Source organism: Cannabis sativa, chromosome 7 (genome assembly GCF_029168945.1).
Source record: "Cannabis sativa cultivar Pink pepper isolate KNU-18-1 chromosome 7, ASM2916894v1, whole genome shotgun sequence".
NCBI lineage: Eukaryota > Viridiplantae > Streptophyta > Magnoliopsida > Rosales > Cannabaceae > Cannabis > Cannabis sativa.
Genome location: NC_083607.1, coordinates 13587843 through 13659931, shown reverse-complemented (window position 1 = coordinate 13659931; position 72089 = coordinate 13587843). Strand labels below are relative to the sequence as shown.

General features: G+C 34.8%; 3 protein-coding genes and 1 long non-coding RNA gene across 4 annotated transcripts; 3 read left to right on the top strand and 1 right to left on the bottom strand.

Annotated features, from left to right (window-relative positions):
- The first annotated feature begins 15530 nt into the window (after nt 1–15530).
- Nucleotides 15531–16535, top strand: LOC133029164 (uncharacterized). The gene is made up of 2 exons (XM_061101657.1): nt 15531–15805; nt 15961–16535. The coding sequence occupies exons 1-2, from the start codon at nt 15758–15760 to the stop codon at nt 16225–16227; spliced, it is 315 nt and encodes a 104-aa protein (XP_060957640.1). The 5' UTR covers nt 15531–15757; the 3' UTR covers nt 16228–16535.
- A 15087-nt stretch (nt 16536–31622) lies between these two features.
- Nucleotides 31623–32564, top strand: LOC115694993 (protein FAR-RED IMPAIRED RESPONSE 1-like). The gene has a single exon (XM_061118543.1). It carries the CDS (start codon nt 31623–31625, stop codon nt 32562–32564), a length of 942 nt encoding a protein of 313 aa, XP_060974526.1.
- A 28687-nt stretch (nt 32565–61251) lies between these two features.
- On the bottom strand, nt 61252–64013 carry LOC133029329 (uncharacterized). The gene is made up of 2 exons (XR_009683470.1): nt 63163–64013; nt 61252–61584 (listed from the first exon to the last, which is right to left on the bottom strand). It is a non-coding gene; the product is annotated as an uncharacterized LOC133029329 (long non-coding RNA).
- A 773-nt stretch (nt 64014–64786) lies between these two features.
- On the top strand, nt 64787–68399 carry LOC115694994 (transcription factor MYB44-like). The gene is made up of 2 exons (XM_030622093.1): nt 64787–65105; nt 68245–68399. Exons 1-2 carry the CDS (start codon nt 64787–64789, stop codon nt 68397–68399), a joined length of 474 nt encoding a protein of 157 aa, XP_030477953.1.
- The last annotated feature ends 3690 nt before the right edge of the window (nt 68400–72089 follow it).

Here is a 72089-nt window from a genome sequence, read left to right as displayed (position 1 = left end):
TATAAAACACCAAAATACAATTTCTTAAACCAAAATAGGTGTTTTTCCAAATCACAAAATACCTGGATCTGGAAAAATAAACCAACATTTTTTATAAGAGAAATAAGGAGAGGAGAGGACTTACGAGAGCACCGAGAGAGAGAGAGAGATGTCAAGGTGGCTAGGGCTTATCAGAGAACCGTCGGATTGAAAGAGAGAGGAGGTCACGAGAGCTTGGGGTGGTCGGAGAACCATCGAGGTGGCCTGTGGTGGCTACCAAAGGGTTTTGAAAACCCTAAATCGGGACTAAGAGGGAGAGAGAGAGAGAGGAGATCGAGATCGAGAGAAAGGAGATGTTGAGGTGGCTTGGGGTGGTCGGAAAACTGCCAGGGTGGCCTGTGGTGGCTGCCCAAGGGTTTTGCAAACCTTAGAGAGAGAGAGAGAGAGAGAGAGAGAGAGAGAGAGAGAGAGAGAGAGAGAGAGAGAGAGAGAGAGAGAGAGAGAGAGAGAGAGAGAGAGAGAGAGAGAGAGAGAGAGAGAGAGAGAGAGAGAGAGAGAGAGAGAGAGAGAGAGAGAGAGAGAGAGAGGAGATGAACAGACGAAAGAAAAAGGAAAGGAAAGAAAAAGAAAAAGAAAAAGAAAGAAAAGAAAAAAAAGAAAGAAAAAGAAAAAGAAAGAAAGGAAAATAGAAAGAATGAAAAAGAAAGAAAGGAAAAATAGAAAGAAAATTTTTTTCTTTATAATTTTTTGTTTTAATTTTTAAAATTTTTTTAAAATTTTTTTACTTGGACCAATAAAATTGTGCCATGTGTACATTGTGTCTACTCCAACATGGCACTTAACACCTAAAATGGACATAAATATTAAATTGCTAACAGAACACGAGTATTGGGGGTTTTACCGTCCAAATTTAACTTTTGGGGGTTAAATGTAAGCAAAATGAATCTATTGGAGGTTTTGCCGCAATTAACCCTTATAATTAAAATTTTTGAACTAAATTTTTTAATTTTTTTACCTAAATTTTTACTAAATATAAAACTAATTTTAATAACACCAATCATCATAACTAAAATAACATAACATTATTCTAAATAACTAAAACAAACTTACCCTAACAATTAATCTCAAATTATAATCCAACTATTACAAATATTTAATAAAACAAAATATATTTGTATTATATATGTAAATATATATATAAATGGAACACTTCTTAATCAGTATTACCCATGAATGGTTACTAAATAAATTTAACTATAAATATTAATTTTAAAAATATCAAACTATCGAATTTTGATCTAATAACGAATAATGAAATCATAAATTTGAATTTCTATGCTTAATTTAACTACTTAATTAAAAAAAATATCGAAAAATATCTCTTTTTACACTATATCAAAAATATGTTCATACAAAAATATTTAGCTCAAACTCAACTTTTTCTTTTCTTATTTTTCTTGCTAATTTTTTTTTTTAATTTTTTTTTACCGATGGAACAATCTCAGCCCATTTGATACAAAAATGAGAGATTTTTTTTTTAATTAGATAGAAAAATGAAGCATAAAAACTCAAAATTTTCTAATTTTACCCATTCATGGGTAATACCCATTAAGAGTGCACCCATATATAAATATATATTATATATAATTACATGTATAATATCATAACTACAATATATTTCAAATTTACATTACAACAACATTTTACTAACATATTTCAGATTTATATAACAAGTATAATATATATTCAAAATATTTACTATAATTTATAAAAAAAAATAAAAACATACTTTACACAAATGAAAATTTGTGAATTTTTTATCCAAGCCAAAAGTTTAAAACCCATCCTACAAAAAAAAAATTACATTAAGAGCACAATAAAATTTAGCATAAAAACTGTTCAAAAAATATCAATAACAATAACAACAATATAAATATAGGGACAGGATTTGGTCCCGTTATGCCAAAATAGGGAATACAATCCCTGATTGTACTGTAGCCGTTGGATTGAATTGGGGCATGATCTAATGGCTGGGGTTAAAGTAAGGGTATTTAGGGGGGGAAAATTGTAACCGGTTTGTTTTTTGTTAATTTTAATTATTTAATTTTTAAAAAACTGACAACGATTGACGATTGACGTTTGACGTTTGATGTACGGGTGATAGTTACCAATTTTGAAAATTCACTAAATAGTGGGTTCGTGGGGTATTTAGGGCACATTTCGTTCTTCTTCACACTTCTTCACATTTCGTTCTTCTTTTTCTTCACATTGCCTTCTTCTTCTTCTTCTTCTTCTTCTTCTTCTTCTTCTTCACATTTCCTTCTTCTTCTTCTTCACAGTTCCTTCTTCTTCTTCTTCACATTTTGTTGTAGTGATTAATTTTTTTTTAAAATTTGGGGGAGGAAACTGCAGTACGTTCGGAGTTACTGTACTTCATTTTCTGGTTCTCCGGCTCCGTCTCCGACCTCGGTGTACAAGTAAGTTTCTCCGAATGTACCAATTTTATTTTTCTTTTGCATGTTTGTTCGTTCTTTAGTTTGGGGATGTGAAAAATTGTCTAACATTGTTAAAGAAAGATTTAAACTTTTGTAAGGAAAAGTGTTGTTCTTCAACCGTGTATGTGCATTTTATTTTGTTTTTGTGTTCCATTTTTTGTTTATTGAGTAATTTTAATCTTTTCTACATGCTTTAAATCTGCTTCGTGAACAAGGTTTTTATTCTCAGAGTGCTGAAAATCGAAGGTACATGTGTGTACCCTTTTTGTTTGTTTTTTTTTTATTGTGAAAGTGTTTTGGATGAATTTATACCCTGTGTATTAGGGGTCTTTGTTCAGAGTCTGTTAGAGTTAGTTCATCACTGTAAGTGGTTGTTATTTTTTAGTTAGTGAAGATTGCATTTAATTTTTTTTGGTTATGGTGTGTACTGAATATATAAAGTACTCTTCTATTGTACTCTGAATATATGCAATAATACTCAATATATTCAGTTATTGAAGATTGGATTTCGTTCTCTGTTTTCACCATTGTCAGTGCCATGATTCTTGAATCATGAACAGAAGGATTAACAATCCTAATACAGTGAAACAATTTTAAGAAAAGAATGTAATGAAAGAAAGAAAAGCAATGTAAACATTGGTATGTATAGTGTTGCTGAAAAATAATTGTTTTTGAAAATCAATTTTGTTTGGTAATTTGGTAATTTTATTGTGAAAGTGTTTTGGATTCACGTGTTTGGTCATTTTGGTGTGTATTTTTTTTACCCAAATGTTTTACCGTGGGCTGCTCTATATTGACCCAAAAAAAAATTTTGAAAGTAAGGAAAACAATAGAATGGTGATGGCTGTCATGTGTTGAGTTAGGTAAAGAAACTATGGTCTTAAATTTTTTAGTTTAGAATGTTACTTAGCAAATGTGATGTTTTTTGTTATATGTTGTGAGTGATTGTTGTACTTTAATTACAAGTTGTAGTTTGGATTTTACTATTGTTATGAATTTGTTTTGAAAAATTAGATGGTTTAGACACAAGATTCATGAGTTAATGAGATACACTATTGATAAAAACTATGGCAGTTTGGATTTTTTGTGTATATCAATTATTGGAGAAGTTATTGAAATTGGTTATGACAGTTAGTAGTGAAGCATTGTTTTGTTAATTCTGATATTAAATGTTTTCCAACTTGTTTTGTGCTCTGTTCATCATGAATTAAGAGGTACAGTTAGTGTGTGCTTTATGTTCTTGGTTCTCACGGATTGTACCAACTCGTTTGTACCACTTTTTGGTTATGGGAGTTAGTAGTTAAGTGTTGTTTTGTTCATTGTTTTGGTTGTGGAAGTGTTGTCGTATAATTTTTAAGTATTGGAAATCATTTAGTTGAAAAGAGTTTCACATCATTTTAATGTACTTTAATGTGTAACATGCAAGAAGCATGAAATGTGTGTTTGAAATCTGAATTTTTTCAATGCCGAATGGTTAAGTTGATTTGATGTGATTTTAGGTGATTACAATGCACGATTTTCATTGTGTTTTGGTCAATTTATTTTTTTTATGTAGTGTATTTACTAAAATATGTAGTCCTTAACGTTTAAATTTGTTTATCTTTAATTTGGTTAGGTTCATCATACATGGCTGGGAAACGCAAAAGGAAAGGGGGAAATGAACCCGTAAAGAAGGATGTCACCCCCGAGCCGAACGATAATGCGGTTGCTTGGAGAAATTTCTTGTAAGTTTTGAATGATGGATAGTTGTTTACTCGTGTGAATGATGTTTAACATTTATTTTATTATATATTTGATTGAAATTATGTCCATATGTAGCAATGCGAACTACAAAGCCCTTCGAGCAGCTGAGAAGGGATTAACTGAGAAAGAGGTTTGATGTCGACTGTTACTCAATTTTTTTATGTCGATTGTCCGTAATTTATCGTAATTGTTTGACATACTTTATGATTCTTTCCATGTACTCTGTAGTTGATGTAAGTTTGCCTCATATTACAGGCTACCGACAATTTGAAAGTGCAATATAAAGGTTTCACCGACGAGGAGAAGTCTGAGTGGAGAAGATATGACCCTAGCCCTACTCCCGCTAAGAAGGCGGTGCAAACAAGGCGGAGGAAACCAAAGGCAGCTGATGCCAAGGGGAAGAAAGTGGAGGTGGATGAGGAAGAGGTTACTCCTGAAAGTGAAGAAGCATCTATGTACGGTCGATGCTCCTTCAACCGTTTAATCAGGATTTGCAAGAACCTGAACCTGGAGCAGAAAGATGTGATCCAAAATGCTGGATTTGGATCATTCATCAGAGAGGATGCACCATACATTGACACCCGACTAGTGAGTTGGTTAATCAAACATGTTGACCCAACCACTAGCATACTGGATTTGTATGGGAGGAAAATTCACTTATCTGCCGCGATGTTCGGAGATGTTATGGGGGTGGACGACGGAGGGGATCCTGTAGTCACCGAGGGTGATAGTGACACTCAATATCTGGAGGAGATAATGAACGTTGTCGAGTACACCGTGTCGTTGACAGGGTTGGAGAAATCTTTGTTGGAGTGCGTTGAGGCAGACAGCCTATTTCTGATTAAATTTTCTTTGGTGGTCATAGGGACAGTCCTTGCGCCAAAAACGGGCTGCGATATCACTTCGGGGTACTTGCACTCCCTTAGGGTTACCAGGGACATTCGCCGCAAGAACTGGGCAACTGTCGGGTTCAGGTATTTGATGAACTCAATTTTCAGATTCCGAAATAAGGCCACAAAGAATGTGTCTGGCTGCACCTTATTCCTCCAGGTACATTGATTTTGTTATCTTTCATTTATGTAAATGTGTTTATTAAGTTTATAATATAATATTGTGATTTATTAGTCGAATGTATTACTAATACATTGTTTGTTTGTCACAGTTGGTGTACTTGACTCACGTGGAGTGGAACTTTGGATATGTCGACCGAACAGTGCTCCCCGTTGATTTTTGGGGTAGTAAACAATGTAAGTCCACTTACAAATTTGTGAAAGACAATGGGGGTCCCAACAGCGACAAGGTACATCGAATTTTGGTTATAATGTGGTAATGTGATTTCAGTTGATATTAATTATTTTGGGTTTGAAAAATTAAATTTGTTAAATTTGTTATGTTTAATAGATAACGCTCACTTCGAATCCCGTAATACTGCCCAACTACTACCCCGACTCGGAAGGAAGAAAAAGCAGTGACCACTTTGTCAGCTCTATCAACGAGTTGAAGGAGTACTTCTCCAATGAGTTAAAGTCTCAGTTGAGATCATTTTCTTTGAAATTTATGGACAAAGGAGAAGGTGTAGGTGGTATTGACCGAGAGTTGGAGGAGGATGCTGCTACGGAAGTGGGGAAGAAGGCGGAGTGCAGCCAGGCCGTGGAGGAGTCCCCATTGAAGTCCCCTGTCCGTTCGAAGACTAATGTTGTTGGTCTATCCGAGGAAAATGTGGTGGAATCTATAAGTACGCCTTCACTATCTGCTACAAAATCTGTTGAAGATGAAGGTGCTGCACATAAGACCTTCGACGATGAGGACTTTGATATAGTCGAAGTGGCGTCTTTCTGGAATAAAGGCAAAGCCCTCGTCAAATCAAAGAAGACACAGTCGGAGAATGTGCCTTTAATTGAGGATGACTTCAACGATAAGGCCTACGAGCAATTTATTGAGTCGGGCAAAACTATTGTCGGGCCTCTCAAGACGAAGGAAGCGATCCCCCGTAACCAATATGGGTTTTACAAGTTTGTTTTTAGCAACACATTAGATCTGGGGTAAGTAAATGTTATTTTCGTATTTCTCATTATCATATACTTGTAGAAATTTTTAATAACAGTTACATTGATTACAACTGAATGAGATATGTGCTTGCAAAATTTCGAAAGTTTGAAGTGGATAGGAGGTGCATGGCATCGTTGCGACCCTTGCGAGAAGTTGAGGGATCCGTAAGTGTCAAAGTAGTTACTAAATATGTATCATTTATTGTACATGTGTAAATCATATTTCATTTTGTTGTAGATCATTGACTGTTTTTCTATACTAATGAACAAGTACGAACGTGATAGTCGATTAGCTGACCAACCTCGTGTTTGGTACATGCCCACTCGCATCTCGGTAATTGCTTTGCTGTACAACTTATTTTAAATTTTGTAATTCTTCAGTTTGTTGTAATTTCTGTTACTTGACAAGATGAACAATGCTTTTGCAGCAAAAAACTCTCGATTCGTTTAATGTGAAGAGGATTTAGACCGGGAATGGTCAAAACTATTTTACCAAGACAACTCCCAAAAATGCGTCAAGGTACTTCATCATATACACATGGTCGTTCTTAATTGTAATTTTGAAAACTGAGATATGTTAGCGATGCATATTGGTCATTGTAGTGTCGAATATCTATATGGTCTGTAATTTCAATTTATTTTTGACTTTATTGTTCCTCTATTCAATTGTAGATGTTTGTGCCGGTGTTGACTCTAGAAGGTGCACCACATTGGTTTGGTGCCGAAGTTAATATGAAGTCCAAGGTTGTCTCATTTCTGGACTCCCTACACACTGCAATGCATGAGAAGTATTGTAATATCCCAGAAAATAAATAATATTTAAATGGACATATTTTATTAAATATGTAATTTCTTGGGAAATAAAGTAGGATTATGATCTTACTTAGGTAAGTTGTTGAGAAATTATTTAATGAAATACGTTATTTTTGGACCCGGCAATTGTGGAAATTTAGCTATGAGGTTAGTAATGTCACGACATTAAATGAAAGATTTATTTTGAGAATATCCCGGATTAAGTTAGAATTTTATTAGAATGTCGGATTGGGGAAACTAGTAAAATTACCAAAATGCCCCTAGGGTTTTTTTTTAAAAAAATTTATGTGAGAGGGGTAGATTAGCAAATCCAATGGAACCTTTTATTTTGACTTTTCTTTCATTTTATTTTAAGCTGCCTATTATTAAAAAAAAAAAAAAAAAAGAAAAGAAAACCCTTATTTAAAGAGCTTCCTTCCAAGATAAGAAACCATTTTTCAAAAAAATAAAACAACACCAAGCTTTTCTTCTTCTTCTCTTTCTGCCGAGCCCTAGGAGCAGCTGGGAACTAGGTGGAATTTATTTTATTTCAGCCACTCTTGAGCTAATCTAAGCCCTAGAAGCTAGCTAAGTGAAGGTATGATTTTCTACTCTTCTCTTGATTGTTTTTTTTTTTGAGTTTAGTTTAGGTTTTGGTGAAGGTTTTTGTTTAATCCTGAGCTGGGTATAAACTGAGGTTAGGGTAGGTTCTTAGGGTTGATTTGAAACTTGTTTGAATGAAGATTAAGTGAGATTAATGGCTGTTTAGTTTGAATGCATTTGATTAAGCAATTTGAGCTTGATTTTCATGTGAGATGGTGATTTTGAGTTAAGTGGTGAATTAAGATTGAATGATGTGTTGAATATGTTGTATTTGGTATATTGAACTGTTCTGGAAATGCAATTTAGGTCTGAAATGGTTTTGGTTCGAGCTGGGGGAGAAAAGCCAGAATTTTTCTGGTCTGGCAAAGAACGGCCGATCGGTTGGTTCTCGTCGTATCGTAACCTGGCCGACCTACACAGGGAAAATTTCTCGGGTTTTTCTCTGAACCACATTTAGCTCGGGGTTGAACCTAGTACTTGCCTTTGAATAATTTTGAGTTATTTGAATTATTATATAGATGGTGAAGGCTAAGTCTAGTCGGTTTTAAATTAGGGTTTTAATCCGGAATATTATGTTAAGGTATTTATTGTGTTTCAATTGTCGTGACATAGGACCGGGATTGCCTAGCTTGTTTTTCCACCCAGGTCGGCCATATTCTTGACTCCTGAATTAAGGTAAGAAAAGTGGTAAGCACCGTATGTGGTTAAAAATCAATGAATGAATGGAGGTGACCTTAATTATTATCATGATGTTGATTAAAGTTTATTAAGCCTAGGTTATGACCTAGGGTTGGAAACGGTTATTACCGTTATGAGTAATTACTCTTGAAACCGCGGTTAGGTTTCTTACTTATCGATTGCTTTATCGGGCAACGATAGTGACATATTCAGCTCGTATGTAACGAGTGGTAAAAAAAGTGGTACTTTATTAAGTACCAGGAATGTGAGATGTTTAAGGGAATGCTTATTATTATCAATAGTGAGTGAGCATAATGGCATGAGATTAAGTTGACAATCATTTTCTTTCAATTATTGTTTTGATCACTTTCTTGCTGAGTCTCTGTGACTCACTGGTGCTTTATGGTGCAGGTAAAGGAAAAGCTAAAGTCGAGCAACCATGAGTTTATGGTCGCAGCAACAATGTACATACCAGCCGTAGGCGACCCGGTTACAGGATGCTCTATTTTGATTGTATTTTGGAAAATATAAAGCTTATGTTGTAAAATACTTTGAAACCAGTTTGTAAATATTTTGAGAACAGGGGGACCCCATAATTCATGTTACTTATCTTTTGTTAAATAGTTTAAAGGTTGAGTTTTAACTATCAAAAATTTAATTACCCACACTTTTAGTATAATTACATCTTATATAATTATTGGTATTTTAAATAAATTGCACACACACGTGGCGTCCCTGTTGGACAGGGCGTTACAACATGGTATCAGAGCGCCAAGGTTTTTAGATCCTAAAGACTGGTTTGATATGTACATTGGCTGCAAGGACCTGATCGACTCATGGTTTAGTAAGCTTTAAGTTAAAAGATAGCTTGTTAATTTTCTGATTACCTGATTATTTGAATTATGTTGATATCAGAATGTTGTGGGAAGGATTATAATATATGGAAATACTTATCAGTATTGTTATTACTTGGAATGTGATCGCAGGTGTATAGTTATGCACCCAAGGCGGACTGGTAGGGGTGCCCACGAGCTAGCTGGGCTCGGGGCTGCCGGTGAGGGTGAGAACCCTTTACCACCACCTAATTGGGAACAGTTATATGCTGCTATGCAAGAAACTATTCGGCAGCAGGGTGAGCAAATCAGAGAATTAAGAGAGCAGCGAGCTCAGCCTGCTCTAAATCTTAATCCTGATCCTCCGGCACCTCTAGTAGTGCCACCAGATGCAGTGAATCGTTTGGAACCATTGTATGAACGGTTCAGGAAGCAGAACCCGCCAGTGTTTGAGGGTGGTGCTGATCCACTCAAAGCGGAGCAATGGATGAGTATGATAACATCCATTTTCGATTTTATGCGAGTTGAAGATAATGACCGGGTCAGGTGTGCTACCTATATGCTACGAGATGATGCCCGTATTTGGTGGGAGATTGTATCTCAGGGCCATGATCTGAATAATATGACCTGGGAAACTTTTCGGGCCTTATTTTTTGAGAAGTATTATAATGAGTCTATTAAGGCAGCAAAGGCAGAAGAGTTTATACGGTTAACTCAGGGTAGTATGACTGTGACAGAGTATGCTACTAAGTTTGATCGACTGGCAAAGTTTGCCTCAGATGAGGTGGCTACTGAAGCTGCTAGAAAAGCAAAGTTTATACGGGGGCTGGATGAACACATCGCCCGGGATGTGATTGTTGCTTCTAAACAACCGGGGGTTGCTCGAACTTATGCTCAGATAGTTGAGTTGGCTTTAGTTTCTGAGGGTGCAGAGGCTCAGATACGAAAGAAAAATATTGCCAGAAGAGATTCATGGAAGCAAACAGCAGGTGCTGGTTCGGGTAGGGGTACCGATCTTGGTGACCGCAGGAAAAGACCTAGTGAATCATCAGCAGCAGGCCCAAACAAAAGATTCCAGGGTAACCAAGGTTTCCGTCGTAGTGGGAATGAAAACTGGCGGACCTTTCCTGAATGTCCGAGGTGTAAGAAGCATCACCTGGGCGAGTGTCAGGCTAGGGCCTGTTTCCACTGTGGAATGGTGGGTCATATGAAGAGAAATTGTCCACAATTGCTACGGCTAGAGCAAAAGAAGGATGATACACCCGCTCCTGCCCGAGTGTTTGCCCTGACTCAAGCTGAGGCTGATGCTGGTCCTTCTACCGTGACAGTCGGCTTCGTTGCCGGTACTTTATTGACTGTGTTAATTGATTCTGGTGCGACGCATTCTTATATTTCAAGTAGAATAATTGAGCAGCTGAATAAACCTAGTGATGTGCTTTCTAGAGGTTTTGGAACCTTGTTGCCTACTGGGGAGTTGGTTATCTCCAGCAGGTGGGTTCGATCCCTTCCAGTGTTTGTGGAAGGAAGAGAGTTATCAGTTGATCTGATAGAATTAAATCTGAAGGATTTTGATGTTATTTTGGGGATGGATTGGCTTGCTAAATACAACGCCACCATTGATTGTAAAAAGAAAGATGGAACATTACGAATGTGTATAGATTATCGGGAGTTAAACAAATTAACAGTGAAGAACAAGTACCCTCTGCCAAGAATAGATGATTTATTTGATCAGTTGCAGGGTAAAACTGTCTTTTCTAAAATTGATCTTCGATCTGGTTATCACCAACTGAGGATTCGAGAGGAGGATATTCCCAAGACAGCTTTTCGGACCCGGTATGGTCATTATGAATTCCTGGTAATGTCCTTCGGATTAACAAATGCCCGGCAAAGATTTATGGACTTGATGAACCGAGTGTTCAAAGATTTTCTGGATGATTTTGTTATTGTCTTTATCGATGATATTCTAATTTATTCAGACTCGGAAGAGACTCACGAAAGACATCTTCGAATGGTATTACAACATCTCAGGGAGCATAAGTTGTATGCCAAGTTTAAGAAATGTGAATTCTGGTTATCTCAGGTGAGTTTCTTGGGGCATGTGGTGAGTAAAGATGGTATTTTAGTGGATCCAGTAAAGATTGAAGCAGTGCGTGACTGGCCTCGACCTAAGTCAGCAATTGAAGTTAGAAGTTTCCTGGGGTTAGCAGGGTATTACCGGAGATTTGTTGAGGGCTTTGCAAAGATTTCTACGCCTTTAACTGAGTTGACCCTGAAAGAATTGTAAGTTTGTTTGGAGTGACAAGTGTGAAGGTAGTTTCCAGGAATTGAAGCAAAGGTTGATTACCGCTCCTGTGCTAACCTTACCAAAAGGTGATGAAAAGTTTGTGATTTATTGTGATGCATCCAAACAAGGGTTAGGTTGTGTTCTTATGCAGTCAGGGAAAGTGATTGCTTATGCATCCAGGCAATTGAAGGAGTATGAACAACGATATCCTACCCATGATATTGAATTAGCAGCGGTTGTCTTTGCATTAAAAGTTTGGCGTCACTATCTGTACGGTGAGAAGTGTGAAATTTATACAGATCACAAAAGCCTCAAGTACTTTTTCACTCAGAAGGATTTAAATATGAGGCAACGACGATAGTTAGAACTGGTCAAAGATTATGACTGCGAGATTCTCTACCACCCTGGTAAAGCAAATGTTGTAGCGGATGCTCTAAGTCGGAAAGGACCAGGGCAAGTTTGTGAACTAAAGGAAATCTCAGCAAAGTTGGCTGAGGATATGACGAGAGCGGGAATTGAATTTGTAATTGGAAAACTTGCTAATATCACCATACAATCTAATCTATTGGAAAGAATTAGAGTAGCCCAACAAGGTGACCTTGAGCTACAGGGACATAAGGAGAAGTTAGAGGCTGGATTGGCAAGAGACTTTTCGTGCTTATCTGATGGGTTGTTGCGATACAAAAACAGAATCTGTGTACCGGTTGATAAAGAAATCAGACAAGAGATTCTTGATGAATCTCATACTACACCGTACTCCTTACACCCGGGAACAACCAAGATGTATCATGATGTGAAAGCTTTATACTGGAGGCCGGGTATGAAGAGGGATATTGTTGAATATGTGTCAAAATGTTTAACTTGTCAACAAATTAAAGCAGAACACCAAAGGCCGGCAGGTTTGCTTCAACCTCTAAAGATTCCTGAATGGAAATGGGAAGACATCACCATGGATTTTGTGGTAGGATTGCCCAGAACAGTAGGGTATTATGATTCTATTTGGGTGATAGTGGATCGATATACGAAGTCTGCTCACTTTCTCCCGGTTAGGACAACGTATACAGTGGATCAATATGCTGATTTGTATATTAAAGAGATAGTTCGACTTCATGGTGCCCCAAAGTCGATAGTTTCAGATCGAGATCCAAAATTTACATCCAAATTCTGGGGAAGTTTACAGCAAGCAATGGGTACTAAGTTGAAATTCAGTACAGCTTTTCATCCTCAAACCGATGGTCAATCTGAAAGAACTATCCAGATACTTGAGGATATGTTGAGGGCATGTATAATGGACTTTGAAGGTTCTTGGAACAAGTACCTACCTCTGATTGAGTTTTCTTATAACAATAGTTATCAGAGTACCGTTGGCATGGCTCCGTATGAGATGCTTTATGGAAGGAAATGTCGATCACCTATTCACTGGGATGAGGCTGGTGAACGTAGGTACCTTGGACTCCGAAGCCGTCCAAAGAACGAGCGAGGCTATTGAAAAGATTCGAGCTCGTATGCTTGCTTCCCAAAGTAGACAGAAAAGCTACGCAGATCCAAAGCGTAGAGATGTTGAATTCCAAGTTGGGGATTTTGTTTTTCTTCGGGTGTCCCCAATGAAAGGAATTCGAAGGTTCGGGAAGAAAGGAAAGTTGAGTCCCAGATTTATTGGTCCATTTGAGATTCTTGAGAAAGTAGGTCAGGTAGCTTATCGGTTGGCTCTACCTCCTGCTTTATCTGGGGTTCATAACGTGTTTCATGTCTCGATGCTTCGGAAATATGTATCTGATACAACTCATATCTTAAGTTATGAAGACATTGAGCTTCAAACCGACCTGTCATATGAAGAACAACCAGTACAAATCTTAGACAGGAAAGAAAAGGTGTTGCGGAACAAGACTATTCCACTAGTTAAAGTGCTGTGGCGGAACAGTAAAGTTGAAGAAGCGACTTGGGAGTTAGAGTCGCAGATGCGAGAGTTGTATCCCGAGCTTTTCAGGTAAATTTTGAGGACGAAATTCCTATAAGTGGGGGATAGTTGTAATATCCCAGAAAATAAATAATATTTAAATGGACATATTTTATTAAATATGTAATTTCTTGGGAAATGAAGTAGGATTATGATCTTACTTAGGTAAGTTGTTGAGAAATTATTTAATGAAATACGTTATTTTTGGACCCGGCAATTGTGGAAATTTAGCTATGAGGTTAGTAATGTCACGACATTAAATGAAAGATTTATTTTGAGAATATCCCGGATTAAGTTAGAATTTTATTAGAATGTCGGATTGGGGAAACTAGTAAAATTACCAAAATGCCCCTAGGGTTTTTTTTTAAAAAAATTTATGTGAGAGGGGTAGATTAGCAAATCCAATGGAACCTTTTATTTTGACTTTTCTTTCATTTTATTTTAAGCTGCCTATTATTATTTAAAAAAAAAAAAAAAGAGAAAACCCTTATTTAAAGAGCTTCCTTCCAAGACAAGAAACCATTTTTCAAAAAAATAAAACAACACCAAGCTTTTCTTCTTCTTCTCTTTCTGCCGAGCCCTAGGAGCAGCTGGGAACTAGGTGGAATTTATTTTATTTCAGCCACTCTTGAGCTAATCTAAGCCCTAGAAGCTAGCTAAGTGAAGGTATGATTTTCTACTCTTCTCTTGATTGTTTTTTTTTTTTGAGTTTAGTTTAGGTTTTGGTGAAGGTTTTTGTTTAATCCTGAGCTGGGGTATAAACTGAGGTTAGGGTAGGTTCTTAGGGTTGATTTGAAACTTGTTTGAATGAAGATTAAGTGAGATTAATGGCTGTTTAGTTTGAATGCATTTGATTAAGCAATTTGAGCTTGATTTTCATGTGAGATGGTGATTTTGAGTTAAGTGGTGAATTGAGATTGAATGATGTGTTGAATATGTTGTATTTGGTATATTGAACTGTTCTGGAAATGCAATTTAGGTCTGAAATGGTTTTGGTTCGAGCTGGGGGAGAAAAGCCAGAATTTTTCTCGTTCGGCAAAGAACCTGGCCGATCGTTGGTTCTCGTTGTATCGAACCGGTCGACCTAAGCATGTTAGGGGAAAATTTCTCGGGTTTTTCTCTGAACCGTATTTAGCTCGGGGTTGAACCTAGTACTTGCCTTTGAATAATTTTGAGTTATTTGAATTATTATATAGATGGTGAAGGCTAAGTCTAGTCGGTTTTAAATTAGGGTTTTAATCCGGAATATTATGTTAAGGTATTTATTGTGTTTCAATTGTCGTGACATAGGACCGGGATTGCCTAGCTTGTTTTTCCACCCAGGTCGGCCATATTCTTGACTCCTGAATTAAGGTAAGAAAAGTGGTAAGCACCGTATGTGGTTAAAAATCAATGAATGAATGGAGGTGACCTTAATTATTATCATGATGTTGATTAAAGTTTATTAAGCCTAGGTTATGACCTAGGGTTGGAAACGGTTATTACCGTTATGAGTAATTACTCTTGAAACCGCGGTTAGGTTTCTTACTTATCGATTGCTTTATCGGGCAACGATAGTGACATATTCAGCTCGTATGTAACGAGTGGTAAAAAAAAGTGGTACTTTATTAAGTACCAGGAATGTGAGATGTTTAAGGGAATGCTTATTATTATCAATAGTGAGTGAGCATAATGGCATGAGATTAAGTTGACAATCATTTTCTTTCAATTATTGTTTTGATCACTTTCTTGCTGAGTCTCTGTGACTCACTGGTGCTTTATGGTGCAGGTAAAGGAAAAGCTAAAGTCGAGCAACCATGAGTTTATTGTCGCAGAAGCAATGTACATACCAGCCGTAGGCAACCCAGTTTACAGGATGCTCTATTTTTATTGTATTTTGGAAAATATAAAGCTTATGTTGTAAAATACTTTGAAACCAGTTTGTAAATATTTTGAGAACAGGGGGACCCCATAATTCATGTTACTTATCTTTTGTTAAATAGTTTAAAGGTTGAGTTTTAACTATCAAAAATTTAATTACCCACACTTTTAGTATAATTACATCTTATATAATTATTGGTATTTTAAATAAATTGCACACACACGTGGCATCCCTGTTGGACAGGGCGTTACAAGTATCGTGTGGACGCTACGAAAGAAATGGTAAAGTTGCAAAGTTTCATTGTTTGATGTGAACTCATTCTTCATTGAATCTAACTAATTGTATACGTTTGCAGTTGTCGACGTTGGACCTTTTGTTTGAGGAGAATAGGTCGAAGAATGTGAGTTTCGTGGATTTCGGAATTGACAGGAAAGATCGCGGGCTTCCTCAACAAGACAATGACCGAGATTGCGGTGTATACGTCATGAAGTACATGGAGGCTGTGGCCAATGAGGAAGAAGTAGTTGATCAGGTATACCACTGTTTAGTTATTTCAGAATGTACTACGCAAGTTTGATTGAGATTAACGTTGTGTAATTTAAATTTTATTCGGTGTTTTACTGTCAAGTTGATTAGAGTTAATTATACTTTCTAAGTTTTTGTTTTTGTTTCTGTATTGTGCCACAGTTTCACCCGGTTGAGGCACGTTTGGAAATCGCTGCGAGGATCATAATTGATGAACAAAATGAAATTCGTACCAAAGTGGTTGAAGATCGTAGGGCTGCACAAGGCAGCTCATTTGCATCATCCTCGGCCCCTTTGCGTAGTCCGTCAAAGTCTCCACGCGATCCTCGGTTCAATACAGCGAAGTCTCACCATGCAAACATGTTTCCCACGTCAAGAGCCTCCCCTAGGTTTCAGTCTAGCAAGGCTAAGATTTCATATGGTGAATAGTCTGTAAAAAACACTTGTGTTATTAATAGGTTGTGTTATTAGTGTGTTGTGTAGTTTGGATTTGGGAGCATAGGTTGTGTTATTTGTGTGTTGTTTAGTTTGGATTTGGGAGCATTTGGATTTAGACATCTGTTTTAATTAGTTGACGTTTGGAACTGGTTATTATGTTGACAGACTTGTGTTTATTTTAGTTTTGAGAATATATTAACTTTGAGATTGCACCATACTTAGCAAATCTTTGTACTCACACCATAACAACTCTTACAATGTACCCATACTTCAGAAGTACTTGATTGTACTTCACAGAAATGATTTAACCCCAAAACTTTATGATTTGTACTATACCATTAGAAATCACGACAATGGTGACTTCTTAATTTTCTTTATTTGTTTTTTTGGTTAAAAGGTGACTTCTTCTTAATTATTTGAAGGAAATCATGTTAGTTGCCAAATCTTACCAAATCTTTGTAGTCATTGAAATTTAAACCGAATTTTCAAAACACATGTACTATAACATTACAAACAACGACAAAGGTGACTTGTTAATTATTTAAAGAAAATGATGTTAGTTACCAAATCTTACCAAATCTTTGTACTCATTCAACTTTAAACTGAGTTTTGAGAACATATGAAAATTCAGATTGAAACCATACCATATCAACTGCCATTACTTTAACCAAATGTAAATAGACAATAGCCCCCTTAAATTTGGTTTTTCATAACATAGTAATGAGGAAAAACATGGAATATAGAACATTCTCATTGCGCTACTTCACATAACAAATACGAAGATGTGAATAACATATAATATTGCAACTTCACATTGAACCCATTGAGGAAATTTACTACAGAAATTAGAAATGTAGAAAACATATAATTTTGAGAACGTAGTGGGTACTTTATACCAAATGTTAATTTTGAGAACGTAGTGGGTACTTCATACCAAATGTAATTTTCGTCATCATCCACACGTATCTATTAAGTTCTACACAATTAAGTTAAACATTAGTTTTGAGAACATAAGATATACAAAACATTTGCATTTTGCGACAACCCATATCTTTAACGCAATATAAGTTGGACAATGATGAAAAGGCAAATAAAAATGATAAAAATTAATTTTCTAATAACATTCTCATTGCGTTTCTTATCTTCTTCCAAAATCTTGATTTGGTTTTGCAATCCAGGTGTAGCATTTGTACTTCTCTTAACAAGTGATTTATCGATCCAACAAAAGTAATCACATCCTCGACTTTCATCGTTCTCCTGAGTTGAAAATAACCCTATTAGTTTATCATGGCTGCCTAAGTACAGAAAACATAAATGAGAAGTACTTTTGAATCTAAAAAGACAAAACTCCTACATAGTGTGGACATCCGAAGAATCGACGACCAGGATTTGCTCTACTACTAGAAGTCCAAACATAAGCTAGATCACCACAGTAGCAATGGGGGTTTCCCTGAAGTGAATTTCTCCAAGGCGGACCACCCCCATCAAACCCGCATGAGTCTTCTCCACCTCCAGCCACCATGTTCGATGTACTATAATTTGTGAGGTATACAATTTTTTTTTGTTCTAACTATGGTGGAGATAATTTGTGTTACTCACAAGGAAAGGGGGCACCTGTTTATATATAGGCTATTCCAAATGAGTTAGTGGTGGGAAAATGAATATATTTTTTAAAACTTTCTCACATTCACCTTTAACTTGATCAATCTTGGTGCCAAAATAAATCCCAATTTCAAAACCTAATTCGTACAACATAATAGGGCATGGCTGATTGTTTCGTTGGGAAGCGTATCATGTCATGTCACAAGCAGTCCTTTCTTTTAAAATAATATTTTAGTGCTGTGTGAATTGACAAGGTCCCTCGAGTGAATAGTGTACGTCCCATATTAACACCAAAAATCTAATATTTGAACACTAATTTTTTTTTTCAATTCCAACCACAACACTAAAAATTACACCAAATATTATATTCTTTATTATTCTATTATTTTACTAATATAATAAGAATATTTTAATAATAAATATTTGTTAAATCCATTAAATAATATTAGTAAATATTAAATATTTTAATTTACATTTATTGAAATTTAATTTTTGACAAATGTTGCTCAAGTTTTGTTGTATTTGTGATAGTTTAATTATTGGTAATAGTCCAAATCGTAAAAACTGTACCGCATCGCACCATTTTTCGCAGTGCGATTTCTGCGATTTTTAGTTTCGCGGTGCGAGTGCGGTTTGAGAAATTGGAAAAACCGCATGTATGGATTGATTTTTAAAAAAAAGGTTAAAAACTACACTACCCACACTGCTAATACCCTAATATATTTTTAGCACACGTAAAAATATAAAAATACAAACAAATACATTTATAAAAGTTTTGATTAATATTTCTTTATAATTATTTAGTGTTTTTTTTTAATATTATATAATTATTAAAAAGTAAAAAAAAAAAAGTTTAGTGTTGTCTACAGTGCCCACCTAAATATGGTGGGACACTGTAGACAAACCCAAAATTGATGTTGCAAATGCCGTCCGGTTGGACATGCTTTTAGTGTAATATCACCCTATTTTTTGGTTTATGCAGGCCCATTGGAGATGGCCTTACACTGGCATACACTTGTGTCTGTGGGACTGATACAGTGAACATCCTGTTTCTATCTCTGTCTCAATCGTGAAGCCGAAAATTACATGTCGGAATATTTTTTTAAGAATTACAATTTTTCACGGGGGGTTCGTTATGGTAACAATGTCATCCTTGTTTCAAAAATATTCGAACAGTTAACAAAAAACATCCTGTTACTATCTGTATCTCTGAGACACAGTAAGTACTCAGGTTACCATTGGTGTACCGGAGTCACTATCCTCCTGACGAACTCACTGAACATCCTCTCGGGCTAGGGTTCTACTGAGCGGCAGTCAACCGTTCATAGTACTCACACTATTACTGGTGGTGTTTTTTGGTTAATGTCACACAGTAAGTACTCAGGTTACCATTGGTGTACCGGAGTCACTATCCTCCTGACGAACTCACTGAACATCCTCTCGGGCTAGGGTTCTACTGAGCGGCAGTCAACCGTTCATAGTACTCACACTATTACTGGCGGTGTTTTTTTGTTAATGTGACACACAGTAAGTACTCAGGTTACCATTTGTGTACCGGAGTCACTATCCTCCTCACGAACTCACTGAACATCCTCTCGGGCTAGGGTTCTACTGAGCGGAACTCAACCGTTCATAGTACTCACACTATTACTGGCGGTGTTTTTGGTTAATGTGACACACAGTAAGTACTCAGGTTACCATTGGTGTACCGGAGTCACTATCCTCCTCACGAACTCACTCAACATCCTCTCGGGCTAGGGTTCTACTGAGCGGCAGTCAACCGTTCATAGTACTCACACTATTACTGGCGGTGTTTTTTGGTTAATGTGACACACAGTAAGTACTCAGGTTACCATTGGTGTACCGGAGTCACTATCCTCCTCACGAACTCACTCAACATCCTCTCGGGCTAGGTATCTACTGAGCGGAACTCACCGAATCCAGTTCGACCTAGGGTTATACGGAGTGACACTCAACCATTCGTAGTACTGACGCTGTGACTTGCGGTGTTTACGGGCCCGGTGACACAGAGTATGTAGTCAAGTTAGCTTTGGGGTACCGGGTTCATAGTACTCTCCTAACGAACTCACCGAATCTAGTTCGACCTAGGGTTGTACGGAGTGACACTCAACCATTCGTAGTACTGACGCTGTGACTTGCGGTGTTTACGGGCCCGGTGACACAGAGTATGTAGTCAAGTTAGCTTTGGGGTACCGGAGTCACTACTCTCCTAACGAACTCACCGAATCCAGTTCGACCTAGGTTTGTTAATGTGACACTCAACCATTCGTAGTACTGACGCTGTGACTTGCGGTGTTTACGGGCCTGGTGACACAGAGTATGTAGTCAAGTTAGCTGTGGGGTACCGAAGTCACTACTCTCCTAACGAACTCAATGAATCCAGTTCGACCTAGGTTTGTTAATGTGACACTCAACCATTCGTAGTACTGACGCTGTGACTTGCGGTGTTTACGGGCCCGGTGACACAGAGTATGTAGTGAAGTTAGGTGTGGGGTACCGGAGTCACTACTCTCCTAACGAACTCAACGAATCCAGTTCGACCTAGGGTTGTACAGAGTGACACCGATGCAGTATGGCAGAAGTCGCACTATGAATTTAGGTTGTTTGGGCTGAGTATGTACTCAGTTCATCATGAAGCGTACCGGATTCACTATTCTCCTGACTTTATTACTATAGTCACTTCTTCTCTCAAACTACTATTGTATTCATAACATTAAACGGTTTTGTTATTAAATATCTATATTTGTATAGTATTCAAAAAATTATTATAATCTTGATTCCAACGATTAATACGTTAATGTAATCTTACAAAAATTATTGCAATATTTATTCCAACGAATAATATTTTAATGAAATATTAAAATCGTATTAAAAAAAATATTGAGTTTTCATTATTAGTAAACATCCTAATTTAATTTCTTATTCATTTGGCCACACATGTTTATTTGGACATAATATTAGGATATTTGTTGCTACATGTGAGAAGTTTATGTGGCCATTGTTGTTGTTGACGGATGGGAACAATGGGAACAACATTTACCTTATTTAAATACATAATTTTTGTTTACCACAGTCAACCAAACCAGACCAAAACCGAGCATGCATATTGGTTTGAATTACGTCTTGCAAGGAAAAGTTAATAGGGGGTTGGGTTTGTTGATATTACGTTTTTCAAGGGATTGAAAAAGTCAAATTTTTGTTTGGGTTATTTGTAGCCGTACCTAGGGTTATATTAAATTATTAGTTTTTAATTTTTGACAAGACTACACTCAACAATCACATCCACAAGTACTATATATACCCCTCTACCTCTCGTTACTCCTTCACATCTCAATTTAGTATTGTTTTCTATCCTAGAGAACTCACTCCCTATCTGTAGACGTATGTATAATATATAAAAGAATAAATTATGTATTGTTGTTGCACCAAAGTGAAGATGTGTAAACAGAAGGATTGGTATGCACTACAACCATGTGTTGTAGGTGCATCAAGGGAATTTCAGCAATTCAATCAATCATCTCATAACAAATTTCGGTAATAACTCAACTCTTTATGTCTATTTATTTCAATAGTATATTATTACAAATTGTTTCTTAAAAATTTTATGTATGTGGTACATGTATATTCAGGAAATGTTGACGAAGGTTTCGGACGGGTGGAGTAGGGTGGAGGGAACTACTTCCAAAATGGCCACCCAAATATGTCATCCTACCGAACCTCAACCTCCCGAGTGGACAAGGCCACCGTGGAATGAGTGTTATAATATTTGACACAACGGTGCACCAGACCCTCGAACAAAATGCTATGCGGGAGGCAAATGTCAGCGTTTTTTACAGTCTTAGGTCAAATTGATTCCTCATGTAATAAGAGTCCCGATGTTATAGTATATGTACAAATTCATCTCAATACAATGTATATTTACAGTATCAAATAATAATGATAATTAATCAATTTACGTACTAAAATAATAATGATAATTAATTGGTTCCATAATTTGTCTTTTATTTGACGCTCAAACTCAAATCTAAGGATGTACATGGTTAACTAGTTTATATTAAATCCACTAATAAACTATACCAAAATTAAACAACTGTATTTTACGGTATCTTGTCCCAATCAATGAGATATTAATTAATTACTAAAATCATTTTTTTAAGAAAACTGTACTAAAAAATATACTTACAATATTGGACTTAGATCAAAAAAATAAATACTACTATATTACTTGATTTTCTTTTTAATAAATTCTGTAATTTTATTAAGAACATAATTAGTGGAATAATTTAATTATAGTAATAACATATTTCTACGTAATTATTTTTTTTAGGTTATTCAAGTAGATAGTACAACCTACTGATTTGACCGTATATGGATTGATGGGAAAATATTACTAAAATGTTTATTATTTTAAAATACAAAAAAGGTCCTCCTCATTTATTTAAAATCTTTTTTTAGGGTTTTGAATGATTTGTTGTTTATTTTAAGTGTTGAAATTATTATTTTATTATAAAAACGTACTTGGCTGAGTTTTACATATATATATATATATGTCACATCATATGTACTGTAGGAGTTTTTATTAACATAAGACAAAAATTAAACAAAGGTAATTTAAGTTTCATTGATATTAACCTAGTCAAAATGTATATTTAAATTAAAACATTATTTTTATTCATATTGACTTCAAAGGTTTGTATATTTAAATAAATAATTTTTATTTTATTAAAGAAGGTAATACATCCTACACATGTCAACTGATTATTGGAAATTAGTATTCCAATACAAACTAATAACAATTATTTTTCTCACAAATTGTACTAATTTCTTACACGTACCAAACTCAACCAAACCATAACAAAACCGGTCAATAGGTTGGTTCAAATTACGTCTTTCAAGGAAAATTTATTAGTTGGTTGGGTATGTTGAACTTACGATTTTCAATGCATTGACAAAATCATATTTATATTGGTGTTATATCACCCCATCTTTAGCCGTACTAGTTTGTATTAATTATTTTTTTTTTTAATTTTTGAAAAGACTACACAACACAATCACATCCACAAGTACTATATATACCCCTCTACCTGTCCTTACTCCTTCACACCTCAATTTAGTATTGTTCTCTTTCCTAGAGAAGTCACTCCCTTCCTGTTAGGGGTGTTCACAAAGTATCCGATCCAATCCAATCCGCACGATCCAATCCAATCCAATCCGCAAAATGCGGATATCCGCACTTGTGCGGATTGGATTGGATTGAAAAATCTAAAATCCGCACTTGTGCGGATTGGATGTTGTTTGACCTCAAAAAGTAACCGATCCAATCCAATCCGCACTTAAATATATATTTTTAAAAAATTATAATATGTAATATATATTAATTAAAAAAAAAAAACACACAAACTTCTAATTTCTTAATCTTTTTTAGTAATATATTGAGTTGGTGCATTTTATTTATTTTGTAATAAAAAATACAAGAAAAATAATTTTTATTCACATAGACACATACACATAAAGTTTAAATATATATATACTAGCTTATTTATTTTAGTAATTAGATATATATATTTTAGTGTAAATCTAAAGATAAGTATATATATATTGATATATATGTATATTGGTTTAATTTGTATATAAATAGAGATGGAAATAGATTAGTATTGGAGATTAAGAAACAATAGTCTTTTTTTAATTTTTTTTTTCTATGAAATATTAAATAATTTATTATTAAAAAAGTAACCGATCCAAAATAACCGATCCAATCCGCACTATTGCGGATTGGATTGGATTGGATTTAAACTCTTATGCGGATCGGATTGGATCCAAAATATGAAATCCGCACTTAGTGCGGATTGGATGTTGTTTGACCAAAAATGTGCGGATTGGATCGGATGAACACCCCTACTTCCTGTAGACGTATGTGTAGGGATAATATATGAAAAAATAAATTATGTATTGTTGTTGCACCGAAGTGAAGATGTGTAAACAGAAGGTTTGGTATGCACTACAACCGTGTGTTGTAGATGCATCAAGGAAATTTCAGCAATTCAATCAATCATCTCATAGCAAATCTGGGTAATAACTCAACTCTTTTTGTCTATTTATTTCAATAGTATATTATTACAAATTGATTCTTAGAAATTTTATGTACGTACTACATGTATATTCAGGTAATGTTGATGAAGGGTTCGGATGGGTGAATTAGGCTGGACGGAACTACTTGAGACGCCGCCAAATATGCCATCCAACCGAATCTCCCCAACCTCCCGCAGTCCACAAGGCCATCGAGGGATGAGTGTTATCATATTTGACACAACCGTCGGTGCGCCAAACACTGGAGCAAAATTGAGACGCGGGGCGGAAAACTAAAGTCTTGGGTCAGATAAAGCATCATGTGATAACAGTACCGATATTATAGTAATCTCAATACAATCTATATTTTAAGTGTAAAAAAACATCCTAATTAAATTTATTTTGGGATACAACTATGTTATGTAAAAATTGTGTTCTATTGTGTATGTCTTTGTAACTGTAAACTTAAATTTTATTTGAAATGGAACTATGTTGACCGAATATGTGCCATTGAGTTTCACTATTTCCAATAAGTTATGAACAACACTTGCAATGTCAGATTTTAAAAAATAATTCCATAATAAAATAAGTGGATGAGCTAGGGTTTTCAAAGTAGATCGTACACCCTACTAATGTGACCTTACATGGATTGATGGTAAAATATTAGTAAAATAATGACATATAACTATCAAGTAATTAGTAATACCTTCGAAATTATTAATTATTATTTTTAAAATTTGAAATTCGAACTCACATCACCATTTGGTTGGGTTTTCCAAATGCTTTTTTCCAATGCATTCACAAAGTCATCTTCATTGATAGGTTGTACAGTCTAGTCAAATCAGGTTTTAAATGTAAATATTTAATATTAATTTGACCAACACAGATTCATAACATCTTCATGGTAATGGTAGTTGGTTGTTCACTTTTATTATTGGAAATTTGTAATGTTGAATACTTTATTGTAATCAAGATGTGAAAAATTGTAATGTGGTTCCTATAAATTAATTAGCAAATATAAAAGATTTCTTTATTCTAATAACGTATTTCTACGTATGTCTTTCCAACCCTAAAAAAAATTTTCAACAGCCACAGAAATAAATTATATGAAAATATGTTTGGAACGTATTTCAATGTACGTCAGAAGCTGGATCTCCCATATCTCAATAAGTTCAAGTTTGAAAATAACGTACATCAATATATGTGCACAGTACTTCACATCGTAAATACAGTATGGTGCAATTATGTTTACTCAATATTTGAATTTAATGAGATAATTAGAATTTTTTGTCAAATGTAAACTATAATTTCGGACATATTTATTCGTACAATACTTATTTTAATACAGTTTAAACCATTTCCTATTTAGGAGTTGTACTAAATTTGGACTACTACCCATTCTTAATAGTCACGTTCTTATGTTGTTGGGAATTATTTAAAAATTCTCCAAATATTGTAATCTTCTTAACGAAGTATGGACTATTTCCTCTAATTTTAATTTGTACATACTCACTAAAAAAACCAATTGTTGTCTTATCAATATTTAATTTTCTGTGTACGTCCCACAGTGTACTCACTGACGTTAAATGGAGTATTTCCTATACTTTAAATAACTTACGACAGCGATTTCACAGTGTAACGTCAAATCAAATTCAGTACATGCAGATCTCATGGGATTCCCTGATTTGAGTTAATTAAGATACTATATGCAAACACGAAACCTACCTATATTACTTAAGGAGATTTAATATTTGTTGGGCTCTAATATACTAATATGACATTTTTCTTATTAAAATTTGGACAAATCAATTAGGTCAGATTTAATACGATAGTAGTCCCTATGATAGTTGTAAAGCCCGCTTAGTTTAATTTGGAAATTAGCAGTTAATTATGATTATTTATTAAAATTATTTATAGCTATTTAAATAATTTATTTATACTGTTATTTATTGAATTCAGTAATGCATTTTATGTTATTCAGTGGTTTTCATATTTTGCATTTCCGGTGCCCGGTATTTTGGAACTCGGTGTTTGGCTCAGTAGAAATCACAACTTAGTATGTTAGTAGTTTGGGGCGGTTTATTAGACATTGAAAATGTCGGGAATGGCCGGGAATTTAGAATTTCCCAAAAATACCCCTTTAGTGATTATTATGTGGTTTTAGTGTGGAGGGGCAAAATGGTCTTTTTGCCCCATTAGTATTTTGTCTTTTAGTGATTTTGTTATTTGAAAAATAAATGTTTATTTTATTAATGTTGGCTGAAATGAGGTTATATGTTAAGTGGGTTTTAGTTCATTTTATCAAAAAAATTACTAAGTTTAAAAAATTAGAAAATTGGAAAAGCTTTCTCTCTCTTTTCTCTCTCTCTTTTCGGCTGGTTGCTTGGGGTTCAAGGGCTGGAATTTTTTCTTCAATTTTCAAGCTATTTCCTTGCATTCTAAGTGTTCTTCAACCTTGGTAAAGTTTCTAACTCTTTTTCTTTTGTTTTTTTTTTAGAAAATGTGTGAAAAGATGATGATGCATGCATGGTTATTTGAGTTTGTTGCTGCTGTGATGTTGCTGTTGAATTTTGTGATTTAAGCATGTTTAATTGAAGTTAAATGAGCTGTTTATAAAGCATGATTCTTAGGTTGAGCAAGTTATGGTTTTTCTATGCAAAAATGTGATTTTTTTGAAGGAAATGTTGTGAATCTGTTGCTGTGTTGTTGTTAATGTTTCTAATTGTTTCCAGAGGTTATTCTAAGCTTGATTAAGTAGAATTAAGCTAGTTTGGTTGCTTGTTGTTTAGATTTGCTCAAGTTTGAGTTTAGAACTCAAAGCTTGAGCTCCAATGGTGTTTTTCGTATCTGGGATTTCTGGGTTGTTTTGATGCCTTAGAAATGTTCTAGGGAAGGTATAGAGCAGGTCTGGAAGATTTGAATCAATTTGGGGTTGATTTGTGCAAGTTATGAAATTTTGGGTTTGCTTCCTGCGAGGAACCGGAATTCCGGTTGTACATCCGGAATTCCAGATGAGGGTTCTGAATTTTCCAGAACCGGAATTCCGGTTGGGCAACCGGTCTACCGGTTGGGGAAAATTCAGGGACCCTAGTTTTCCTCGTTTTTATGTTTTAGGGGGTATTGCCATGCTTTTTATCGATAGGGAAACTTTTAGTTCCTAGTTTAAGTCCCCGGGAAGTGATTTAGCGTGTCACTTATTGTGTTGTGATTTTTATGGTTTAGGAGCTTGTAATCCGCCGCTCAGTTAAAGTTCCAGTCAGGTTGACCGGCACACCTGAATTCGGAATCCAGGTAAGATTAGTATAACAGTATGCATATGTAGATTACATGTTTAGCGTGCATATAGGAAGCTTGTTAGATTACATTAGTTATGTATGTTGGCTTCGAACCATCCAACCCTGTCACGTCGGTACAGGCTGGAGTATGACTAGCAGCCGGAGTATGACCGGTTCGACCGATCAGGCTGACACTTGGTTGGTGGTTCCGTACTATTGACGTATCCCGTCGGTACAGCCGGAGTATGACCAAGAATGGAGTATGACCGGTTCGACCGATCAGAGGATATAGTAACACGTCGGTACAGCCGGAGTATGACCAAGGCGGAGTATGACCGGTTCGATCGATCAGGCTATGACGTGTCAATAGTACCGTCCCTATGAACGTTCGTAACTCGGTACCATGTTGGACATGGCAAGAGTGGCTCGCATGCGTGTTTGACACGGCAGTAGCGGGACTCAGTATTGTGTTGGACACGGCAGTTAGGGTTATGATCAGGGGTATGGGCGTCTGATCATGACCAGGATTATGTATGAATATTATTATGCTTTTCTTACTGAGTCTGTCGACTCACAGTTCTACGTTTATGTGTAGGTAAAGGCAAAGCTAAAGCTGATGGACTGTCAACGAGCTTGTGAAGATTGTACATGTCGGGGCGGTTAGGCCTGGAGCGTACGATCATCGGGACAGCGAGGCTGATTTTGTAACTAGTCGCTAGGCGACATTATTTTGTATAAACAGTTAAATCTTTTTTGTAAATGATTTTCTAATCGGGATCCCGAGTCTTTTGTAATATTATTTTATAAGTTTAATTAAAAAGCAAAAATTTTAATTAATTACGTTTTCCATAAACCTCGTTGATTAGCAACGAGCTGCACAGCATGTTTAAAAATCACGTAATACGCCTATGTTAGTTAGGGTGTTACAATAGTATTACCCAATAAAATTAACAAAACTAAGTTAATTAACTATGATAGTGGTCCCAACAACGATTATGATGTCAAATTTTCATAAATTATTGACTACTGAAATGAGTGGATGTCATATCACATTTTTAATTTCACCATTTAAACCATGTACTTATTATTTCAAGATGGTGATGTGACATTTTTATACGGCCGTAATAAATCAATTAACTTCATTCATTATGTTTTCCATGTGTACTAAATACTTGAAAGTATTTTATTTTTACTTTAATTCTGGAAATTATTATTTAAATCATAAAACCGTAGGTATATTTGTTTTTAATATAAAAATGTCACATCACATAGTACTTTCCCGATATTGCTTAGATTTTGTTTGTGGGATTTGATTGACCTTCTCCTTCTATTAAAATTGGTTAACTAATAAATGGGTAAATTGGGATTTCTCAGATTGTCGTAAGTGGATATTACCATTATCAAAATTTATTAACTATTAAATGGTTAAATTGGGAAAAAAAAATCCATTATTATTACATGAACCCAATCGCGTGTACATCAACCCACCAAACCACTATATAAGTAAAGGTTAGGTTATTCAAACAAAGCATTTTTTTCAAACCTCGTTTTACTATTTCCTAAATCAAATGGACCCTTACCAAAACTTCAACCCTTTTGAAACAAGTCCTCAAAAATCCTCACCGCATCCTTTTTCTTCCACAAGACCTGTAGGTACACCGTCACGGAGTCCAAGACTTCGTTCAGCCTCCATTTCAAGATGTCCTAACTGTGCAAGGGTCGAGTCTGCTCTCCACGAACACGAAAAACTTATAAGGAAGGCACATTTACGAGCCACGGAGGCCAAGCAGGAGTCATACAAACTGGCGGAACACCTGTACCATTCAGCCCACGCCATGCAAGAAGCCAACACTTCAAGAGAAAAATTAGAGGGTATCATGGATGACATTCTCGACTACACCGAGGTGTCCATACCCCACTACCCACTTCATGTAAAACAAGAATCACCAAACACTAATCCAAGAGAAAATCCTTCACGACCAAAGTCCCCGTTCAGAGACAATAGCCCTCCGTCTCAACGGAAGTTCCGTCAAGTTATAGAACTTGATTGAACATCCATTCAGTTTCAATCGTGGTATTTTATATATATATATAGTGTACTTTTGTTACAACTCCTCTCATATGGCCGTTGAATCAACTTTTTGTTAGGCCATTTAATGAGATTGAAGCACTTACCTCCATTATATATGTAGTTGTATGTAACTCTACTATATTATTTTAAGTCTATTTTCTTTCTGTTTATAGTTGTGATTTCACAATGATTCACTTCACTTTTAATTCCACAATTAATTAATGAGGAAAGTGACATTAATACTCCAAAATAAACCAAAGTACAGATTTCATAATAAATACTGATAGTACATTATAGCTTCAAAATATAAAATAACATAACTTGGACACTAACACAGTGCATCATTTATTGTTTTTCGGAGAAGTATCCACTCCTCCTTTGTCCCCAACTTCTATATCATCTCCATTTCGGTCCTCACCTTTGTCAGTCGAATCTTTCACATTGTCCTGTTCGGGTGATTTATTTGCACCAGAGCATTCACCCTCATCAAACAGTGAGCAAACAGAATTAAGGATAGCCTCTTCATCATTATCATCATCAGAATCCCACATGCAGGGAAACTCATTATCACAGCAAAGTTCTCTAACTTGCTGCCCAGTGAAGCATTGTCCCGTCTCTCCATGTAGACATAAAGCAGAGAAAGCTTCTATGAAAGATTCATAACGAATTATTTTTATGGACGCATCAGAAGTAGTGTTTTTGCTTACAGCATCTTCGTACCTACTATAGATACCTTCATTTGGTCCATTGAAAATAACCCAGTGTGGACCTGAACTCATACTTGATATATGTAATGCCAATAACTAAATTACAAGTTAATTTCTCTATAAACTTGATGCTGGATTCGAAAACGTCTCAAGTGTGTTATATAAGTCGTGGAGAATAACCCTATAGTACGTTTTTTAGTTAGCTGTACTCCATTGGGATGTACTCCATTGGGCACATCTGATGTGTCAAAAGAGGGGTGGTTAAATTTCTGAATTACACAATTAAATACACGTGTAGGCGTACGTAGTATGGTCAAATGTCAACATTATTCATCAATCCCGTTTTTCCAAAAAACTAATGTACTACGGTACTGTTCTAACGTACAACGATGGTTTAATTCATAAGAAGATGTAGGTGAAGGGCCCATTAATATCAGCCCAACATATATAAATGCCCAACATATATAAATGGGAGAAACTACCCATTCTACTAAAAAATGTCATCACTTCAACCAAAAAAAAAAGATCCTTACTTTTCAATCTTTATTTTCCACAGATAAAAAAAATGTACTATTACTTATTTCCTGACGTACGAAGTGGTTTGATTCATTAAAAAAAGGTTGGTAAAGGCCCATTCATATAAGCCCAACAATTTTGAATGTTACCACCAACCCATACAACTCAACAAAATTTCTAAACCCAACACTCATACAATAACCTTATTTTCCAATTAATTTATTCAAAAGTAAATAAAATTGTACTATTTTACTGTTCAAAAGTACGAAGACAGTGGAATAGAGTTTCCAATATTTCAAAGGCCCATTAATATCAGCCCAACACACTTAAATGTGATCACCAACCCATATTACTCTACAATCTGAGGCATTCAATCTCATAAAATCTAATTTCACTCGACTCACCACTATCTTTCCCTTACTCTTCATCTTTAATTCTTGGATATCAATAACAATCGAACACTGTAACTGTACTCCAGTACATTAACGTCGAAGGAACAATTGGTTACTTATCAGTAAGTCCTTTTTTTTTATCTCTCTCGACAACCATTCCTTACCTATTAACTTTATCATTTAATTTGTTAATTCAAACAGATACAATATGGAGGCCGAGTCTCAAGCAGAGAACATGAATGAGGAACAAATATACGAATGGGAAAGCATAACAACAGAGTTAAACATCACAAAACCAGTGAATGAGATTTAAATATGTGATGTCCTAGGCAAGAGTCTCGACAAACTGGGAAAATGGGAAGCATTCTACGAAATGTACGCGAAACGGATGGGTTTCAGCACAAGAAAAGATGATGTACGACGTTCTCACGGAGTCATTGTAATGCGCAGGTGGGTTTGTTTTTCCGAGGGTTACAAAAGAATCACAATAACGGAAAGACAAAGAAAAAAGAGACCTCATGATGTCACTAGAACCGGATGTCAGGCAGCATTACGTATTTTACTCACACAACCGTCTAACACTTGGAAATGCAAAGAGTTCAGCACAATACACAATCACGACCTCGCTTCATCAAGTGAGGTACAATTTTTGAGATCATAACGAGTAGTGTCCGATGGCTTGCTTGCCCAAGTTAGGTCGATGAACTCCGTTGGAATTAAAACTGCCAACATAATGTCTCATGTTGCTTTGCAAAGTGGAGGTTACGAGAGAATGCCATGTCAACTTCGAGATGTCTACAACATGGTTGCTGGTGCCAAGCGAGAAGAAAAGATAGAGACGGACTCGGAAGGAGCGTTGGGATTTCTTGATTGTCTCGCAGAGAGGGATCCAAATTTCTTCGTTGTATATCAGGTGGACGAGGAGAATCGATTGGCTAACTTATTTTGGGCAGATGGAAACTCACGTGTCGACTATGTGGCTTTTGGGGATGTACTAGGGTTTGATACCACCTACATGACAAATGAGTACAATAAGCCTCTCACTGTTCTCATTGGTGTAAGCCACCATTTCAACACATGCATCTTCGGGTTCGCTCTCCTCCTCCATGAGAAGCTTCCATCCTATCATTGGCTACTTCAAAAATTTCTCGAATGCCATGGAGATAAGAAGCCAAATGTTGTAGTTACTGACCAAGATGTGGCCATGAAACAGGCCATCATGGAACACATGCCTGATGTTACACACCGTCTATGTGCTTGGCATCTCAATACAAATGCTTCCAAAAAGGTTAAAGATCTGATCTTCTTGAAAAGATTTAAAGATCTAATGTACAACTACTACGAGGAGGAGCATTTTGAAGCAAGATGGTTAGACGTCGTCGAAACCCAACAACTAACAGATAATGAATGGTGCCAAACAACATTCGACACAAGAAAACAGTGGACAAAAACTTATTTAAGGGGTTCATTCGTTGCAGGAATGAGAACCACACAACGTTGCGAATCGATCAACTCAGCCCTAAAAAAATTTTTAGAGAAGAATTATTGCTTGCGTGAATTTGTAACAACCATAGATATGACAGTCTCAAAGCTCAGACACAACGAGACTGTAAATGACTTCAAAAGCAGATGCACTCGACCTCACCCACCTAATCCTACATGCTTGACCACGTAATACAACCAATGTGCTGAATTCTACACAAGAACTATGTACCACAAGGTTGCTGAGCAGCTTGATTTAGAGAATAATTATTTTGTCATAAGTCAGGAGCAAGAAGGAGAGTGGCAGATATACACCATTGGAAAGTTTCAGCATCCGGAAGTCCAATACCGAGTTCATTACTGTGAAGGCCAACGAGCACTACACTGTAGCTGCATGCTATATAAAAGTCAGGGGTACCCTTGTAGACATTTATGGGCTACAATGAAAAGATTAAACATGAGAAGAATACCTAATACTCTTCTCATGAAGCGATGGAGAAAATCCGCGAAGACAAATCTCCACCTACATTTTAACCCCCTGGCACAAGAACAACAACACATTTATGAGATGGCTAGGTTTGGATCTCTCAGTTCATTAACTTATAACTTCACTTTCTATGCAGCAAAAATAGATGATTCGTACACGCGTGCAAAGGAAGAGATTGAACGGCTAACTCTAATGTTCAAGGAAGAATTTGAGATGAGTTCCAATCCAGAAGGACAGACGCCACAACCTGGAAGATATCGTAACAACCCCAACATTATTAAAGACCCTGAAGTTGTGAGAACAAAGGGTACGAGAAATCCAAGGGAAGGACCGAATGGAGAGCAGATCCCAAGAAACTCAAGATATTGTCGCATTTGTCGCTCATCAGGCCATGATTATCGACGGTGCCTAAACCGTCAACAGAATACTGGATCTCAGGGGCAACAGTCTGCACACAATCAACCAACAACTGACTCATTCAATGAACACTCCAACGCGTATTTCCCTGAACCGCCTTCCTCCACACAAGAATCATACTATGGTCATTCATATATATAACTAGCTATTTTTAACCATTGATGTTTTAAGGTTTATGACTCTAATTATTGCTTCAAAAACTCTAGATTTATATACTTCATGTTATGTTTGCCGTGTTTAAGGTATTTATCTCAACAAATCTCAAATTTATAATTAATGAACAAATAAATTATTTTACCCAAGAAAATTCAATCTTATAAGGTCAAAATTTCCATAGTAATTAATTTTTTTTATACACAATAATAAAAATAAAAATAATACACCAACGTAACACTCAATGTATACCAACACATAATTTCATAATTTATAACAAATTATTCTTAACAATGTACTACGAAACAAAAATGAACGTACTTTGTACATGATATTTTGTACTCGGTACGTGATATTTTGTACACTAATTTTACTAAACAGCATGCATAAACAATTAATGTACTCGGTACGTGATATTTTGTACTCAACTACAATTCCAAAATTACATACATGATGTAAAATACCAAAATAACCCCACTTCGACAACATGGACCCACTGCCTACAGTATATTTGTACAATTAACTGCCACGAAAAGTAAAACTGTTGTACTTTTTCTTACTTTAACTAACGTGAACAGTAATTTAATTGTACCTTTTATTTCTTAATTAAAAAAACAAATGTACAACCGGTTAACAAACCTAGAATAATCTGTTGCCAACTTAATTAAATAATTAAAAAATAAAACTATTCTAACGTGGGACCTACCTGCCGTACACGGATTGCAATCCGTGTTTTGCACATATGGGCACAAAATCGGCTGCCTATAAATATAAATATATAATATTTATATATTATAAATATATATATTATATATATAATATCATAACTACAAAATAAATATATATTATATCTAATTATATATATAATATCATAACTACAATGTATTTCAAATTTACATCACAACAACATTTTACTAACATATTTCAGATTTTTATAACAATTACAATATATATTCAAAATATTTACTATAATTTATAAAAAAAAAATAAAAAACATACTTTACACAAATGAAAATTTGTGAATTTCTTATCCAAGCCAAAAGTTTAAAACCCCTCCTACAAAATCTGAAAATAAAAAAAAAATTACATTAAGAGCACAATAAAATTAAGCATAAAAACTGTTCAAAAAAATATCAATAACGATAACAACAATATAAATATTTTAAATAATTTAAACATTAAAGAAAAATTAAGTTATACAGTATATAACTTTTAGGTTTTGTGCCCTAAATAAAACTCATTTCAATATAATCAGATTTACTAATTAACATAAGATCATAAATCACATTCTATGTTGCATGGTTCACATGATTTATTTCATGATTATGTTTAATGTATAAATTATATTAAGTCCAGAACATATATAAATATGTATATATTTGTTCATGATTATAGAGTCGTCAGTATAGTGGAATATAATCATGATTATATTTTCAAAAATTTAATTCTCATGATTTGTCAGTTCACTAGATTTAGACTAACATGATAATCAGCGATAAGGTACACTTACACCTTGAATAAGTGTTATATCCTTTCTAGGGTATTAGTAAAGTTTACCAGTATCAGATGTAAGGAGTATACATTGAAAGGGATCGATATTGATCTTAGATAAGATATCATAAACTTACTGTTATATCTTTCTAAGTCAATATCAATTGTAGATCTTAAGTCTATGGATCTTAATCCTGATATGGTTAGGTTCATCTTAAATATATTATTTATGCTCTTTAATTTGTTCGTTAAAGTCGACTAATTAGATCTTCTCGTGACATACAGATTAAGGACATGGTAGTTCAATTGAGTGGGAGCGTTGATCATAGATATGGAATCTGTAGCTTCTATAAGTATTTAGAAGTAAAACGATGATTTCTTTCGAGCTTGGCTGAATAGAGATCAATGATTGAGGTCTCATTTCAGTAATTAAATTAGTTTACTGAAGTATCATTTATGTATAGGTAACTATTTTAAGGATAAAATACATTGAAGGGTAGAACGGTAAATTTATCCCTATTCAGCGTAGATCATCTATAGGGGATCTTTGACTATTAAGATTGTAACAATGGATAATAGTAACGTGTCTATATCGTGGTACATATGGAGCGTTCTATATAATTGAGAGTTTTATTCAATTCCAAATCTATGGTGGTGCAAGGCGAAATTAATAGGTTGCGAATTTACTTGGTGAATTCTAGATCTACTTATTGAAAGCTCGGTTATGTAGGCCCATGGTCCCCTCACTAGTTGAGATAATACTGCTTGCAGACTCAGTTAAATGGTGTTAATTAATCAATTTTAATTCTAAAATTAGACTATGTCTTATTTATGAATTTTCACTAAGCAAGGGCTTAATTGTGAAGAAAAGAGGTTTTGGGGTCAATTTGTTAATTAAGAGACTTTATATGGTCTAATTAATAAATTACATAAATAACAATTTTATTTAGTCATTAATTATTATTAAATAAATAGTTTTGGCATTTACAGGATTGAATTAGAAAATATAGTATTGTTGAAAAGAGAATAAGTGGTTGAAATAAAGTGGCAAAATTGTAACTAGAAACTGGTCCACTTAAGTGTACGACCATGAAGTTTATTTTGCCCAATATTTTATTCTTTTTTAATCCATATAATTCAGCCCTAATCTCTAATTGAAACGCTATAAAAGAAACATGATACTCTCATCTCATCCTCTTGCTTGTCAACTTAAATAATGTCAATTTAACTATTGCCTTCAACCTAGATGAGAGAGTTCCTTCCTTAGTGATTTCAGCCTCCTTCATTATTCTTCCATATTCGAACCTTGAGTGAATGAGTGTCATGCCCACACATAGCAAGTCAAGTACTCAATCATAGTGAGTAAGACAGTGGTAATTGAGCCCGAATGAGAGAAAGAGATCCAGGTTTAGATCTTGATAATGCTCTGCTACAGAATAGAATCAAGGGCTAGAGATCTTGAACAGAATGAGTCATTATATTCCGCTGCAATCAATGTAAAGTTTTCTTAAACCCTTATGTGTTTATTTTCATTATTTTAAAGAATTTATATTTAGGATGTTAATTCTACATAATTGTTAGTAAATCTAGATCCCGATATAATATTCCCAACAATAATTGTATATATATACATAAAAACACATACCTTCTTAGAAGCATCGCTAGCAGAGACGGAGAGAAGAAGCGTTGTGTTGAAATTATTTTACCAGAATCTTAGATCTACTCACAAGTATGTTGTTTAACATCCTAAATATAAACTTTCTAAAATGATAATAAACACATATAAAGTTAAGAAAACCTTACAATGGTTGCAGCGGAATAATATGTCTCCTTCCACTCAGATCTCTAACCCTTGTATCCTTTCTGTCGCAGAGTATTATCAAGATTTGAGCCCGAATGTCCTTCTCTTTCATTTTGATCCTTTACGATCTTCCAATCTATGATTGAGGTACCACTTGCTGTGTGTGGGCACTACTCTATCACTAGGGGTTTCGAAACTATGAAGAAGAAAAGAGAGAGAGAGAGAGAGAGAGGGTCAGCTATAGAAAGAAAGTGGAAGGCTCAGTTTTTCTCAAAGGCAATCTCTTGAAAACCCATTAATTTAGACTGAGCCATCACTTTCTATTTATAGGTAACTACTAGGTTTAGGCTACTAATTATTTGGCATTAAAATAATGAAAATATTAATTGGAAAAAGCCAATCAAGTGGCCGACTATAGCTGTCAGTGGGCCTCACTTGGATTTTGCAGTTTTCGTAATTTTTATTTCTATTTTCTCAAAAACGCCAATTTTCCAATTCTAACCATTTAAATACCAAAACTAATTATTTAATAACTAAAATAGATTATTAAATAATATTTTCATTTATTATAATTATTAATTAGACATATAGAGTCTCTTAATTAATAAATAACCCTACAATCTCTTTTCTTTACAATTTCAACCCTGCTTAGTGAAAATTCACAAATTAGACATAGTCTAACTTTAGAATTATAATTGATTAATTATAAATCAATTATTGAGTCTTACAAGCAGTATGGTCTCAACTAGAATGGGGACCATTGATCTATATTGCTGAGCTTCCAATAAGCCGAGCCGAATTTATTAAGTAAATTTCCTAACTTATTAATTCCTTGTTGAATCCACTCTTAGAACTTGGAATTGCACTCTCAGACTTATATAGAGCATTCTATATGTTCCACGATATAGATATGCTATCTCATTTAACCATTGTTATAATCTTAATGTGATCAAAGATCCTCTACATAGATGATTTACATCGAGATGGGATAAATTTACCGTTTTCACCCCTCAATGTATTTGGCCCCTTAAAACACTTAGCTACCTGTAAATGATGTTTTAGTAATCTAAGAAATAGTCACTGAAACAAGAGCTCATCCATTTACTTCTATTTAGCTAAGCTCGAAGGGAATCATCACTTGACTTCTATACACCAGTAGAAGCTATAGATTCCATATTTATGTTCAGCGCTCCCACTCAATCATACTATCATGTTCCCAAAATATACCTATCACTCTGACCCAAAAGTAGGCTTAACTAATAAATCAAAGACCATGAATAGCAACCCTGAGTTGAGCCTAAGCATATCACCGCTGATTATCACATCAGTGTAAATCCAAAACACTGATGAAACAGGGACTTTGTCTTTTGAATTATATAATCACAATCACATTCCACTGTGTTGACAATACTGTAATTGTGAATAAATATATGTTCTGGACTTAACTGATTTTGTGCATATATTAAATATATATATTTTAAACCATAAGCATGAAAAATTCATGCAAACATAAATCACTTCAAATTTCTTAGATTGATAACTATTCAGATTGAAATGGGTTTTATTTAAGGCACAAAACCCAACAAACTCCCACTTGCACTAACATAAAACAAATTGTGCATTCCAATCAATCTGTTGTCTTGATCTTCAGATCAAGTGTAGTATAATTGAATCCACCCAAACTTCTGGAAACAAGTTCATAAAAACATTATGAAACATCCTTTACTATATGCTTTACTCATCAAGGGATACTGAAATCCTTACTGCTTATTAAGTACATCTGAATAAACATAAGATATATCTCTCATATTTTAAAATTTGGAACTGAGATAAAACAGTGTAGAATTTTCTTCAGTAAAATAACTTTCTAGTAATTTCGAATTTACAAACTTATAAATCTTCTCTGGTAGAGCTTGAATTATTATAGAAGGGTTTTTACACTCTTGTAGATTAACTTCTCCGTACCCCCAGAGTAACCACCATCTCAAATTCTTGAATGAGTTGGGGTAGATATAAGGATAACTAATATACAGTTCCTTAAGATCTAACATATAGATCACTTTCATAAATCTTTCTTGAGTATCTCCTAAAGTTCCTTATTTGATTACATCTCAGATAGCTCCCACTCAATAGTAGATGTCTGGTTAAATAATACTTTTAACCTCTTATTGTTTGGAGGGATATCTAGTTGTGACTTATAGTATTAGTCTGAAACTGTAAGTTTCTTTTAAGACTAAATCATCAACATAGCAGTCTAGTATTTGAAGTGTAAATTAACGAGGTTTTTACACTTAGGCGTATTACGTGATTTTTAAACATATTGTGCAGCTCGTTGCTAATCAACGAGGTTTATGGAAAAACGTGATTAATTAAAATTTTGCTTTTTTAATTAAACTTATAAAACAGTATTACAAAAGACTCGGGATCCCGATTATAAAAATATTTACAAAAAGTTTAACTGCTCAACTGTTACATAAAATTAAAAGTCGTCTAACGACCAGTTACAAAATTCAGCCCTGCTGTCCCGAGGATCGTACGCTCCAGGCCTAACCGCCCCGACATGTACAATCTCATAAGCTCGCTCACGGTCCATCAGCTATAGCCTTGCCTTTACCTACACATGAACGTAAACTGTGAGTCGACAGACTCAGTAAGAAAAGCATAATAATACTCATACATAATACTAACTGCCGTGTCCAACACGATACTGAGTCCCGCTACTGCCATGTCCAACATGGTACTGAGCCACTACTGCCATGTCCAACATGGTACTGAGTTCTGAACGTTCATAGGGACGGTACTATTGACACGTAACAACCTGATCAGTCGAACCAGTCATACTCCGACTGCTGGTCATACTCCAGCCTGTACCGACGTGTTACTATATCCTCCTGATCGGTCGAACCGGTCATACTCCGGCTGCTGGTCATACTCCAGCCTGTACCGACGGGATACGTCAATAGCACGGAACCACCAACCAAGTGTCGGCTGATCGGTCAAACCGGTCATACTCCATTCTTGGTCATACTCCGGCTGTACCGAGCGTGACGGGGTTGGATGGTTCGAAGCCAACATACAACTAATGTAATCTAATAGGCTTCCTACATGCACGCTAAACATGTAATCTACATATGCATACCGTTATACTAATCTTACTCGGATTCCGATTTCGGGTGTGCTTGGTCAACCCGACCGGAATCGAAGCCGAGCGGATTGACATCGGCTCCTAAACCATAAAAATCACAACGCTATAAGTGACACGCTAAATCACTTCCCGGGGACTAAAACTAGGAACTAAAAGTTTCCCTATCGATAAAAAACATGGCAATACCCCCAAAAACATAAAAACGAGGAAAACTAGGGTTTCGGAAAATTCCCCAACCGGTAGACCGGTTGCCCAACCGGAATTCCGGTTCTGGGAATTACTGGACACCCATCCGGAATTCCGGTTGCACAACCGGAATTCCGGTTCCTCGCAGGAATTTTTCAAAAATTCCTAACTCAACCAAATCAAACCCAATTGGTTCCAAACCTTCCAGACCTGCTCTAAATACCCCAAAGAACAAATCTAAGGCAACAAACTAACCCAGAAACCACAGAAACAAAATTCACCATTAAAGCTCAAGCTTTGAGTTCTAAACTCAAACTTGAGCAAATCCCACAAACATGCATTCAAACCTAGTTAATTCTACTCAAATATGCATGAAATCACCTCTGAAAACTAATAGAAACTACAGCAACAACACAATAACAGAATCACTATATTTTCCTCCAAAAACAACATTTTTGCATAGAAAATTCAAAGCTTTAAACAATCTATCCAATATGCTTTCAAAATCACTTAAACAACCCTAATCTAACATGCTTAAACTCAGAACAACAACCAGATTTCAGCAGCAACAACAACAACTATTCAAGCATGCATTTCATCAATTTTCATAAAAATCTCAAGAAAACTAATTAGAAAAAGCTAGACAAGAATTACCTTGATTAGAGACACACTAACTAGCTGAAATTTACTTGAAATTGAAGAGGAAAAATCACCCTTGAAGCTGCCTCAAATGGCCGAAAAGAGAGAGAGAGAGAGTTGAGAGAGTTTTCTTTGAGAAAATGTAATTTTTCTAAGTTTGGGAAAAATGAAATAAAAGCTATAAAATCCCATTTTATTCAGCCAACAATTAAACACTTAAACATTTAAATTTTCAAATAAAAAGTCATTAAAAGACAAAACACTAATGGGGCAAAAAGACCATTTTGCCCCTCCACCATAAAATCATGAAAATCATACTAAAGGGGTATTTTTGGGAAATTCTAAATTCCCGGCCATTCCCGACATTCCCAATGTCTAAAACCCGTCCCCAAATTACTAACATACTAAGTTGTGATTTCTACTGAGCCAAACGCCGAGTTCCAAAATACCGGACACCGGAAATGCAAAATATAAAAACTACTGATGACATAATCATGCATTTCTGAATTCCATAAATAACAGTAATAAATTATTTAAATAGCTATAAATAATTTCATAATTAAACATAAACAACTGCTAATTTCCAAATTAACTAAGCGGGCTTTACAACTATCCCCCCCTTAAAAGGATTTCGTCCCCGAAATCTAACCTGAATAACTCTGGATATTGAGCTCTCATATCTGACTCTAGCTCCCAGGTGGCTTCTTCCACCTTCTTGTTTCTCCGAGAACCTTGACCAATGCTATGGTCTTATTCCGAAGGACTTTATCCTTTCTATCCAGGATCCGCACCGTCGTTCCTCATAGGTCATGTCCGGCCGAGCCGAAGACTCTCATAACTGAGTATATGAGAGGGGTCTGAAACGTATTTTCTCAACATCGAGACATGGAATACGTTGTGCACTGCTGATAAAGCTGGAGGCAATGCTAACCGATATGCCACTTGACCTATCTTCTCGAGAATCTCGAAAAGTCCTGTGAATCTAGGGCATAACTTGCCTCTTTTCCCGAAACGTTTAATCCCCTTCATCGGAGATACCTGTAAAAACACATGTTCCCCTACTTGGAACTCAACATCTCTGCGTTTCGGATCTGCGTAACTCTTCTGTCTGCTCTGTGAGGCAAGCATTCTAGCTTTTATCTTTTCTATCGCCTCATTGGTCCGCTGAACTGACTCTGGACCTAGGTATTTCCGATCCCCTGTCTCATCCCAGTGGATAGGGGATCTGCATTTCCTACCGTACAACAGTTCATAGGGAGCCATCCCTATCGTACTCTGATAACTGTTGTTGTAAGAAAATTCTATCAACGGTAGATACTTACTCCATGAGCCCTCAAAGTCCATAACACAGGCTCTCAACATATCCTCCAATATCTGAATTGTCCTTTCGGACTGACCATCTGTCTGAGGATGGAATGCTGTACTGAATTTTAGCTTTGTACCCATTGCCCGTTGCAAACTTTGCCAAAATTTGGAGGTAAACTTCGGATCCCTGTCCGAAACTATAGACTTCGGTACCCCATGAAGTCTCACTATCTCTCTGACATATAACTCTGCCAACTGATCCACTGAAAACGTTGTTCTAACCGGCAGAAAATGAGCAGATTTCGTAAATCGGTCCACCACTACCCAGATGGAATCAAATAAACCCGTGGTCCTAGGCAACCCGACCACAAAATCCATCGTAATATCCTCCCATTTCCATTCTGGTAGGGTTAGAGGCTGCAACAACCCTGCTGGTCTCTGATGTTCAGCCTTAATCTGCTGACAAGTGAGGCATCTCGATACGAATTCTACTAAATTCTTCTTCATACCGCTCCACCAGAAGTACGGTTTCAAATCTTGGTACATCTTGGTGGTGTCGGGATGCAGAGAATATGGAGTAGAATGAGCCTCCTCAAAGATCTCATTTCTAAGTTCCACACTGTTCGGAACACAAACCCTGGCTTTATACAAAAGCATCCCACTGTCTGACACTGAAAAGTCCTTGGCTTGACCAGCCAATACCTCATCTCGGATTTTCACTAACTCCGGATCTGTCATCTGAGCGACTTTTATTCTTTCCAACAGATCAGATTGCAGCGTTAAGTTGTGAAGCTGACCTACCACAAACTCAATGCTGGATCTAACCATATCCTCTGCTAGCTGAGGTGAGATCTGAACCATGCTAGCTACTTGCCCGGGACCCTTTCTGCTCAGGGCATCGGCCACTACATTGGCTTTTCCGGGATGATAGAGGATCTTGCAATCGTAATCTTTCACTAATTCCAACCAACGCCTTTGTCTCATGTTCAAATCTTTCTGAGTAAAGAAATACTTGAGACTTTTATGGTCGGTATAGATCTCACACTTCTCCCCATAAAGGTAATGCCGCCAAATCTTCAGTGCAAAAACCACTGCGGCCAATTCTAGATCATGAGTCGGGTATCGCTGTTCATAATCCTTTAACTGACGGGAGGCATAGGAGATAACCCGGTCGGCTTGCATCAATACACACCCAAACCCTGTTTGGATGCGTCACAATAGACTACGAATTTCTCCTTGTCCGAAGGCAAAGCTAGTACCGGTGCAGTAATCAATCTCTGTTTCAGCTCCTGAAAGCTAGCTTCGCACTTATCTGACCAAATAAATCTCTGATTTTTCTTTGTAAGCTCGGTTAGGGGCATTGAAATTTTGGAGAACCCCTCCACGAACCTACAGTAGTACCCAGCTAATCCCAAGAAGCTTCTGATCTCTGTCACTGTCTTCGGTCTCGGCCAATCCCTGACGGATTCAATCTTCCCGGGATCCAACTTGATCCCATCTTTACTCACAATGTGCCCTAGGAAGGACACCTGAGACAACCAGAACTCACATTTCTTGAACTTGGCGTAAAGCTTATGTTCTCGAAGTCGTTGCAGTACCATCTGAAGATGTAACTCATGCTCCTCTTCTGATTGAGAGTACACGAGGATGTCGTCGATAAACACAATCACACAGATATCGAGGAAATCCTTGAATACTCTATTCATCAAGTCCATGAATGCTGCAGGAGCATTGGTTAGTCCGAATGACATAACCAGAAACTCGTAATGTCCCTACCTAGTGCGGAAAGCCGTCTTTGGAATGTCCTCCTCTCGGATTCTCAACTGATGATAACCCGAACGGAGATCAATCTTAGAAAAGACTGTCTTCCCCTGAAGCTGATCGAACAAGTCATCGATCCTAGGTAATGGATATTTATTCTTCACTGTCAGCTTGTTCAACTCCCTGTAGTCGATGCACATCCTCATAGATCCATCCTTCTTCTTGACGAACAAAACCGGGGCTCCCCAGGGTGACACACTGGGCCGAATGAACCCTATGTCAAGCAACCCTAGGAGCTGAATCTTTAATTCCTTCAGTTCAGCTGGAGCCATCCTATACGGGGCTTTGGAAACCGGATCCACCCCTGGTGCCAAGTCAATCACGAAGTCAATCTCCCGCTGAGGTGGTAACCCTGGAAGCTCTTCGGGAAAAACGTCCAAAAATTCCCGAACCACTCTGATGTCCTCTGGCCGAATGGTGTCTGGCCGAGTGGTGTCCACCACCACGGCCAGAAACCCTAAGCACCCGCCGTGCAACAATTCTCTCGCTGACATAGCCGAGATCACCGGGATCCGAGATCCCTGAACCGAACCCACAAATACAAACGGTTCTTCACTTTCCGGTTGGAAGACCACCATCTTCCTTTTACAATCAATGCTCGCCGAATATTTAGATAGGAAATCCATTCCTAAAATAATATCAAATTCGACTAAGTTTATCTCTATCAGATCAGCGCTTAACTCTCTACCATCTATCCTAATCGGCATAGACCTAATCCACCTATTGGAGATAACCAATTCTCCGCCAGGTAACAGGGTTCCAAACCCTGATTCATATCTATCAAAGGGTCTACCCAACTTACTAAAGACTCTGGCCGCCACATAAGAATGTGTAGCCCCAAAATCAAACAGCACTGAATATAGCGAGTTGTTAATAGAAAGCTGACCTGTGACTACTGATGGGCTGGCATCTGCATCAGCCTGCGTGATAGCGAATACCCTGGCTGGAGTGGGTATCGCTGGAGCTCTCGGTGCCTCTGGTCGGAGCTGGGGACATTCCCTCTCGAAGTGTCCGGGCATGCCACAATGAAAGCATCCCTGACCTTTGCACTCACCCCGATGGTGCCTCTTGCAGCTAGGGCACTCGGGATAGGAGAATCGGGTCTCATTACCACCAAGACGACTCCCTCTGTTCTGGTTCCCCCGGAACCTCTTGTTCTGACTCGAGCCACCGGAAGCAGTGGGTGCCCTCTTCCTCTGATCAATGGCCGAACCACTACTCCCCCTGCTATAGCCTGATGCAGGAGGGGTAGGAGCCCCGCCACCAACCGGAGTACAGGCTGATTCTGACATACACCCCACTGCGCCCTCAGCTCGCAGTGCCTTCTCCACCATCTGAGCATAGGTGGTGCTGTCGTCGGTGGTGATCATCAGGTCATGCCTGATCTTGGGATTCAACCAGTCTAGATACTTCTCCTTCTTGCTGAAGTCGGTCGGCACAATTCCCGAGGCTAACCTCGCCAACCGATCAAACTGAGTAGTATACTCAGTGACGCTCATGTTCTCCCGCTGGGTCAGGTGAACGAACTCTTTCCTCTTGGTGCTTCTGACCGCCTCATTGTAGTATTTCGCATTAAAGAGTTCCTGGAACCTTTCCCAGGTCATGGTGGTGACGTCATGGATCTGAGACACCATGTCCCACCATACCAATGCGTCCTCCTGGAACTGAAACGTGTCGCACACCACTCTGTCGTTACCGGTGACACCCATGAAATTCAGTATCTTGGTGATCACCGTCAGCCATTGCTCGGCTTTCATTACGTCCGGACCTCCCAGGAAAACCGGAGGTGCTTGCTTCCGGAACCGCTCATACAATGGTTCCAATCTATGGGCCGCCACCACTATCTCGGCACAGGCGGCGAGGGGCGGGTGCCACCGGAACTATGGGCCTTTGGGCTGCGGGAGCACCCCGCCGTCTCAACCTACGAATGTCGAGGTCTTGTTCTTCGATCCGGGCTTGCATTTCCGCAAACCGTAACTCCCAAGACGGGGCTCCCCGATCGGGCCGGGAGCCTGGGCAGCCTGTGGCGGGTTCTCATCACCCCGGCCACGAGCCCTGCCTCGGGGACCTCTACCTCGGCCCCTAGCAGGTGGGGGAAACTGAGCTCCCTGTCCTTGGTTTGACCCTACGGAGTTGCCCTGACTCCTGGTAGTCCGCCTGGCGTCCATCTAGTTAGAACCGCCTGCGAAACCAAGAGTTGGCATATCAGGTCGTATTCAAGGAGAGCTTACTAATGCCGCTTAATTTGGAAATTAAAAACGAAACATGCGCCTATTCTACTATCAGGCTACTACCATGCTTCCTAACAGGCTTTTCTTTTTCATAACTGAATAAAGTAAACTACTAAAGCAATAAAGGCTTACTGAACCGTGAACCGAGCTAACTGCTGATGATGATTGTACATGTCGTGACGATCTTCGGAAGACAACCTGGCGGCTCTGATACCAAATTGTAACACCCTAACTACCTTAGGCGTATTACGTGATTTTTAAACGTACTGTGCAGCTCGTTGCTAATCAACGAGGTTTATGGAAAAACGTGATTAATTAAAATTTTTCTTTTTTAATTAAACTTATAAAACAGTATTACAAAAGACTCGGGATCCCGATTATAAAAATATTTACAAAAAGTTTAACTGCTCAACTGTTACATAAAATTAAAAGTCGTCTAACGACCAGTTACAAAATTCAGCCCTGCTGTCCCGAGGATCGTACGCTCCAGGCCTAACCGCCCCGACATGTACAATCTCATAAGCTCGCTCACGGTCCATCAGCTATAGCCTTGCCTTTACCTACACATGAACGTAAACTGTGAGTCGACAAACTCAGTAAGAAAAGCATAATAATACTCATACATAATACTAACTGCCGTGTCCAACACGATACTGAGTCCCGCTACTGCCATGTCCAACATGGTACTGAGCCACTACTGCCATGTCCAACATGGTACTGAGTTCTGAACGTTCATAGGGACGGTACTATTGACACGTAACAACCTGATCGGTCGAACCGGTCATACTCCGACTGCTGGTCATACTCCGGCTGTACCGACGTGTTACTATATCCTCTGATCGGTCGAACCGGTCATACTCCGCCGCCGGTCATACTCCGGCTGTACCGACGGGATACGTCAATAGCACGGAACCACCAACCAAGTGTCGGCTGATCGGTCAAGCCGGTCATACTCATTCTTGGTCATACTCCGGCACTCGTACCGACGTGACAGGGTTGGATGGTTCGAAGCCAACATACAACTAATGTAATCTAATAGGCTTCCTACATGCACGCTAAACATGTAATCTACATATGCATACCGTTATACTAATCTTACACGGATTCCGATTTCGTGTGTCTTGGTCAACCCGACGGAACCGAAGCCGAGCGGCGGACATCGGCTCCTAAACCATAAAAATCACAACGCTATAAGTGACACGCTAAATCACTTCCCGGGGACTAAAACTAGGAACTAAAAGTTTCCCTATCGATAAAAAACATGGCAATACCCCCAAAAACATAAAAACGAGGAAAACTAGGGTTTCGGAAAATTCCCCAACCGGTAGACCGGTTGCCCAACCGAATTCGGTTCGAATTCTTGGACACCCATCCGGAATTCCGGTTGCACAACCGGAATTCCGGTTCCTCGCAGGAATTTTTCAAAAATTCCTAACTCAACCAAATCAAACCCAATTGGTTCCAAACCTTCCAGACCTGCTCTAAATACCCCAAAGAACAAATCTAAGGCAACAAACTAACCCAGAAACCACAGAAACAAAATTCACCATTAAAGCTCAAGCTTTGAGTTCTAAACTCAAACTTGAGCAAATCCCACAAACATGCATTCAAACCTAGTTAATTCTACTCAAATATGCATGAAATCACCTCTGAAAACTAATAGAAACTACAGCAACAACACAATAACAGAATCACTATATTTTCCTCCAAAAACCACATTTTTGCATAGAAAATTCAAAGCTTTAAACAATCTATCCAATATGCTTTCAAAATCACTTAAACAACCCTAATCTAACATGCTTAAACTCAGAACAACAACCAGATTTCAGCAGCAACAACAACAACTATTCAAGCATGCATTTCATCAATTTTCATAAAAATCTCAAGAAAACTAATTAGAAAAAGCTAGACAAGAATTACCTTGATTAGAGACACACTAACTAGCTGAAATTTACTTGAAATTGAAGAGGAAAAATCACCCTTGAAGCTGCCTCAAATGGCCGAAAAGAGAGAGAGAGAGTTGAGAGAGTTTTCTTTGAGAAAATGTAATTTTTCTAAGTTTGGGAAAAATGAAATAAAAGCTATAAAATCCCATTTTATTCAGCCAACAATTAAACACTTAAACATTTAAATTTTCAAATAAAAAGTCATTAAAAGACAAAACACTAATGGGGCAAAAAGACCATTTTGCCCCTCCACCATAAAATCATGAAAATCATACTAAAGGGGTATTTTTGGGAAATTCTAAATTCCCGGCCATTCCCGACATTCCCAATGTCTAAAACCCGTCCCCAAATTACTAACATACTAAGTTGTGATTTCTACTGAGCCAAACGCCGAGTTCCAAAATACCGGACACCGGAAATGCAAAATATAAAAACTACTGATGACATAATCATGCATTTCTGAATTCTATAAATAACAGTAATAAATTATTTAAATAGCTATAAATAATTTCATAATTAAACATAAACAACTGCTAATTTCCAAATTAACTAAGCGGGCTTTACATTATATTACTTCCATGTTTAAAGAAAATATGTGTTACAGGGAGTACTGTGGAATAAAGTACACCCTTAAGTATTTAGAGATTATGATCCACCCCTAAAGGTTATAGAGATCGTGATTCTCTAAGTGTTATGGAGATTATGTGGAGTTGAATATAATCCAGAGTTCATTAGATATAAAAGATCGTTGAACTGCATATTATTCTTAACTTTTCTCCACCCCTATCAGATCAAAAGATCTTTTTATTAAACAAATTTTTAATAATTATTTTAGAATTAACAATTAATCATAAACATAGAAATAATTTCTAGTGTTTATGTAGTAATAACTCTATGAAGAGTTTAAAATATTATAGAATTTGTACCAATAATAAAAACACTTACACATACAAACATATAAATATAATTGGTAATTGTTGTTTAAGATAAAGTAGATGAAGCTCAACTCATAAATTGTAATTTATTTGTAAAAAAAAAATAAATATTATAAAATTAAAGAAAAATTGTTTTGCAACATTATGAGAAAAGAACATGGAATAAAAATCCCAAACTAATAATTGAAATCCAAATTGTTTTTAAACTGAAACAATTAATTCAAAAATAAATAAATGAATAAATGAGCTTCATCTTTATCTTGGACGAACTCCACCCCTTTGTCCAGCTTTCCGATTCAACTCACTAAGATAGCACCTGAGTTCAAGTAGCTTGGGCTATAATAAGAAGAAAAACAAATAAACAAGGTCAGTAGTCCAGAATTAATAATCCAATTGGATAATAATTCACTAAAACTCATCAGTTTATAGAAAGAAATACCTTGTTTCTTTGCAAGAAGTTTAGGACATTGGGGTTTCCAATGGCCTTTCTCATTGCAGTAGAAACACTTTCCTTTTAGTGCATCACCTGTAGCAGCAGCCTTTTTGTTCTTAACTGTTTTCAAAGCTTGAGCTCGCTTTTTGGTATTTTTCCACTTCTTCTTTGTCTTGAGTCTTGGAGTAGAGGCTACATGTGCCTCAGGTTTAATCGTCCCATTACCATTTCTAGAATTCAGAGGTTTACTCCCTTTCTTCTTGGGTTCTCCAATCAAATTTTCATATGTCTGAAGGTCATTGACTAACGTATGAAAGTCTTGCTCCTTTTTATTCATGACATAATTTGACGTATAAGGCAGAAAAGCTGGAGTCAGACTATTCAAGATTAGACTTGCTTGAGTTGTCTGATCCATTTCAGCACCATAATTCTGGGCTTCTTGGAAATAACTTGCCATTTGGAGAAGGTGATCACGGACATTCTGATGGGGTTCCATCCATGCATTGATGAATTTCTTAGTCGCGTCAAAGCGAGACTGAATAGATGCCATACCGAATAGCTCAGTTAACTTCGTCATAATTTCTACAGCCGTGTCGGTTTTTGCAAACCTTGTTTTTAAGGTGTCAACCATGCTGGAAAGCATGAAGTATCGAGCTTCATTGTTAGCATTCTGCCAACGCTCGAACTTCTCTTTCACAACTTTAGTTGCATTGTCACCCGCCTGTTCAGGAGACGGCTCAGTTAACACAAACAGGGCACTTTCACCTATGAGAGCAATATTAATGTTCTCATTCCATTTTGGGAAGTTAGATCCATTTAGCTTATTTTCAGTCAAGAGTGATAACATGGGATTTGACATGGCTATACAGGATACAACAAAATAATAAATAGAAATCAATTATGGTTTAACACAAAATCCAATTCAGAAATTATTAGCACATAGCAAGTAGGAATGACAAGACAAAATACTAAAAATATACAATCCTAAATAATTTCCAAGGTTTTCAACAAACTGATATCAGTGTCCCGTTTAGGCGAGAGTCAAAGCTACCATCCATTGAATAGAGTTGTCAGCTCATCTAAAATAATAAATATTCTAGCAACCTTTTATTCGATCAAAAAGAGAATCCGACGTTGTCCTGTTTAGGCGAGAGTCAAGGTCATTCCTATTTCATGAGCTTCCACCATTGTTTCATATTTTGTAAGTCAAATACAGTCGCCACCATTAGGGTGATCAATACTAATATAAAACACTTACAAATATACTTATCTTTCGAGATTAAACGATGCTAACTTGCTAATAAACGTTCCTCCATTAGGGAGGATCACTCACTAAAATAAAAGCTATGTAAAACCAACAATGGAGATCGAATTTCTTAATAATAATAAAGCTAATTATTTAAAATATATTTTCTTTTATTATTTATAATATATATTCATTAAATATCAAATTTAGAATAAAACTTTAAATAGAATTTAATTTAATATTTACAAAATTATACTTAGATGGTTATGAAAATAAATTGAATTATTTCCATCTTAGTATTAATTTTCCAATAAATATTAAGAAAATTATTTAATTTAAGTTGTATTAATTTAAATTAATTTGCAACTCAAATTTAAATTTTCATAAGAATATATTTATTGTATTTCGAAAAAGAAAGTATAATACTATACTATTTTCGAAATACTTAAAAATAATTACTAGAAAAATACTTCAAGCAAAAATATTATCTATCTAGATTTTCTTTTGACTAATTAATTCAATTTCTAATAATAATATATTTTAGTTCATTTATTTTAAATTAATCATTAAATGAAAAAATCATTGATTTAAGTTGGTTCAAAAATTAATTAAAATGAATAATTAATTTACAACTTTAATCTATTATTCAAGATAAATTCAAAATCATCTTGCATAGTTAAATGCAATTTCGAATTTGATTAACAAATAAAATATATTTTGAAAATTATTCAAATTTAAGTTGTAAAATAAAATTTCAACTTAAAATAATTTTCTATTTAATTAATTGTCATGAAAAAAAATATATAAGTATCATGATGAAAATCAACTTAGATATTTAATTTTTCAATTTAATTAAATGTATTAAATTCAAGAAATAAATAATTAAGTATAGAGAAGGCTTAATTATTAATCTCTAGTTTAATACTAGGAAAAATATTCTTAACTTGAATTGTATCAAAATTAATTATAAAACAATTAATTTCACAATGTATAATATTTTCCTATTTAATATTAGAAATAATAACTAGTCTAAAAATAACTATCTAGAAAATATCTCAATTTAACTATCTTTTCAAAAATTTGAAAAATATCTAATTTAAGTTGTTATAGAAAGAATCTAATAAAAAACTTAAATATTTTTAAATTTAAATTCAATTAAATATCAAAATTAAGTTGTAACCACTTAATTTTGAAAATATTCCATTTTAAGTTTAAAACTAACTTAAAAAATATCTCAAGAATCTTCAATAACCAATTCCTAGAATTACTCAACTTAATTTTAAATTCAAAAAATATTCAAATTTAAGTTTGATAAGAAAAATCAGTTAAAATTAACTAATTTATAACTTAAATAGGAATATTTAATAAATAAGCTTCAGAAAGAATCTAGTTAGTTAAAATTCTTTATTTAATTAAATACAAGAAAAATACAAATAGTTTATCTAGAAATAATATCTTAAAACTAAGATTGTTTTTCTTAAAATTAACTTTAAAATATTAAAATGAAAATAAATTTCATATATTTTAAAAGTTAATTATGTTGCTAATCAATTTTATTAGGTTAAACTAATTTAATTAACCTAGCACAGTTATTCAAATCAGGCAAATGTGCCTTCACAATTGGGGTAGTTCATGTGAGGGGGAGCTGGGTTCAGTATGTCGTACCCACTTCTATTGGCCCACAACTCTCACACAAGGCCCAAAAGAGAGGATTTTAACCTTAAAATAAATAACTGTTATTAATTGAATAGGTCCAAAAACTAAATGGACCTAAATAAAATCTATCAGGGTGTAACATTTTATTTAGCAACAACCTATATGCATCTATAATAAAATAAACATATAGGCTAACACAGGCACACAGATTTGGATGGACCCTATTATGTTTCTAGGTCATACACAGATGAAAGAAGAATGTAAAATTTACCTGTTACAAATTATTTACTTGACCTATTGACAATTGAACCATGGGTTAAAATCAGATCATTGGATCTGTCAACAAGTTAACCATGGCAATTTAGATCAAGCAATAATAGGTTTTATAAAACTTACACCTAAGCTAAAACACATACTCCTGCAACAAGTTGAACTAGATAGTTGGATGTAGGATTTATTTTATTTTAAATAATTAAATTTCGAAAATAATAAATAATAAAAAAAAATTCGGATTTTAAATTAAAATAAAATAATATTTAAAATTAAACCTACAATTTTTGAAAAACTAGGTTTCAACTAACCTAAATATCATTTCAAAAAAAATTGCTAACCACTTTTAAAAAATTTCATGTTATTTTATAAATTAAATATTCAATAAAATATAAAAAATGATAAATAAATATCCTTTCTGATTTTATAATTTAATTTAAATAAAAAAATAACAAAATTTAAAAGTTAGCAAAATATACTATTTCTATTCAAAATATCATGGTTATAGTAATCTTATTTTAAATTTAAATAAGGTCAAATTATTTTTTTTTAAAAAAAAAATAATTTAAAAAATTTAATATCTGACCTTAAATTTAAAAATAAGATAAAATAATCAAATTTAAAAATAAGATAAAAAATTAAATAAAAATATATATTTTTACCTATTTTCAAATTCAAATTACACTAATATCTAAAATTAATTTTAAAAAATTCAAATTAATTTATTTCTGATAATTAGATTTGAAATATGAAAAGTAAAAATCAAAATACAAACTACACAAAAAATTGGAAGTTAATTCCATGAAATAGCATGAAAAATTGAAGAAAACAAAAAAATTGCAAGTGGTACGGACAGTATCCAATGCATACTGTCCACACGCACGAGCAGGGAGGCTTGACCGAAGTTCCTCAGCGCAGGAGGCTGCATGCAGCCTCTCCGCACGCGCAAGGGACGAATTTCAGACAAAGGCTTGTCCTGACCGAGGTAGCTCGGTCGAACTCTTGTCTGAGGGCGTGCAGCCGAGGGTTTCATCCTCATCCGCGCGCGCAGGGTGGGTGACACCATCCTCATATTTTCCGATTTTCAAAAATTCATAACTAATTCAAATAAAATCAAAATGGAGCTCTGTAAAAAAGTAAATTGCTTAATTTTTTTCCAAACTATCGACTAAAAATATTTCCAAAAAAAGATTTTCAATATTTTTCACGAAAATTCACAAACATCAATCAACATCATATAACACATAGATCAACGTGAAACCATCCAAATCACATACAAATCGTTTTAAGTCCAAATTTCTTGCAAGAAAATCAATTACCATGGCTCTGAGGCCAGTTGTTGGAAATTATTTTACCAGGATCTTAGATCTACTCACAAGTATGTTGTTTAACATCCTAAATATGAACTTTCTAAAATGATAATAAACACATATAAAGTTAAGAAAACCTTACATTGGTTGCAGCAGAATAATATGTCTCCTTCCACTCAGATCTCTAACCCTTGTATCCTTTCTGTCGCAGAGTATTATCAAGATCTGAGCCCGAATGTCCTTCTCTTTGATTTTGATCCTTCGCGATCTTCCAATCTATGATTGAGGTACAACTTGCTGTGTGTGGGCACTACTCTATCACTAGGGGTTTCGAAACTATGAAGAAGAAAAGAGAGAGAGAGAGGATCGGCTATAGAGAGAAAGTGGAAGACTCAGTTTTTCTGAAAGGCAATCTCTTGAAAACTCATTAATTTAGACTGAGCCATCACTTTCTATTTATAGGCAACTACTAGAAGGGAATCATCACTTGACTTTTATACACCAGTAGAAGCTATAGATTCCATATTTATGTTCAGCGCTCCCAATCAATCATACTATCATGTTCCCAAAATATACGTATCACCCTGACCCAAAAGTAGGCTTAACTAATAAATCAAAGAACATGAATAACACTCCTGAGTTGAGCCTAAGCATATCAGGATTTAGATTCTTTTAATCTAAGATCAACTAGTGATATTGACTTGGAAAGATACAACGGTAAGTTTATAATGTCTTGACTAAGTTCAATATCGGTCCAGTCCAATGTATACTCCATACACGAAACTAGTATACTTTACCAATGTCCTGGAAAGAACATAACACTTACTCCAAGTGTAAGTACACATCACCGCTGATTATCACATCAGTGTAAATCCAAAACACTGATGAAACAGGGACTTAGTCTTTTGAATCATATAATCACAATCACATTCCACTTTGTTGACAATACTGTAATTGTAAATAAATATATGTTCTAGACTTAACTGAGTTTGTGCATATATTAAATATATATATATATATTAAACCATAAGCATGAAAGATTCATGCAAACATAAATCACTTCAAATTTCTTAGATTGATAACTAATCAGATTGAAATGGGTTTTATTTAGGGCACAAAACTAACCACGTTGCTGGCATCTGAGACGGAGCACTACACGGGCGGAGGTTGAGAATGGCCGGAGCTGTTGGTGGAATGTTCAGAAAGGGAAAAAGATGAAATGGTGAAAAAAATAAAGGGAGAAAAATGGGGGAACCGGAGCTGGGAGGGTTTATATAGGGGAATATTACCGCGGAGGCCCGCCGGTAATATAATTTATATTAATATTTTATTGTTATTAGCGACAAATCTCCACTGGTAAAGATCCGCCGCTAATAATATTTCGAATAAATAGGCGGAACTTTTCTAGCATTAAATAACTCTATTAATAATGACGGTGGGATCTGTCGTTATAATTACTTATTCGCCGGTATTTCCCATTTTAATATATATTTTTAAATTTTTATTTATTTTAAAACTACTACCGGCGGGTCTTCTAAATTTGCCGGTAATTTTAGTAGGGTCCGCCCCTAATAACAAAAAATGTTGTAGTGTAATCAACTCAAGTATAGTAGATTGGATTACAACAACCGCGGCTAGTCATTATTTATATTTTGAACTCTCACTATATATGTTTATATCAAATTGCTATAAGCAAGCATCTTTTCAAAATAGTATCCAATATACCATGATTCTAATTTTTGGACTTAGTATAGCTTTCTTTAATATAAATAAAAAGATAACATTATAGTTATTATAGATATAGGAATATAGTATATAGGAGGGCCTGAATGCCACCCACATGCTCATTTTGTCACTTTGCCAAAGTAACACACTTTACATGTATTTGAATGTATGTGATGATTTGTGATTGTGATATATATCAATATAGAAATATATAAATATTATCATTGTACAGCTTCAATCAACTATACCCTATTTAGCCTTTTAACTTTAAGTTGGACCTTTCTGAGTATGATTAAGCTTTGGATCGATTTTTATTTTTATATATATATGCATGACTTCTATACCCTTATCATAAAATACCCAACTCATCAATAATAAATATCTTCCATTATATCAAACTAAAACTAATTTTGTTTTGTTTTATGTGCTAGGAAGTGTACTCTTCTAAATTAACTTCATTATCAATTGGGTGAAAGGATTCGTCCACTTGTATCTTTTCTAATCTTTATGATCATGGTTCGTACTTACTTTTTTTTTTCTTTTTATTTTCATGTTAATGACATCAAGATTTTTAATTACATGGCCTATACTTTTTAAAATTTGAACTCTGATCCGACAAGTTTAAATCATTAAATGTCACAACAGTCGGTGAAAGTCGATTATTGAATGATCATTAATTAAAGGATTTTAATAAGGTAGAGATATGGCATATGGGTAGTTTGATTTGAGAAATAGCAAAGGGTACTTGTAACTAGCATCCTTATAATATGTCATATTATTTTTTGTAATATTAAGTCTTACTTAATTTACTTTAATAATAATTAAAAATCAATTAATTATTTGTAAGATGCAACTAATTAACAGTGATACTAGACACTAGGGGTGGGTATCATCCAATCTAATCCAATTGAACCGAACCGATCCAATCTAATCCAATTACAAAAAGTTAGATATCCAACTACAATTAGATTGGATTGGATGTTAAAAGTTGGATTCTAATTAGATTGGATCGGTTATTGGATGTCAATTTCAAAATCCAATTAAAAACCAATTCAATACAATTACATTTATATATATGAAAAAATTATTTATATAATAAAAAAATATTGAAAAATATAATAAATATTTATTATATTTTTATTAGATTTTTTTGTATATTGAATTTGTAACACTTGATTGTTTAGTGTATTTATTTTCATGATGTTTTGTTCTATTTTATTAATTAAAAATGTTATTGTTTTAATTATTTAAAACTTTTAGCTACAATAATACACTTGTAAGAATAGTATATTTATGAAGTATTAAACTTAAATAAAAAAGTGATACTTAGTTTTTTATGTATTTTTCTTTATATTTTTAAGCTATTATTGAAATTTAGGCGTGTAATTGGATATCCAATTAAAAAAACCGATCCAATCCAATTATTAGTTGGATTGGATTGGATTTTGAGGTCTAATTGGATTGGATCGGATGATGATTTTCCAAATCCAATCACTAATTGGATTGGATCGCATGAGGAAAAAAAGGTTGGATTAGATCGGATGCCCACCCCTACCAGAAACTACATTGCCTAGCACATCTTAAACGGTACGCCATTTGCTACTAGAAATCTAGTGTAGATTAATATCTTCGAATTTTAATAGTACAAATTAAATATATAATCCGAAGGTAAAAATAAAGTAAAAAGATAGAAAAAAAATTACAGACCTATGTCTTTGGTTGTTTCTAAATAACTGAAGACATAAGTCATAGAAACCTATGTCAATAACCGAATACATAGGTCTCCTACCCTAATAAACATGGAAGCCTATGTCTTCTATTATTTTGAAATAACCAAATACACAGGTCTCAACTATACTAACATGATATTAGATACACGTGAAGACCTATGTCTTCGAGTATTTTAAAATAACCGAAGACATAGGTCTATAAAACCCTAATTGTACAGCTGAAGCTCTCATTTTCTTCTTTCTTCTTCAAGTTTCTGTTAACGAAAAACGCCGCTACCATCCTCCATTGCTTCCATACATCATCATTTTCTCTAATTTCTTTTAAATCTTCTAGTTTTCTAACCGAAAACACATGTACGCTATAAAATTAATTTATTTTAGAATATGAAGGTAGATGTGAGAGTTTAGACTGACGCTTTTGTAAGATTTTCGAAGAACGGAGGCGATCACCTAATGACAACAAGTTTGAGGGTTTCTATGTTGTCTTTTGCTTGCATTGACATAAAGATCACTTGGATATACACCTTTTTATCTTACATTGTATTTTTTCTGTGCGTGATATAGGGTTTGGATATCGCAATAGTTGTCAAAAAATGCACGGTGGTTTTTGGAAAGTCATGCACGGAACTCGAAAATTTGGTGGTGTTAAACGGTGGTGATTGAAAAGTAATGTTGTTTAATAATTTTGATTTTAGGATTTTTTGTGTTTGGGGCTCGATCACAATGATATTAAACGACGACTTTGATTCAGGTTATAAATATAAATTTTTCTAAAGATAAATACCCTATGTCTTCGGTTATTATGAAATAACATAAGGCATAGGTCTTCCATACATCTTCAGTGTTTTCGGGATTTAAGTCTTCACCTCAATTTTTTTTGGTAGCAAGATTTTATTTAATCGAAGATAAACTAGATCAAAAACATAAGATAAAAGCTAAATATTGATTCTACTAAATTGGTGTGAAATCTTCATACCATTTTATTATAATGATACATCAAATTATGCACCAAATTTTCCACCATTAATAGTGTGAGATTTAGAATCTATATACCAAATTGGTGCATAATTCTTTTTTTTTTCATCCTAACCCTTCTTTTAATATGTTTTAAATATAACAATAAATTATTTGTATAATTACATTATAAATTAGTTATATTGATTATTAATGTAAATAATATAAAATGTGAATTTTTTTTTGTAGCAATATAAAATGTGAAATTTTTAAATAAAATATTTTTATTTAATATAGTATTTGGTGTTGAATCATTAGAATTATTGTATTATATTTAATAAATTCTAAATCAAATTGGTGAAAATGTACACTAAAATGGTGCAACCATTGAAAATAGTCTAATACCAATACTCGTTTGATCTTGATTTAATTAATTGTCACATTAATAATAATCGATCTAATATTATTACCAAATGTGTCCCTACCACTATAATAATTATTATCTTTTATGTATGTACCCACTATCGTTATTATTGAAGGTGTGATGTGTTCTGTATACAAAAACATAACTATATAACTAAAGCTTAGGATTCTGACGATGATGATGATATGATTAATTTCCATACTCAAACAAAAACAAAGACAGATGATGATTCATCACAAAACCCTTTTGTTGGGATTATGGCTGGCTAACTATATATATATATATTATATATCATCACTTTATTAGTTTTTTATTTTATTTTATTGAGACATGTTTTTAAAAGCAAGGCCCTTTGTCTTTTACAAAAATAATAATGAATATGGAGTCTAGCTATGAATGAAGATGGTTTTGTATTGGTTAGATTCTCTATGATCACATTCTATTAGCAAACAAAATAATATATTGGTTATAAAGCCTTCAATGATTCCTAATATTAACCCAAAGCTTCAAAGTTGTGGTGCTTAATTTGCTTTCTATACATTATTGGTATATATTTAAATAATCACTACTCTAGCTAGTGGCATTTTATTATATTTTTCCTTTAACAAAATATGAAGCTGTTTAATCATGAAAATATTTAATATTTTAGTAATATCTATTCTATATAAAGTGTGTCTGTATAACAGAATTTTTGATTTATAAGAAATTCATGAGTGACTTTTTATTTATATTAAAAAATAAAATAATTTATTATTAAAATTAAAATGGTTTATGAGAAATTCATGGGTCACTTTTTATTTATATACAATAAAATAAATTCTATTAAATCCAAAAAAAATACGATTGGGTTTTTGCTGTTGTACATCTACGATTTTTCTCTTCTTGTCTTCTAGAATTACCATTTTCCTATAAAAACACTCATTAAAAGAAAAAGTTATATTTCAACACATACAATATAATTAAGAAGCCATAAAATTTATAATTTCGTCTTCTGTTAAATAAAAATAAAAGCAACCTAGCATTATTATAATTATGCTGCTTTGTACATGCTGCGACAAAAAGGAATGCCAATCTTATTAATTTCTCCATGTTCTAGCTATTAATGCAAACCAGAAAAAGAACAACATTTACTAAAACCCACAAAAACTTATCATAATTAAACCTGAGGCATTAGATGCAAAAATAAAATAAATAAATCAGAGAGTACAATATTACAGCACTGTTTTTGATCACGTGCTCATAAATTAGAAGCACAATTAAATATATTAGCGAAATAGTTGACGAAAAATCTGCAACTGAATGAGGTAAAGACTACTACAATATTTACTTTATAAAACTTTTGTTTCAATATCTTACTATTATTAACACCATTTGATTTGGATGCAGAAAAAATATTTTTGGATTGAGGCAGCAATAAAAATAATTGATACTGTCCAGAATTTTTATTACATGTCATAAAAAAATAGATTTATACAATCGCAATGAAAAAATTATATGTGACAAGCCAACATGCGGTCAGGAAGGATTTCCTACACCACGGTATATTACAAAAAACATATGATGTTATTGAAAATAAGTTAAAATAAAAAAAGATACTAACAATCTTATTATGCATTTTATAGTGCTATAGCATATGTTGAACTTGATGACAATACAAAGAGCCTATCTCCTGTCATGTTTGCAGATATTGTGGAAAAAATATTTTCGTGTACTGCTGCCCAACTAATGAAATATACTGCAGAGGTGTAATTTAAAAAAAAATAAACTAGTTTTACATGCCTTTCATAAGTTACACCATGTCTAATCATTTTAAAGGAAAATACATCACGGTTTGCAGGAACACTGTTGCTTTGTTGACACTACCATATTCAATTTATCAACGAAAAAATGGACAATCCAGATATATGCGAACCCGGCTAGAATAAAAAGTGTAAAATACAAAGATTACACTATTGTCTCTATCGAAGCAAATGAAGATTGAAATCCACCACTGACTATCATTAGTTTTCTTAACAACAATTTTTAGACAAATGCTATCTTCAATTATCAATAATTTAGAGATTGATTTTTAATATTCTTTTTATCTTACACCCATTTAAGTAATGTTTCTTTAAGTATTGAAACATCAATTTTTAATTTATTTTTGGATTAACTTAAGAACATATTTAAATCATCAAGCTTTTTTAAACACTAATATATTACATTCGGTATTCACTTTTAATTGACGATATTATAAACTATAATATTTAGATACACATAATAATAATGTCACCTAATAACTAGTAATATTTTTTCTTTAATTTTTAATTGTATCACTTTCAACTAACATAAAATTTAGTATACGTGCCTCGCACGTAGCTTTTTGCTAGTTATTATTATATATATATATAAATATATATATATACTAGGTAGGAGTTACGTGCCGAGGCACGTAAATGTTAGTTTTAGGTAAAGTTTACTTTTTTTTTTCCTTCTTATTTAGATTGTATGTGAAGATATGATTATACGAATGATTTGTTTTAGCAAATTAATATTTGTGCTATTATAATTGGTTGGTGAAATATAATTAGGTATATATAAATCAAAATAAAACGATACTTATTATTTACTTCTAGAAAATTGGGTACATGAAATACTTGCATACGATACTCCATGTAAATCCGTAGATAACAAGTCAATAGAAAGTGAAAGAAGCTCGGCACCAAGAAAAGTCTTAACACTAAATAAAATAAAATTACTGTAAAAGAAAAATGGCAACTTCTGCCTAATCTTCCATTGGTTCAACTGCTTGAATGGTGAACTGATTGTACTTTGAACTCATTGTTCGGTTTGCATCTACGTACAACTGAATTCTCCATTTTTTGGCTGATAATTGCCTTGTAGTTTTTTGGACAAACAACTTATGTTTCTGAAGAAAAAAAAATGATTAGTTATAAGTTTTAATGATTAGTTATTATTGATTCACAGCGTCATGGAGAGTCCAAGGCTCTCGAATTCCCGTGAAACTTGACTCTTGATATTTTCTACCAATCAATAATATCTCTTCAATACTTCTGTTATTGCTAGATAGCTCTACTATTCTATAATTCAGTTACTGTTCTATTGGGTTTGCTTAGCTACCTGACTCGGGTCTTGATCACAATCAAGTTAACATTCTTCCCTTTTTTTCAACTATTCAATTCTACAAGAACAAACTACCAAAGAATAGCATGTTCAAAAGCCAGAAACAAAACCGAAGCAATTGGTTTCGATTCATGACCTGCACTCCCCTAACTTGGTTCTAACAAAGTTTTTCGTTCTCATTGGAACCAATGGAGCTAGTATTACTTCCATTAAATGAACTCAACTAACCATAACTTTATTAGATTACTTCAGAGTTATTATACTCCCATTATTGGTCTATATAATTAATAAGTGTATATATTAATAATGGATTTCTGATATATTATTAAGCAGGGACGAGAGGAGTATGTAATGTTGGAGAAGAGATGATATAGAAGTATTTATAATTGAATTAGCTGAACCTTTGGAGAAATGTAATAATGTAATGAGTATTTATAATCAGCTTTTTTTTAGAAGAAATATACATAGGTGACAGCTAAGAATTATAACTAATAAAGATAAGAATATCATGTAAATGAATACGAGCTATAAATATAAAGATCGTATCATACATCATTATATACCAAATTAGTATTAAGATTTATATGGATATATACTTAATTGATATATTAACAGCTGTTTATTTTTTTTTCCCCTAATACTGTTGAAATTATCTAGTCAACTAATAATGTATTGGAATTTATCTGTACGAATAATTAGTTAAATATTAATGCAAACCCAGATGAGAAATTCGGCGTGTTTACACTTTCAGGCCTCGATAAAACCTCGGGAAATCTCAGAAACCACCATTAAAGTTTTACAAAACTCAACCAAATTTTGAAAACCCACCGAGGAATTTATCGGGGAAGAACATAAAAAAAAATGCTATCTACCCAACATTTAGAACAGAACAAAAATCACTCTGATTTAGGATAGAACCACCGAAAATATTTTATCCAAAAAAAAATATAAAGACAGACTACAACCAACAACAATCCCACTTTAAACGCCTTTGTTTGGATCTAACTCTAGTGCTCAGAATTTAAAACGAGAAACTGGCTAACCGAAGCATGAATTAGAAAGAAGAAACAAAACAATGGAGCAGAATTTAAAACAAGAAAGCAAACAAAACCCAGAAGACAAATTCGATAAGAAAAGCAAACCAATGTATATTTTTTTCACAAAACAAATAACTTTAAAATATAAAAGGGCAGCAAAATCAGTACCCACGCAATTGAAAATTCTAGAAAAATTGCAATAAACTTTAATTACCAGCAAACATAAAGTCAACGAAATTGGAAAGAATCCAGCAAATTTGAGAATAGAGTAAAAAGACGATAAGGTGTTGAGAAGTAAAAAGACAATGAAGACAGAGTACTCTTACCAGTACCAGTAGAAAGACAATGAGAAGAACTTGAAGTTGTCGAGGCCACGGAGCGAGTAAATTGGAGTGGAGGCTTCAGGATTGACCTTGATTGAGAAAGAAGAGGAGAAGACGATGATAAAGAAAGAGAGTTTTAGTGTTAGTTAATTAAATCTAAACATTATAAATATGAAAGTGAGATTATTAAAAATTGCATTACAGTGAGATGGAATTGAGACCTGAGAGCAAATCTATAGAGAGAGGAGAAGAAGAGATGAGCCGGCAGTTTTAATTAAAAATTACATTACAGTTTTAATTAACAATTTTCAAATTAAAACTGCTTCCTTATTTCATGATGATATTTATGAGCATAACTAAAAATATTCAGTTTCTTAAAAAAAAAATAAAAAAAATAACAATAATTTGAATAACAGCCTGCAATATATACACAAAATATTAAATTCCATAAATATAGGGATAATTATATATATATGATTTAATTTTTCTATTTTAAACTTCAAAATAGTCTTTTCTACATTTTTACATAATTTTATAATCCCAACAATAAATCCCAACAAAAAAAATCCTATAACAATCCACGTACAAACCCAAACTTGAAAAAAAAAATTAAAAAAATAGAATATGAGATAATTACCTAATTTTTTATTCACGGATAGTTTCTCTTTTAATCACATTCCATAATTATTATAAAATTCATTTGGAAAGTTTTACCAAACGATTATTTAAAGAAACAACAGGTAACATTCTGTTATATACTATAATTATAATTATAATATATACATTGAATAATTAATTAGAATTGAAAAAATGAAATAATATAAACAAAAATGATATATGGATATGAAATGAAAACGTACCTGATTAGCAAAACCAACACCACAACCAAGCATGAGCCTTCCAAGGACAAGCATAAGGAAGTTGATAGCAGCAACATTAAGAATGGTGCCAATTATGAAGAAAATGCCGGCAATCAACATGGTCAGCCTTCTTCCGAGGCTTCTGGTGGTGTAAGAAGCACCAAAGGTGTCACACCCCCTTTAATTATATTCAAAACACAAAAACAAAACAAACACATTACTAATCATCTTTACCAAATTAATATTAATAATTACTAAACAATGCACAAAAAACTTGATTACCAAATTACCTGAAATTCCAATATCATAACCAAACATAAGACCCCCAGTGGCAGCCATTATACAAGAAATAACAACAATTGGAGTAATTTTTGCTTCATATTCAATTCCTCCAACTGTACTTAATCCCCCTACTGCCATTGTTGGTCTATATAATTAATAAGTGTATATATTAATAATGGATTTCTGATATATTATTAAGCAGGGACATCTCAGAAACCACCATTAAAGTCTTACAAAACTCAACCACCATATATATACCTTCCCACTCCTGTAACATTTCTTTCCCCTCAGACCAAGGTGAGGCTCCGCCTCCACCACCTTCTAAAACATCTTTTCTAATCTCATTATATTTATTATTATATATATAAAAAGAAATTGTAAAAATATATATATCTGTAATAATCTATAAATCAACAAAATTTTATATATCGTTTGCTATATTTGATATTATATATACCTGGAAACTTCTGATTAGGATTGTTATAATGTCTTCGACAAAGAAATCAGCCAGTGTCGGTGCGGGTACAGTCGTTACGGGTGGGTTTCTTAACCCCGGTAGTCCATCCGGATCTGACTTGAGCGATTCGAGTTTACCTGGAATGCCTTTAACACAAGTTTTCACACCCCTCCCTTTATCAGGTGCCATTGCTCCGTTGAGTCATCATCATCATCATCAGATTGATACTTCATCTTCAGCTACCGATCCACCTACTTCTCTCAGCCTCTCGCTGCCATCTTCCGATTCATCCGAAGTATCGAATCGCGGGTCTGGGTCTGCGTTCGGATCGGTTCCGACATCTGCGAGTCCGACCCAGACTGTACCACCAGCTCTACATCTACAACCTTTCTTGACAGAGAAATCAACAACCGACTCAGAATTTTTCTTTTTTCAAAAATAAAAAATAAAAAATGACACAGGTCCCAAGTACACAAACCGATACGTATTCCCAAAAAAATTCCCAGATTATCAAATACCCAGTACCGAATCCAGCCAAAACATCCCAAATCACACCAAACCCATAAATTAATCTCCCTAAAAACCCCTAATCTCGCTTCCAATTTTTTATTTTTGTTAATAAAAGTCAAAAAAAAAAAAAAAGAATGAAAAATTGAAGACTTTGGCAAAAGGGTTAGAACGAAAATCTTGAATTTAGACGAGAAACCAAGATATATAGATAATCCCAATAAGGCGATTACGTGAAGCAAAGAGCCTTATAGAAATTATACAGGCTTGATTGAGCAAAAGGTCTTCACGAAACCCTCTAATGAAAACGCAAAAAGTTACAATTGAGATGATTTTTTTTTTTTATATATATTTTTATAAGAAAAAAGTTAACGGCGTTAAAAGAACCCGTTTAAAAAAAATAAAAATTATTTATTTTTGGCGTTAAAAAAAATAAAAGTATCGTTAAATCAAGAATTCCCGTTAAACCAAGAATTGTCGTTAGATAGGCACTTTTAATATATAAAGATATATATATATTGATATAAACGTGATACATGAAACGTGTTCTTGGTTACTAAGGCAACCAAAGTACACATCATGTACAAATCTTCATAATATTTTGAAATACCCATCACTCCTTAGCCACGCATACCCAAAGATTTTTTTTTTAATATTTCATTGTATGAGTGAAAAATCACGTGCTGAAGTCCTTTTCTTTTTTGATGTTGTTCTTATTTAAATATTATCTTTGATCGATCTGTACGTTTTTTTTAGCAATATGAAAAGAAAAAAAACAATTGCATATATAAAAAATCTCACAACATTGAAACTTTATTTACTAATGTCAAAAAGCTTACATGCCTTTCTTTGGTTGTTGGGTAAAACGAAGGTGTGGTCGGTGATGCATTAGGTGAGTTGAGTTATATATATGGACGGTGTAGACGTAGGCTAAAAGAATATAATATATGGTATTTTTCAAATGTAATGAAGCAATTTTTTTCTTATTTATATTCAAGAAAAAAATTATTTTTATATTAAAAATTAAAAATTGTTGGTGTGTGAAAGAACTTGTCAATACAATATTATGTTTGACATTAGAAAGAATAGAGTGTACAAAGTTTATGTGAAAATTAATCTCAATTAAGATTCTTGACTTTATTTATATAAAGAGGAGATTAGAATATTGGCTAAGCTAACAAAACTAATTAGCACTAACAATTTGTGCTAACTAACAGAAAGCTATACAAGAAAGTATAAGATTTAACTACTCGTGGTAGAGTTTGCTTATTATCCCCCTTGAAGTGAAAAGGTGTGGTGAAGACCTTAAGTTTGGATTTTAAGTAGATGAATCTTTCGTAGTTTCTTTAAGAGATCTGCCACCTGATCATTTGATGGAACATATCGCAGCTCCAATTGCTTTTCTATGATTTGATCTTGTAAAAATTGAAGAGGTCGATTTTAATGTGCTTTGACCATTGATTAAAAACATGATTAGCTTCTAAGGGAGAAGCTCCTTGGTTGTCAACTCAAATAACATGTGCAACAGAAACAAAAGTATTGAGTTACAATATAGACATTAACCATATGCCTCTTTATTTGTATTAGCCAAAGCTCTCAACTGCTAAAACTTGTTGTTTATTTATTGACCATGAAATGAGATTTTTTCCAAAAATTATAGCATAACTCTAGTACTACGTCTATCATCCAAACAACTAAATCCCAATCCACATCAATATATCCTTGTATAGAAAAAGATAGAGTTGGTTTTATTAACAATCCATCATTTAAAGTACCCTTTAGATATTGAATAGCCTCTTACAAGAATCCTAATGAACAACAGTAAGAGCATTGACTAAGCTTATTCATAATGAAAGCTATCTTATTTATAATGTGTAATCTTCAAACGGGTTTCCACTAGAAAAAGACAATTTTTAAGTTAATAAGGTTGGTTTGGGGTTCATTTTACACCCTCCATGTTTGATCAATTAGATACTTGTATTGAGAAAGATACATGCCAGCTGTGGTCGAAAGTACTTCAACCCCTAAAAAGTAAAATAATGGACAAAGAATTTTGATTGAGAATTCCTTTTTAAGATTAGCCATAATGTGTTTGATGAGATTAAAATTAGGCCCTGTGACAAGTAAGACGTCAACATATACTAGTAGCACAATATGCTTATAACATAAGTGTTGGAATTAAATCCAACTAAATCTTTCCTAACCATAAGCCGGTTACAAAGAAAAGCAACTTGCACAACTACAGCAACCTCAATACAGTTACAATCAAAAGATCCTAACTAAAATAACTAAACAACAGAAATCTACCTGCCAGCTCATCACCCGAAGCTACTTACCCTTCTCCTATTCCAGCAGTATAAATGACTGCTCCTGGATTCATTTTTTGCCTAGATCTGAAGACATAGAGAGAGAGTGCAGCCTGTAATTGCTCTGAGTTCAAACATAAGAACTCAGAGTTGAGAAAGAGAGAGGAGAGTGAAAATCAGAGAGATAGAAAGAGTGTTCTTGAGAGAAAAGTAGTAGAATCAGGAGATAAACAAAAGCAGTAAAGAGAATCGAGACTTATTAGATGATATGTAGTTGAAAGCTCCATCAATCGTGTATTGGATCTTGATTTTGTATAGTGCAAGGCTCTGCTCATTTTCTAAGGGGAGCTCAAGAGGACTACCCCATCAACTCAAGGGGAACCTCTATAAACTGCTGTGTTTGCTTCTCTTCTCCCTTAATCTCCTCTGAATAATCAAAGCCATTCATATTTTTGAACATTGCATGCATATCAATTGAAACTAACCCTAGAAACTAAGCTAAGAAAACTTGATCAATTTTCTTGGTATCTGTTTTCGGTAAAGTTAAATGTTTTACTTAATGTAATTGTATTGATATTGTTTGGGATACGTGGACAGCTTTGTGTCCACTTGTTGAGATTGGTAAAGGTCAAGATTGACCTTCTGTTTGTGTGTAAGTGTTGACTTTGTGTAGGGATATATCTGTCAATTCCCAACAGTGGTATCAGAGCAAGGTTTATTGCTAAAGAAAGTCAACACAAGAAGATCAAGAAAGCTGTTCAAAGCTGGAAGAACTTGATCCACAGCAAGAAGATTATGCACTTTAGGATTCTATGGATATTCCTTTGAATGATCCAATTGAAAACTCTCTAACTCAACACTTTGTTAATTCAGATTTCATTAAAATGAGTAATATTATTGACAAATTTGATGGTTCTGGTGATTACAGGATATGGAGGAGAAAAATCAGATCACTTTTGGCACAACAAAAATTGCTAAGAGTACTTGAAGAACCAATCGAGTAGCCAGAAGGCACATCAAGAATCCAGCAAGAAGAACTTCTGGAAACAACAACAGGGATAATAATCTTTAATCTGTCTGATGCAATTATTAGACTTGTGGACAAAGAAGAGACCCCAACCAAGATTTGGAGGAAATTGGAAGAGCAATTCCAACAGAAGTCTCTCACCAACAAAATTTTCTTGAAAGAAAGACTTTTTAGTTTCAAGATGAGTCCAACTAAGTCCCTGGATCAGAACTTAGATGAGTTCTTGAGGATGCACATTGAGTTAGCAAACTCAGGTGAAAATGAGGCTTTGAGTGATGAAAATCAAGCCATCATTATTTTGAATTCACTCACCGATTCTTACAGAGAAGTGAAAACAACCATTAAATATGGTAGGACTGAAATTACATTGGATGAGGTCATTTCTGCTTTAAAATCTAAGGATTTGGAAATGAAAAATGAGAAGTCAGGGAACTCTCATGGTGAACTAAATTTCAGTCAAGGGAAGAACAAATTCAAGAAAACTCCCTACAGGGGTAGGAGTCAAAACCGTGGACCTAACAAAGGATCTAATCATGGAAAGGGAAGGTCTCAATCTAAAGGGCCTAAAGACTCTAATGGATGCTTTCATTGTGGAAGAGTAGGTCATATGAGGAAGGATTGCTACTACTAGAAGAGAAGCAATAAAACCAGAAGTGATAGCCAAGAACAGTCAGATAATCACATATCTGACTACCACTCAAACAGACATAAAAATCAGCAAGAAGCCAATTACACAGATGGATATGAGAGTGGGGAACTTTATGTTGCTGCATCATCTTTTAAAGATGATTGGATCATAGATTTTGGGTGTACTTTTCACATGACTAACAGTAAAAGTTTTCTTACTGATTTCAGGGCATCAACTGGGGAAAAGTCATACTTGGAAATAACCAATCATGCAACATTGAAGGTCTTGGAACACTTAGTTTCAAAATGTTTGATGGAGTGATCAGATCACTCACTGGGGTCAGGTATTTCCCTAATTTGGCTAGAAATTTAATTTCTATAAGTGTTCTAGATGACATGGGTGTTGTGAGTAAAATTGAGGCAGGTGCAATCAAATTAAGCAAGGGATCTATGGCTATCATAAAAGGATACAAGCATGAAGGATTGTACTATCTACAAGGAGAACCAGTAACTCAATGCAACAACTCAGTGGCCATCTCAACAGATGACAAGAAGGCAGTCCTATGGCACAGAAGGCTAGGGCATCTCAGTGAAAAAGGATTCCAAGTAATGAGTGAGCAAAACCTACTAGGCAGAGACAAGGTGGGGAAACTTGACTTTTGTGAATCATGCATTTTGGGAAAACACCATAGACTCAAATTCAAAACAGGTATACACAAAACTAAACAACCCCTAGAATATGTGCATTCTCACTTATGGGGTCGTGAAAAGACTCTGACACATGGAGGTAATGCCTATTTTATGTCTATAGTGGATGACCAGTCTAGGAAAGTTTGGATTTTTCTACTTAAAAATAAAAATGATGCATTTAGTATATTTGTTCAATGGAAAACCATGATGGAAAATATCACAGATTACAAACTGAAAAATCTTAGAACTGAAAATGGTTTTGAGTTTTGTAATGATATTTTTGACAGCTATTGCAAGAAAGTTGGGATTCATAGACATAGAACTGTTAGACTCACTCCTCAGAAAAATGGAGTTGCTGAAAGAATGAATAGGACTTTGATGGACAAAGTCAGATGCTTGTTACTACAATCTGGACTTGCTAAAACATTCTGGGGTAGCTGTGATGACAGCAACTTATGTAATCAATAGGTGTCCAGCCAGTGCTATTGATTACAAGACACCAGAGGAAGTGTGGTCACAAAAACCTCCAGATTTATCAAATCTAAGAGTCTTTGGCTGTGCAGCTTATGCACACCAAAGTGTGGGAAAGTTAGAGCCAAGAGCTCTAAAATGCATATTCTTAGGCTATCCAGAAGGCACTAAGGGATACAGGTTGTGGGTAAAATCTAAACCTGGTCTCAAAACTATTAACAGTAGAGATGTTATATTTAAGGAAGATGAATTTCCTTGTGTTACTAACAGTTTATCTAGTGCGGAATCCTCTTTACAGCCTAATAATCCAGGTACAAAAGTTGATTACCAAGTTCTGAGTCAAGCTCAAACACCTTGCACTTATCAGGTGGAACACAATGTCCCTGAACCTGATACAAATCAGGTGGAACCTGATACTCAAGAACAAGGAGGTCCAGAACTGAATGTTGATACTAATCAGGTGGAACCTGACACTGAACAACATACAGAAATTGAAGCACTTGAAGACTATCAAGTTGCAAAGGATAGGGCTAGAAGAGTTCCAAAGCCAAACCAGAAATACATGTTAAATGTATGGGAAGAAGTCCTTGCCTATGCTTACCTAGGTGCTACAAGTTTGTCAGAGCCAAATTCCTATGAAGAGGCAATTTCTAGAAACGATGCTAAGAAATGACATGGTGCTATGGATGAAGAGATGGTTTCCCTAAAGACGAACAAGACCTGGATTCTGATTAGAAGACCTAGAGGAAGGAGCATCATTGCTTGCAAATGGTTATTCAAGCACAAGGAAGGTAGAACTGAGAATGATCCTATAAGATACAAGGCTAGGTAGCTAAGGGTTTCACACAAAAGGAGGGGCTAGACTTTATAGAGATTTTTTTACCAGTGGTTAAGTACAAAACAATTAGAATTATGCTTGGATTTGCTGCCCAATATGATTTAGAAGTGGACCAAATGGATGTTACCACTGCTTTTTTGCATGGGGAATTAGAAGAGGACATACTAATGGAACAACCTAAAGGATACATTGAGAAATGAAAAGAAGACTATGTTTGTAAGTTGGTAAAGTCCCTATATGGATTGAAACAATCCCCAAGGCAATGTAATAAAATATTTGATGAAGTCATGCACAAAAGGGGATTTCAGAGAAGCTACTATGACTCTTGCCTATACTACAAGGGTAGTGATATTGAAAGGGCAATCTACTTACTTTTGTATGTAGATGATATGCTTATAATAAGTAAATAAAGAGCCAAAATAGAATTCATGGAGAGTTGGTTAAAATCTGAATTTGAAATGAAAGACCTTGGATTTGCTTCTAAGATCCTTGGGATAAATATCAAAAGGAATAGAAGCAAAGGTCTACTAGTTTTAGATCAGGAAGATTACATCAAGAAAATCATAGAGAAGTTCTCTATGGGAGATTCAAAGATTACTAAACAACCAATGACAAACCAGTACATCCTAAGTAAAGACCAATGTCCTAAAACTCAACCAGAAAAGGAAGAGATGATTGAGGTACCTTATTCAAATGCTGTAGGGTCTATTATGTGTCTAATGGTATGTACAAGACCTGACCTAGCCTACTCAATCAGTGTACTGAGTAAATACATGTCAACTCCAGGGAGAGAACATTGGAAAGCTATGAAATGGATATTTAGATATCTAATTGGTACTAAAAGGGTTGGATTAAAGTTCAAAAG

Excerpts from the sequence above, each read along its gene's own strand:
- LOC133029164 (XM_061101657.1), top strand. The coding sequence starts at position 15,758 with ATGAAGTACATGGAGGCTGTGGCCAATGAGGAAGAAGTAGTTGATCAG. Across the intron at positions 15,806-15,960 it reads AGGAAGAAGTAGTTGATCAG|TTTCACCCGGTTGAGGCACG; the intron begins GTATACCACTGT and ends ATTGTGCCACAG.
- LOC115694993 (XM_061118543.1), top strand. The coding sequence starts at position 31,623 with ATGTCTCATGTTGCTTTGCAAAGTGGAGGTTACGAGAGAATGCCATGT.
- LOC115694994 (XM_030622093.1), top strand. The coding sequence starts at position 64,787 with ATGTCTTCGACAAAGAAATCAGCCAGTGTCGGTGCGGGTACAGTCGTT. Across the intron at positions 65,106-68,244 it reads ATCGGTTCCGACATCTGCGA|GGATATATCTGTCAATTCCC; the intron begins GTCCGACCCAGA and ends GACTTTGTGTAG.